Source organism: Vitis riparia, chromosome 3, assembly GCF_004353265.1.
Source record: "Vitis riparia cultivar Riparia Gloire de Montpellier isolate 1030 chromosome 3, EGFV_Vit.rip_1.0, whole genome shotgun sequence".
Taxonomy (NCBI): domain Eukaryota; kingdom Viridiplantae; phylum Streptophyta; class Magnoliopsida; order Vitales; family Vitaceae; genus Vitis; species Vitis riparia.
The window spans coordinates 12,710,389-12,782,477 of NC_048433.1; the positions used below are offsets into that span (position 1 = coordinate 12,710,389).

A 72,089-nucleotide genomic window follows, 5' to 3' on the forward strand; every position below is an offset into this window, starting at 1 on the left:
TCAAGTTCCTTTACCCCCTTCCCTTGCTCTAACCAAAAACTCTCTCTGTAACTACCCTCCAACTGAATATGCTCCTCTAGATGTCTTTCTCTCCAAGTTTTTTTCTCAAAAAATATCTTCCTCTCCAGCAACCTAAATCCTCATCACCTCGCTAGAAGAATATCTCACCTCTCTCGTTTCCTCCCCAAGCTACTAAAAAAAACACTTGTCCCTTGCTTGCATGCCAAGCTAAAGAAAAACCTTCCCAAAATATCTCTATAAAACAATAACAAAATCCCCTCCCTCTAGCAGCTTGCTCCCAAACCAAAAAAAAAAAAATCTCCCCTCCTCCATAACTAAAACAACCTGCTGCCTATAACTGAAAATACGCTCCTCCTGATTCCCTTTGACAAGTGTCAACCTCCAATAGCTCTCACCAATCCACTATTGTGAGTCTCCAACAGCCTCTTCCAAGACGACACGTGGCCTCCCGGATCGTGACACTTGGCAAAAACGAGCTTTTCAAGTTAAAATGAGCCCTAAATGGGGGTCTACAATGAGTAATTAATATCATTAAGGAGATGGATGAAAGCAAAATTGTAGTCAAAACCAGCGCAGTCAAAATTACTCACTTCCTGCATTTTTCAATAATTTCAAGCATTAAAAATATCTTTCCTTAAACCATTAAAAATACGCCCAAGCATATCCAATGAGACAGGAGTTTTCAAATCCTGCATAAAGGGGAAGAAAATGATAGAATGAAATATCAAAAAGTAAGTCGATCTCAAACTGATACTAAATATAGTAATCACAAAAAGGCTTGACTTTCACTATGAAGCCATAAGTCAAAAAAATAGAATTTTCATGTTTCGTGTTCAATACAATTTCAACTCAATCAATGCCTAGCATAGACTTTTAAGTAAATAAAAACACAAAACAATATCATCTATAAGAGTAAAATTAAATAAATAAATATAATAGAAAGGACATGGATTTTATTGGCATAAAACCATGTAGGCACAATAGACTAGATATGGACAAATTCTCCTTTTTAAGAAACAATAAAAGGTTGTTTGGTAAGCCTAACATATATAAAAAATTATATGCAGTAAAAGCAGTTTCTTTCACATCTACAAGTACACTATCTGATGATTATAGTTAGATAGCCCAATCAACCTACCAAACCATGCTTACTGGATGCATGCTAGATAGAAACCTATGAAGGAAGTTCTACAAAAGGTCTTGATATTCTGCTTGAATGATGAGAGAAGGATGAAAGAAAATGATATTATACTTCCCCTATAGATTGAACAGTTGTGTACTTGAAACATAAAAATGATTGGATTATATGGTCTTTCATGCTTCTTTGATCAAACGAGGTAGCCAATGAATATTTACATCAGAATATAAAACTAAATAAATTAAAATTTCACATATCATCCTATGGTGGTGTTTATAATTGTGGCAAAATTAGTGGCGTCTAATGTGTTGTTTAGGGGACCTTATGGGCTTTCAAAAAGAGTATTGAGTATCTTTCTATGGCATTCATCACATAAAAAGAAATACGAAAAGTGGCCCTCATTTGGGAGCTTATGCACATTGGCCTTAGCTAGAATCCTGCTCACATAGTAAATCATTGATGGTATATACTAATAGATATATACTAAGTGAATCAATTTACTAAGTGATCAGACTTTTTCTATATCTTTGAAAGGGTGCTGAACTTATTGTTTTTCTACTTAAAGGTTGATCTCGTATGTCTATAGGAGTAAAAAAGTTGATTTCTTTAGTTCAACCTGTAAGAAGCTTATAGGTGGGTGATTGGAAGAAGGATTTCTTGTCTCCTTGAGACAGAAATTACCATCATTTAGGGTCTTTGTCAATCAGTTTCTTTGCATTACCTTTCTATCTTCAAGGTCTCATCTGTTGTTACATTTAGCATTAAGAAAATTCAAACAATTTTTCTTTAGTTAAGACCAAGCTTGAAGGAGAGATCACTTGATAATTATTAGTAGGTTTGCAATCTTAGATGCATTTTTTGTTAATCATGAAAAAAAAAAATTATTGCATTGAAATAATAAGTACTAAAAGGGATAAGAAATCCTTTCAAAAATAAATAAATAAAGGTTCCAACAAAAAACAAAAAACAATTAAGTAAGGACTAGTTTTGAGGAAATTAAAACAAGTTGCACAACTAAAAGGAAACCAAAAGAATGTACAATTTTAAAACTGCTTCATGAACTTAATGACATAGAAAGTCTCTTATAAACAAGACTATCAATTTTTCTTCTCACTTAGCAAATTGAAGCATGAAATCATTAACTATGCTTAAAGCCTCAAAAGAGTAACATCCTAAATATCTAGTGACATCACAAATTTGGCAAAGGCACTCCAGCATCCTTCCAGAAAAGGTTCTAAGGATCTCATGTCCTCTAGTAACATATGATAACTGTTAAGAAATCATGAGAACCCATTTTTCAAACTTAGCAGGAAAAACTACAAAGTACCTTAATAGTAGCATATTCCAATTTCACTACTTGTCGGTTGAGCACCTGTATTGCATAAATCCATTAGTCTAACACTCATATCTAAGTATAACATATTGTTCGTAACCATCTATGAAAAACAAATATGCCACCAAAAAAAAATAATAAATAACAACTATATTCATCTGAGAAAAGTACAAGAAAGCAAAAATGCAGAAGCTTAATGTGCACCTCCTAAGCTTAGTTAAAATTGAAGAGTATCCATATCAGCCACCCTAATACACTCTTATCACCTAAACTCTAAGTTATTAGTTAGAAAAGAGTCAAAGAAAATGATTAAAATAGTGAAAATCAAACCAATCAAGTTTTTGTTTTATGAATTTAAAAATTAATTACATTAAATTGAAATTTTGAAATTTTTAGGCTCGGTTTGGATATTGGAAATTGTCAGTGGAAGGAAAAAGGACTATGAAAATCAATTTCTCTTGTTTAGTTTTGATAGAAAATTTGTGGAAATGTAGAGAATAAAATTTAAAATTTATTTTCCGTTTAAAGAAGTGAAGGAAGTTGGAAAAGAGTTCATGAAAAATTTACTGGCCTTAATTTGCTTTCTATTTTCATTTCTTTTTTATTTTCTTTCTTTTCCACCATTTTCTTTTCCATTATCCTTCCCTTATAGTTTCCAAAATCCAAATGGAACTATACAGTTAATTCAACTTCTAGGAATCAAAGCTTGACCTGAAGTCAAATGTTAAAAATTTTAAACCTTTCATATCTATACAAGGTGTTACCATTTTAACTTCCAAGCTCCTCCAATTTTCTTATCTTTCTTCTATAGTTTAAGTAACAAAAACTTATTCAAAGGTCAAAGATTTAAATAAGGCAAGCAATGTGATGTTTATATTAAGTCAAATATTAGCTTCTGAAACACAAATACTTCATTGTTGATCTCTTAACTCAAAAGGGAAAGTCATAAGCACAATGACTAATGATAAATGAATAGAAAAAGGTAGAAATGAAAAGGTATAAAAATGATATCAAGACTAATTACATCAATGCAAATGTAAGGGTTCGAGAATTTTAATCAATAGTTCTAGAATTAAAAAAAGAACATGACTTCAAATAGGAGCCACACAAGAGTAGCTCATTACATGATCCTTATAAATGCAACCCCATATCCTTTTCACCCAAACCCCACACCCTCTAGGCAAACAAGCTTGGCTAAAAAAGCTGAAGCTACCCAAGGGATGGACCAAATTGAGAATAAAAATCATATAAATAAAGTAATAAGGAAATCAGATAAAGAATGAAGAGACCTTCTTGAGAGAATCCATGGTGGAAGTTTTGGTGATGTGGATATAGTTGTATTGATCAAGATTGGCCTCGCCACATCCATCTAGCACCACCATGCCCAAAATCTTCCATTTCAGGATCTTTAGGTGGTCCGACAATTTTCATGAGAACCCTCACCTCTCATATCTTTTTTTATTGTTTCTTCTGAAATGATTGATCTAAATCAAATCTAAAAAAAATCAAATCGAGATACAATATTATGAAGGTTAAAGGGTATATATATGGAACAAGATTTGACTTTGTGAGAAAAGGTTAAGCAAGCAAACTATATGCTTCAACCACCTAACCCCATTTTTTCTTCAGATTTCAAAATTAGTGTTAGGGTTTAATACAGAAGGAGCAAATAATGAATGTCACATCTTTGCTTCGTGCTCTTCAATCTTCTTCATTGTGATTTGTAGACATTAGTAAATTGTGAATTTTTTTTTATTACCTTGAAGGAGTCTCAAAAGATTATTTGAAGAAGAGTCACGAGCTTTGAGTGTTCCGAAATGAGAGAAAGATGAGATAGATGAATGAGTAGATGGAGAAGATTTTGAGAGAGAAAGTGAAGATAATTATTTATTTATTTATTTTACACGTGGACGTTGACCTAGAGGCTTTAGTGGGAAAGAAGAGGGTAAATTTGACATTAAAAACCACATTAGCACATAGTGAATGGAATTCAAAATATTTTAGGGATTCATAGTGATAGCTTAAATTCATAATATTTGCATATCACAACCCTAAAACATAAGTTTCCCAAACTTGTTATTTCTCGAAACGTACGCTATCAACCTCGTTTGCCACGTGTAAAGAAGGCACAAGTCCCATGCGGCATCCTCCACCGTACTGTCGGTGCACGACCCCGGTTTATGACCGTAATTAACTCCAAGGAAAGACCTATTTTCACAGCCCTAAAAGCCCACCCAGATAAGCATCAATTTTCACCGTTGGATCACAAATTAACGGTGATCCAACGCTGCAGATCCACTCCAGTCCCTTTGGCTGACACATACTTTCACTCCACGTGATCCCATCCTTCCTGGAGCCCACGTGTCACCCACCAACATCCACAATGGAGGGCTGGGATTGATTCCTCATTTTCATTCATATATTTGTATTTGAAAACCAACAACTTATGAGAATAATGATAAATTTATTAATTTTTCTTTCATTTTCGGAAAGCTGTCTACAAGCGAAACACACGTATTCAAAATCTTTAAATATTTTTCATTTTTTTGGTGTTTTATTTTATGACAATTGAATTTCTTGCTCTTTCTTCTTGTGATTGTTGCAATTTGATTCAATATAGGGTTAGGGTTTCGAGTTTTACTGAGAAAATGAAGTTTCTATGCGTTTGGAGGGAGAGAGAAAGTGAGAGAAGGTGATGCTTGTAGGATGGAGACAGTGAATCCGAGGCCACTGCAAGCGCTTCCATTCGAAGAGCATGACGATGATAGCATGCAAGTACCAATTGAGATCAACGGCAACGAGGGAGGGTTCGAAGTGGAGGATGTTACTGGAGGTGGTGGGGAGGCGGTGAGTGGAGGAGAAGGTGGGAAGATGAGTTCAGTGAACGCTGATGAGAAGAGCTCTGTGGTTGCGCAGCGCACCAGTGAGCTCACCATATCGTTTGAGGGTGAGGTTTATGTCTTCCATGCGGTCACACCTGATAAGGTTAGTGCTCATTTAAGTTTTGGTCTCTTGTATTGTGTAGTGTTTGGTATCCGGGAAAATGGAAGGAGAGAAAATTGAATTTTTAATTAATGGTCTCTGAGGAAATGGCTGGAACATTATGCTTTGGATTTATTGACTTACGTTGGTTACTTGGTTTTGAGTTTCGTTCTTTTCTCTCTGTTGTTTTGATTCTGTTCTATATGATGGTTTCTTAGGATTCCTTCTTCTTCTTCTTTATTATTATTATTATTATTTCAAGGTTAACGTCGAGTTTAATCATCTTCTTGTTCTCTGTTTGGTTTGTGAGAAAAAGGATGAAAAGGAAAAAAAAAAGGGAAGAAATTTATGTTCTGAATTTCACTGTTTGTAGATTGTTTCTAAAAGTAAAAGATTGTGCTCAGTTAAGCAAAATACTTGATTACTTGTCGTAGGTTCTAGTTGAGTGGTAATGTTTCTGACAAAACGGATGAAAAGGAATATGAAAGAAATTTTTGTGTTGGAGTTTTACTGATTTTGGATGAGTTTTGAAAAATTGAACTCAGCTTAGTAACATGTTTGACTGGTATTAGGCTATGGCAGATTTTGTACCGGAGGTTAGAATTTATTTATTTATTTATTTTCTTCAAAAGTGAAGAAGTAGAAAATGTGGTAGCGTGCTTGAGAGAGCATTTTCAGAGGGAAAAAAAATCCTAAAAAATGGAGGTAGCAGTGAAATGTTGCTTTTGCATGTCAAAAATATGGTTTGCCTTTTAAATTGATTTTTTCTTTTGTATTTTTAAAATATGCAAGCTCGTTAAACAATTGATAGTAGCTCAAAAGTGAAAAGCTTCAACATGTTCATCGTTCTTTTTTCTTTTTTTTTCAGCTTTTCAGCAACGTCGATGTTTTTTAGAACTGTATAAAGTACTTTTCGCTGTCAAGCATCCAAAGCTATTAGAACAGTATGATGCAATTCAATTGTATGGTTAATGGAAGATGTACTATTAGTGGAAGAGTTGCTGATTTTTGGATTCCTTCAATAGTGTAAGAACTACAATTAGGCAATCAGGATTTTCTCTAAATTCTTTATGCAGAGTGTGTTTGATCAAATTGAAGGTCTTAATCTTTTTTCTTGATGTTGAAATGCCGTTGCATGATCTGTAATGATCATCCATGTGTAGATTAGCTGCTGCTAGTATTATGAGATATAAAGTATTGATGCTTTGAAATATCTAAAATTGGTTGAGTTTCAAATTATTGATTAATTTTCAAGGTAACGGCTACTTATTATGGATTTAAATAATCCATGTGTCATTTCTATTCTGCTTTATGTTCACCTGAACATAAGCTTATCTGCATAATTTACTATCTTCTTTGATAGAATTTTCTGCTTTAGTATCTCATGGTGTTAAAATAATGCTTGATTATTTAAAATATGCATATGGCAGGTGCAAGCAGTGCTATTGCTTTTGGGAGGGCATGAAACACCTAGTAGTGTGTCTAGCTCAGAATTTCTATTACAGCAGAATATGAAGGTATTGCTAAGAGGTACTACTTTTCTCCCTGAAATTTTTATCAGGTTAGTTCTTCACTTGTTGCTGGTGCTTTATGCACAATATTGTACAGGGCTTAGTTGATGCCTCAAAATGCTCAAATCTTCCACGACGAATCGCTTCCTTGATTAGGTTTCGTGAAAAACGGAAAGAGAGATGCTTTGAGAAGAAAATTCGGTATACTTGCCGAAAGGAGGTTGCTCAAAGGTAAGGTGAACATACAACAATGTTTTGATAAATTCTATTGTAGTTACCAAAAAAAGAAAGAAAAGAAAAGTGAAATAATTAGAAGAAGATGAATAATATTTTCTCATGTTCTATATTCACAAGTATAAACTATTACATAGAGTTTATAGGTAAAACAGAAAAAGGAAACTTTGATACACTAGCCTAGGAATCAGGTAACCATAGGAACAAAAATAGGGGACTTCTATGCACTAGCCTATGAATAAAAAAATCATAGGCAATTATGGGTCACCCTTACAAGAATGGAAACTCCCTAAGTTACAATATATGTGTGTGTGTGTGCGTGTATTTATTTATTTATACAATTGGTTTCCCTCTTAACCACTTCCCTTAAGTTGATCAGTAGATGTTTTTGTTCACAGTTTGCTTGTAATTGCTTGAAATGAGTGAGTTGTAAGTCCTTTTGCCAATATATGAGCTTGTTGAGTACTTGTAAAAATATAGTAAGTGCAAATCAGACCACTATTCAATTTTTCTTGATGAAATGTTGATTAGCTTCTATACTTGTTTCAACAAAGAGTCTCATTGGTCCTTCCCAATTGATTATAAGGTTAATAAGGACAATTTACCTCTACACTTGATCTAGCTGCCATAGATTACTCCTTACTCTTGTAAGTAGTCAAATTTGCTCTTAAGAAAATGTAAGACCTTGATGTTGATCATTGGTCTATAATCAAACTTGCTCTCCTCAATCAATATTTATATAGGCTTTAAGGTCAATTTTGTAGTTTTCCAAAGTGGAGTTGAGCAAGGCCGTATGTTCGTGACGACCTACTACAATTATATAACAACTTATATTGAGAGATTGGTGTCATCTTCAAAATTCTAAATTTTAAAGAGAGAATCTAATTTGTGTCTATGTGTGTGTTTTCCCAATCACACAACTCCATATTCTATTCCCTTTCGTTTGGTATACCTTTCAATGGGGGTTAGTTAGATGTATCTTCCCCAAGAGAGAGAATGATAAGGATGGAAAATGGATTCGAGTGGAAGAAGGTGTTGGTTTGTAGTGGATTCGAAGTCCTTTGATCTTTTTGTAGTGCTAGTGGGAGGGAAGCTGAAGGGAGTCATTGTGGAAAGAGAAAGAGAAAGAGGCAGAGGCAGAGGCAGAGGCAGAGGCATTTCTTCTTGATTAAGTTTGAGGATTTGAGCTTAGTTTGTTTGTTGGAAGGGGTGGAATCTTGTTGTAGAGATGAAGGAGTAGTGAGGTGGTGCAAAGTTGGGAGGAGATTTAAGTTGGAGTGTCGTGTGAATGGGGCGGGGAGATTCATTTTCTGTTTTGTTCTCACTGAGGAGGGTAAATGGTTTTCCTTGATCTTTCCTAAGGGGAGGGGTTTCCTTAGGGGATGGAATGTCTTGCCAGAGAAACTTCACCTTCTGGGGGTCATTCCTAAGACAAAGCCTAGGAATGGTGCTTCCATAACAGCGAAGTGGATGGTTCGTTAGTAGCTACTAAAAGAGGCTACCATGTGGAGGCTATAAAAAAGGAACTGTGCTTGGTGGGAGATGTAGTTTGGGTGCAACTTGGGGAGAGGGAAATACAAAGTAGAAAGGACTAGTTGAATTGTTGTCTAGTTGGGAGCTTTGAAAAGGATTTTGAACTAGAGCTAGATTTACTTTTGTTGAGAATTTGGGTGACTAATCTTTGGTCCTTGATTAAGGGGTTGAAGATTTTAGCACTTGGGGGTGGCTTGCTTTTATTTAAGTTTTGAGGATAGATTCGAGGCAGAGAGGGTGCTTGCAAGAGGGTTAAGTAGTTTTAGGGAGAAAGTTGTGTGTCTAAAGGGTGGGAACTTGAAGTTGGGTGTTTTCGTAAGGGTGGGGCACCAAAGGAGTTATGGGCGAGTGCCTTGGGACTCTTGCTGCATTTTTGGAGTTTGGAGATGTTGAAGAAGCTAGGGGACTGCTGTGGAGGTTTCCTAGTTGTGGACGAAGACACTGCTATGCTTTCACACTTGTAGTGGGCAAGGATTTTAGTAAAATCAAATGGTAAAGCCTTTCCTAGCTCATTATAAGTCCTAGTGGGGTTGTCCAGTTTCTCCATCCAAATTTGTTCGAGAGTTCCTAGGTTTTCAGCTGTGATCTCTAAGAGCAGTTGTAGTGGGTGTTTAGAGTTGAAGGTTAGGGGAGATATAGTGGGTATTCCACACATTGTCATGGGAGTAAGGAAGGAGCCACTTGTAGAGTAGTTTGTAGTTACTTGTGTGTCGATCTCTGGAGACAGGAACAAGAGGGTAGGTGTAGGTGCAACCTTTTGCCCTGTAAACCCGTTATTGGAGTGTCGAAGCAAAGTGATGAGATTGTTGCAGAAGTTGACTGTGTGGGTGGGGGTGCCTTTTAAGGGAGACCATGGTGGGGTTGTTAGTGGCTCTCTTTGTTTGGGCCAAGATGAGGCCCAAGGTTCTAAAGGTTGTCCCCCCGCTAAGGCCCTTTTAGTTACTAGTCATTCTTTGGGGGTTGGTTCAAGAGTGGGCCACTTGGTCTTTTTAGGCCCAAGCCTAAGGACAAGTCGGGCTTCTCTTTTGGTGATGGGGGGAGTGAAGGGCTTCTCAAAGAGGCCCATCCTCCCGCTGTGGATGGTGGGTTAGAAAAGTGGAGTGGTTACAAAGATTTTGGCAGTGCGATGGAGAGTCAAGTGATGTTGTTAGGGTCCTCTTTGATGACCTCTCATTTTGCAAGGGAGTACGATGCTTTGCTAGATTCATTGTAGAGCTAAAAAATTTGCAAGGGAAGCAAAAATGGGGGGTTCAATGAAGGTGGAAGGTTAGGTTCGTTCTCAACTCCGACTCCTTTGTCGTTGGCTCGTCATCTACTGCTTACCAATGAAGTCCTCATGGAGGAAGTGACTTGATTTCCAACAGAAAGTTTCTCGGGTAAGTTTGTGTCCAATATGTCCATTGGGGGGAGGGTTTTCTTCTTCTTCTTCGGCTTCTTCCATGTCCAAAGATGTTATCTTCAGGGAGGATTGAAAGCTTGGTTCTAGGAAGGGAATAGAACGTGGGACTTCCAGCAGAGGGCAAGGGTGACGTCCATAGGCCTATGCGTAGGACTTTTGGCAAGGACTTGGTTGTGGAATCCCCAAAGAATCAACTCAAGGATGTTGAGACTGCAAGCCTAGAAGTATGTAATGAGGAGGCAACTTCGGGTTTTGGGAACCCTAATAAGGGCCCGTTGGAAGTAGAGAGCCTCTCCAATCTATCTTTTCAGAATCTTGTCTCCTTTAGCAAGTTTGTGGGATTGCAAGTGGATGGGCATGAGAAGGAAATTGCATCCTTACTGAGAAAGATGGAAACTAGAAAGGGCCATAGGGTTTCGACTGTGAAGAGGAGGCCCCCCTCCATGGCCCACTTTGTTAGGGAGCTTTGAAATTTGGAATGCTCAATGGATTACTACAATTCAAACAAAAAAGAGAGGAGCTGGAGTAATGGGTGGGAGATGGTTTGGAAGTGACCTTGTTGGTTGTGTTTTTGGGGTGGTTGTTGCTTGGCTTAAAGGCTAGGTGCTTGTCTCTCCTTAGAATCAAGAGGATTATAGAAGAGGAGAGAGGTTGGGGTTCTCTCACCTGGTCTCAAGGCAAGGGTTTTAGGGTCGTGGGCTTATTTTGTAATTCCTAGGGGGCAGAAGCTGGCAGTTTTATGTGCCAGTAGTGGGGTGTTTCCGGTTGGTTGCACCTTAAGTATGGGTTTCCTATGTATTTTTAGGCTCGAGAGTAAAGTCTTTTGTATTGGGTGTTGGCTTGTTATTTTTCTTTCCTTTTTTACTTGTTTTCAGCTGCAACTTTTATACTTTGTGAGTACTTTGTGGGCCTTTTCCAAGCGCTTTTAATATATTTGCTTCTTTTACGCATCAAAAGAAAAATATCAACAGATGGATCTTTATCAAGAATTGGTTTGGAATTGTGTGGAGAGCATGCTTTTTTAATTTTTTTTCCCCTAGATCTAAAATTTGAATTTGATCAAGCTAGGAGTGATTCTTGTAAAGGAGCCTATTCCATGATCAATGGAGGTCTTCAATTAGAATAGAATAAAGCAAACTTTAAGTCATGATGAGAAATGTACAGACTGGGAATTTTGCTTTGATTATTGCTAGCACTCCTCAACATATGGCCAATCTAGATTCTGCCTTTCTTGGTAGTCATTGGAGCTTTGGAAAGAAAGGAAATGACAAGACATTTGGTGTGATCATTAACAAATCTTGCCATACAAGAGAGACATTGAGGCAACACAAAGCAAGAAAGTAAAAGAATAGAACACGTCTAACCTAAGAAAATCTAGAATCAATCAGAGACTCAAGCAGAGATATCTATTGACTAAAAATTTAGAACAAGAGAGAATCTCTTTCCATCATCGCTCTCTCCTATTATCCCAATAACCCTTTAGTGTCTCACAACTTCCAACGCTTAGAAAATGAAACCTAAAATAAATAACTACCTAATTAATCAAGTACTACAAGTCTCAAGTTTACTAGGTAATTTAAATATTATTATGATAAATGTTGACTCGACTACTTTCTTAGGACTAGATGTCTTGTGTCAAATATATTGGAAGATCCACAATCATGGAGATAAAAACAATTGAGGCAGCAACTGAGGGCTATAAGTTGTTAGAGAACCACCAAAGACACAAAACACAAGGCAATAAGGAGCTCTTGAACGACCAACCTTCGGCAAGGAACTAGAGCCCTTCTATAGGTTTATGAGTCAAAATAAAAATTGTAAACCTTTTGGACTTCATTGTTGCCCTACACATCGGTCACTCAAAATCAAACCCTTGGATCATCAATTCAAGGGCAACTGAGCATAAGACCATAAACAAGTTTGTCTAATTTATTCAATTCATATTTTCCATGCTCAAGTCACCAAAAGGTTATGATTGTTGATGGATCTCTCATTTGTTGCTGGAAGGGGTTCAATATCTATTTCTAATGATCTTACCCTAAATTTTGTCCCACATGTCCCAAATGTATCATGCAATCTTGTCAATAAACTTAAGAGTGAATTTCAATAATTGTGTACGGGGAGGAGGATTAGTTGTTCTAGGGAAGTGGATGGACTGTTTATCCTAGAAGAAGACACCAAAGCCATAGTAGAAACTTCTTAGGGTCTTCAATGTGAAAGTTCTACAACTTGAGGTATAAATAATTTTATGGCATCTTAGATTAGGGCACCTAAGCTTTACCTATCAAAAGCTGTTATTTCCCTTATTGTTTAGGAATAAAAATGCTTTATATTTTCGATGAGAAGTTTGTGAACTTGCTAAACATCAGTGCAACTATATTCTTACTTAAGTTTATTATAAATCTAGTCTGTTCTCTGTTGTACATAGTGATGTGTGGAGGCTTTCTTAGGTGAAAACAATTTTGGGTGCTAGGTGGTTTATAACATTGATGGATGATCACATATGAGTGTGTTGTACTTCTCTTAAAAGAAAAACCTATCGCAATCACAAATTTTTAGAATTTTTATCAAATGATCCAGACCTAGATTCCAAACTAAAATTTGCATTCTAAGAATTGACAATTGGAAGAATATTTCTCACAAATTAAGGAGTCATCTTGAAAAGAATGGTATTGCTCACCAAATGTCTTATATTGACACATCCTAACAAAATGGGATTGCAAAGAGGAAAAATACACATTTTTCCAAATGCAAGTTCCTAAGCATTTTTTGGGGAGAAGTATGGTTAACAACCTTGTACCTAATTCAGTAGGTTTGGTAAAATTTAATGGATGTTCCTTGGGTAACCTTGGTCAAATGTGTATTGGAGGCGTGATTAGAGATCATTCTAGTACAATGTTGAGATGGGTATCGAAGTTGTGATTAGAGATCACTCTTGTGCAATGTTGACAGCTTTCTCTAATAAGGCATGTGTGAGGTTAGCTATTGAGGCAAAAATTTTGGCGTTGTTGGAGGGTTTGCTGCAAGCAAAAGCTTTAGGCCTCTCCACTTTGACTTTAGAGGAAGTTTTGTTATAATTTTATTTTATTTTTATCAGAAACAAATGTTTTTTATTTATTTTTATTTTTTGATAGGTTTGATAAGAAACAAAATATATATCGACAATAATAAAGTTGAAGAGAAGGATGAGAGGTGCTTGCCACAAAATTCAAAACTTGATCAAAATAAGACTATTCTCCTCCACTATACAAGGAGAAGTATTGATAAAAGCATGTATAAAATATCTTAAGAACCAAAATCAAATTTTGTCAAATGTTATCCACCCCTTTTAAATTACAAACCAAAAGTCAACTAAATAGAATAACATTAAGTGGAATTCCTCTAAAAGTGATAGTATAAGAAGTCTAAAAAGAGGAGTAGAAATGAAAAAGATCCCATAACATCCCTTTTGTTTTGCATCTCATAAGTCTTATGTGGTATGGGATTCTTCGGTTGAGGAGAGGTTTAAAAGGAGATTGGCCCATTGGAAGGGTTAAGTGGATTAAAGAAGGGGATTGCAACTCAAAGTTTTTTCACAGAGTGGCCACTGGAAGAAGAAGCAGGAAGTTCATAAAGTCTCTGATTTCTGAGAGGGGGGAGACTTTAAATAACATTGAGATTATTTCTGAGGAGATTGTAAATTTCTTTGGGAATCTCTATTCCAAACCCGAAGGTGACTCTTGGAAGATTGAAGGGATTGATTGGGCCCCCATTGCTGAAGAGAGTGCAATTTGGTTGGATAGACCGTTTTCTGAAGAGGAGGTTCGAATGACAGTTTTCCAATTGAATAAGGAAAAGGCCCCTGGCCCTGATGGCTTTACTATAGCAGTTTATCAAGAGTGTTGGGATGTGATAAAAGAGGATCTTATGAGGGTGTTTTTTGAGTTCCACACTAAGGGGGTAATAAATCAAAGTACAAATGCGACATTCATTGCTATGGCGCCTAAGAAAAGCCAAACTTTTAAAATCTCAGATTATAGACCTATTAGTTTGGTTACAAGTTTATATAAGATAATTGCTAAGGTCTTATCAGGGCGTTTACGCAAAGTTCTACATGAAACAATCTTTGGCTCTCAAGGAGCCTTTGTGGAAGGGAGACAAATTTTGGATGCTGTATTGATAGCCAATGAAGTGGTGGATGAGAAAAGAAGGTCAGGGGAGGAAGGGGTAGTCTTCAAAATTGATTTTGAGAAGGCCTATGATCATGTGGATTGGGGCTTTTTAGATCATGTGCTTCAAAGGAAGGGGTTCAACCAAAAATGGAGATCTTGGATGAGGGGCTGTTTATCTTCTTCTAGTTTTGCTATCCTAGTTAATGGGAATGCAAAGGGTTGGGTGAAGGCCTCTAGAGGTTTGAGACAGGGAGATCCTCTTTCTCTTTTCCTTTTTACTCTAGTAGCAGATGTTCTAAGTAAGTTGATGATTAGAGCTGAGGAAACTGGGATAACTGAGGGTTTCCTTGTGGGGAGGGATAGGACTAGAGTGTCCTTGTTACAGTTTGCTGATGATACCATATTTTTCTCTAAAGCCTCTTTGGACCTTCTTCAAAACCTTAAGATTATCCTTTTGGTTTTTGGGCAAGTATCTGGTTTAAAAATCAACTTAGAAAAAAACACCATTTCAGGTATTAATACTAGGCAGGAGGTGTTGTCTAGTTTGACTTTGGTTTTGGAGTGCAGAGTGTCAGAGTGACCTTTGTCTTATTTAGGCCTTCCTTTGGGAGGGAACCCAAAGACAATAGGCTTTTGGGATCCAGTGGTTGAGAGAATTTCGAGGAGGCTGGATGGGTGGAAAAAGGCCTATTTGTCTTTGGGAAGGAGGATTACTTTAATTCAGTCTTGTCTGTCTCATATCCTTAGCTACTTCCTCTCCCTCTTTAAAATCCCTGTATCTATAGCTTTAAAGATTGAGAAGATGCAAATGAATTTTCTTTGGTCTGGGGCCGGGGAAGGGAAGAAAGATCACCTAATCAGATGGGAGGTTGTTAGTAGACCAAAGGAGATGGGAGGTTTGGGTTTTGGGAAGACTTCTATGAGAAATTTTGCCCTCTTAGGGAAATGGCTTTGGAGGTTCCCTAGAAAAAGGAGCGGTCTTTGGCATAAGGTTATTGCGAGTATATATGGGACACATCCTAATGGATGGGACGCCAACATGGTGGTTAGATGGTCTCACAGATGTCCTTGAAAGGCTATTGCTCAAGTTTTCCAGGAGTTCTCCCCTTTTGTCCGCCTAGTGGTGGGCAATGGGGAGAGAATTCGGTTTTGGGAAGATCTTTGGTGGGGAAACCAAACTTTGTGTTCTCAATTTGCTGATCTCTACAGAGTTATTTCTGTGAAAAATCTCACTGTCTCAAATGTCCTTGGCAATTCCTTACCATTGTCTTGGAATTTTAACTTTCGCCGCAATCTAACGGATTCAGAAATTGATCTCCTTTAGAGATTAATGTCCTCCCTTAATTCTGTGCTTCTTTCCCCTTCTTCATCAGACTCAAGAGCGTGGTCTTTGTCTTCGTCAAGCTCGTTTTCAGTGAAATTTTTTTTCTATGCCTTGTCAAAAGTTTCAAATCCTTTAATGTTCCTTCCGGCCAAGTTTTTATGGAGCTCAAAAGTCCCTTCAAAGGTCAAGGCCCTCGCTTGGTTAGTAGCACATGGGAAGGTAAACACTAATGACAAGTTGCAATTGAGAAGACCTTACAAAGCCCTCTGTCCTCAATGGTGCATTCTTTGCAAAGGAAATGGAGAGTCGATTGACCACCTTTTTCTTCATTGTCCCGTTACCATTGGACTTTGGCACAGGTTGTTCAATCTAGTAGGTTTGATTTGGGTCCCTCCAAGGAGCCTTGAGGACATGTTGGTTATTTCTTTTAAAGGCTTGGGGAACTCATTAAGAGGCAAGACACTTTGGCAAATTGCTTGCCTTACTTTGATTTGGATGGTGTGGCAAGAAAGAAACAATAGGATCTTTGAGGATAAAGGGAGAACGGAAGAGATGGTTTGGGATTTGATTCGGTTTTATTCTTCTCTATGGGCTTCTTGTACTAAAGCTTTTAGAGGAGTTCCTCTAAGCATTCTACAACTCAATTGGATTGGGGCTTGCGTTTCAAGAGTTTGAAGATTGATGGGGTTTCTTTTGTTTTTAGTGTTTTTGTTGGGTGTTTTTCCTTGGTATTTGTGTAGGAAGGACCTCTCATCCTTCCCTTGGTTTTTTTCTCTTTCTATTGTCTCTTTTTTCTCCCCTGTATTTGTTCTTTTATTAATATAATCTTCTTCGTTTCTGAAAAAAAAAAAAGAAAAAAAAGAAACAATACTTATCAAAAGGATGGCGATTGACTCTCATAAAGAGTACCTATGAAGCCTTCCCATATATTTAATGTCCTTTTTTGTGATCCTAAGAAAGTGAGGAAGAAGGTTAGAAAAAATACAACAAAGGAAACTCCCTAATTTAAAGCCTATTAATTTGATTATACAATTGGCTTCCCTCTTTAGAAAAAACTATTTTCTCTAGAGGTGCCACCATTCTAATTTGATTGGATTGTCAATTGAGAACTTGTAATGAAAAAAACTAGTTCATTCAATATTACAAAATTGCCGAATTTGTTTTTTTTTTTTTTAATATTTAAGTGTTAGTGTGTGAGCTTGGTTCAAGCACCATTGATCACCACCACTAGTTGGATATTTGTGGAACCAATTCCCCTTAATTGTAATTGACGCAAAAATGGGGAAAATTTTACGGAAAAGAAGAGGAAATAAAAGAAATGAGGTGGAGATTTCCTCTTTAGGGAAAATAGGGAGAAGGGGGTTAAAAAATAAAAAAGGCCAAAGTAACTAAGTAAGGGGACAAATAAATGGAGGACCAGACTATGAGGAAGATGCCAAAAATCCCCCTTTGTAACATCTACTCTTTTGGATTCAAATTGTGCCATCCCTTTCCCATTAGAGATTATTTGGAACTCTTGGATTCCTTCTAAGGTGAGCTTTTTCACTGGGAGGGCTTGCTAGGGTAGGGTGTTAACTTTGGATCAACTCCAAAAAAGAGGTTGGATGTTAGTCAACAGGTGTGCCTTGTGTAAAGATGAGTTAGAATCCATTGATCACATCATCCTTCACTGTGATAAAGCTAGGATATTATAACAATTATTGTTTTCTATTTTCAGTATTTAGTGGGTTACCTCTACATCAATTCCAAAAACTCTCCTAAGGTAGCATGACTTTTTTGTAGGTATAAGGCACATGAAGGCTTGGAGAGCTGCTCTTTTATATATATTTTTGGACTATTTGGAGGGGAAGAAATCAAAGATGTTTTGAAAGAGAGGAAATGTCATATCAAAGATTCAAAAGTAGTTTTCTTAACAATCTATATCTGTAGGTTATATAGGTGGAGGCACTATGCTGTTGGTTGATTTTATAAATTGGTTAGGTTTTTGTTAAGGGAGGGTGATGAGGATGAATCTTCAAGATATATATCAAGAAAAGGAATTAGTATTAGTTGCAATTAAAGTTGGCTTAATATTACTTGGAATTAAATTAGGATTAGCTAGTTAAGTTATAATATAATTAGAATTTGAGTCATGATAGGTTATTAGAGTCCTAGTAGACTTTGGATGTTGTAATTAGAATTAGAATCATAATAGGTTATTAGAGTCCTAGTAGACTTTGGATTTCTTAGAGCCTATAAATAGGCTAATCAATGTAAATCAAAGGGATGAATTGATATTAATAATATTATGTTTTTTTTCATTGCAATTGTTGCAATCCTCAATGGTGAGACTCCATTGATTTTCTTCTAGGTGAGACTCCTAGAAGGCCTTAATGGGATTCTAAGTTTTCTATATTTTCTTCATTGTTTCTTTTTTTCTTTCTATTCCTTATCTTATTTTTTTTTTCTCTATCATAAACTTTATTCCTTGTTCCTCTCCTTATACCCTAAAATAAAACCCTAACCCACCTACCCTTGAGTGTAGGCAACCATCCTAGGGTTGTCCTACATCAGTTTGGTATCAAAGCGAAAATTCTTGGCATGAAGGCATATGTAATTGAGGAGTGGAGCAACATATGCAAACAAGGTTGAAGGCTACAACCTTTTTTATGCAGCTTACAACTTTTTTATGCAACCATTGGTGAACATACCAAGGCTAAATGAAGAGGAGGATTGGCGACATACTAGCATCTTCCGAACTCGTGTTGCTTGTCAAGGGAGACTATATACTTTGATTATTGATGGAGGTAGTTATTCCAATCTAGCTTGTTGAGAAGCTTAATTAAAAAACAAAAGATCATCCAAATCCCTATTAGATAGCATGGATAAATGACATCTATTTTAGTGAGTTCTTGTTGTCTAGTGACGTTTAATTTCAGTAATAATTTTGAGTTATCAACATGATGTGATGTTTTGCCGATGAAAGCTGCCCATATTATGCTTGGAAGATCATGGCTTTTTGATGAAAGGGTCCAACATGATGGATATGAGAACACTTACACACTTGTGCACAATGGGTGTAAGGAGATCCTTTGTTCAATGAAGGAAATTCCACCACATAAGCAACCAGAGGAAAAATTAGCACCCTTGAAACTAGAAGAGCCATCAAATACTCTTACTAAAAAGCAAGTCGAAGTTACGAGAAAGGAGGAAGAAATCATCAATGATGAATCTAGAAAGCAAGAGGCGATGAAACTAATCCTAGATCAACCAATAGAAGAGCTCAAAGAAGTTGTACAAGTTTCAAAAGAATCGATGTTAGACTTCCCAAGGCCAAACATTATCATGAGTGGTAGCAAACATGAAGAATATGTTGAAATTTCTTTTGAATATAGGGAATTAAAAAAAAATCTTACTCTTCTACAAGACAGTTTACAAGAAGAGTATGAGAAGCAACTTTCCACAAGCTTGTTGAAGACACAATTATTTCGGGAATTATCAACTTGTTTTACAACATCGAAATTTTTTTCGAAGTCTAGTATTTGTCTTGGATGAAATTGAACAAGTTCAAGAGATCTTGAGATCTTGTCTTAGCATGGTAAAGAGACGATGAAGAAAGAAAGGGTGGAAGGCATTGCTTAGAATTTCAATTGACTATGGAAAATCACTAAAACTCAAGGTCAAGTTTTTTTTTTTTTTTTTTAAGTTAAGGGGAATTGATGAGGATGAATCTTCAAGATATATATCAAGAAAGGGAATTAGTATTAGTTTCAATTAAAGTAGGATTAATATTACTTGGAATTAAATTAGGATTAGCTAGTTAAGTTATAGTATAATTAAAATTTGAGTCATGATAGGTTATTAGAGTCTTAGTAGACTTTGGATTTCTTAGAGAAGTCAAAGGGATGAATTGATATTAATAATATTATGTTTTTTTTTTTCATTTCAATTGTTGCAATCCTCAATTGTGAGACTCCATTGATTTTCTTCTAGGTGAGACTCCTAGAAGGCTTTAGTTAGACTCTAAGGTTTTTCATTTTTTCTTCATTATTTCTTCTTTTTTTCTATTCCTTTTTTTTTTTTTCTCTACCATAAACTTTATTCCTTGTTCCTCTCCTTGTACCCTAAAACAAAACCCTAGCCCACCTACCCTTGAGTGTAGGCAACCATTCTAGGGTTGTCCTACATCAAAGGGAGCATTTTTTTTTTTGTTTCCCCTCGTTTTTTCTTAGTCTTTTTGTGCTAATTGTGTACTTTCTGTGTACTTTTATGCGCTAGTTGCACTCTTTAATACATTCTCTTATTTATCAAAAAAGAAAAAAAAAAGTAGCAATATCTTCTCTTTTGAACAAAAATCCATGGTTTTTGCTAGCTGAGCTAGGAACATGAGAAATCATCCTTAAGAATTGTGAGAAATTAATTATTACTGATGGCAACTCATAAATATCCTTTTAGTGGTTTGATTATAAGAATTTTCAAGGGTCCCTATTAACAAACAAGTTCATGTAGGTTTTTGCACTGCTGTTAATGCTGCCTTTGAACTGCTACTTTGCTTTGCCTTACTGTTCACTGTGCAAATTGGCCTTTCTAAATATTATTCCTTCAATTCAAACTTCTGAAATTGGGGGAAAAACATTAAAATTATATTTTTTTCAGTCTTGCATATTGTCATTGCCCATAAAACATCTCCTACAATAACAAAGGCTGGTTGCTGGAATGAGCACTACAGCTTTGTTATACGGTTGTTTTTTTTTTTTTTTTTTTCTTTTTCCTTGGTTTCATTTTCAGTTATATTTATCTGTTAGGATGCATCGTAAGAATGGGCAGTTTGCATCAGTGAAAGAGAGTTTCAAAATGGCTACTGGAAACTGGGATCCAAGCTCTGGTACTCCTTGTCCAGAATATGTGTGAGTTTGGCATACTTGTACTTATTTCAGCTGATGGCAGTATATTGATACTTCTATAAAGATGATGTAGTGCTTCTTCTTGTGTTGTCATTCTTGATGCTGATGTGGCACTTGTTCCTTTGTGCTCATTTCTTTCTACACTTATTTAGTTTCCGTAGATGTCAACATTGTGGGATTAGTGAAAAGTCTACTCCAGCAATGCGCCGTGGGCCAGCTGGTCCAAGATCTCTTTGCAATGCTTGTGGGCTTATGTGGGCAAACAAGGTACATTTAAGCTATTGGTGGATTTGATTTTATGTCCCCAAAAGTTATTTGTTTATTAGAAACTTATGCATTTAGTCTATTGGGCATATATTCAGGACATCAGGGAATGAAGATAATTTCTTTTTATTGTGATCAGATTTACCAAGACTTTTTGCCCTGGGTTTTGTGTGGGTAGCATATATATATATATATACATATATAGTGGGCCAGCTTGTCCAAGATCTCTTTACAATGCTTGTGGGCTTATGTGGGCAAACAAGGTATATTTAAGCTATTGGTGGATTTGATTTTATGTCCCCAAAAGTTATTTGTTTGTTAGAAACTTAGGCATTGTTAGTCTATTGGGCAGGACATCAGGGAATGAAGATAATTTCTTTTTATAGTGATCAGATTTACCAAGGCTTTTTTCCCCTAGGTTTTGGGTGGGTATTATATATATATATATATATGAAATGAGACAGAAGCATAATGGTACAAACTGCAAACATATTCAGCTCGAGTGTTGGGGACATATGCAGCAGATCAGAAGTTGGATGCCTAGATATGGTGTTTATTAGTAGAATAAAGATTTTGCTTCTTTTTGTCTACCTGAAACCAAGAATGGCCAAACTTGTTTAGAAGTAAGTATTCGGTTGATTTCATGCCTGTGATAATGCTGTAGTTCTTGAGAATTCATGTAGGTTTTATACAGGATTTGAGAGGGAGATAATGTGCAATAGTAATGGGAAGAGCCCAATTACATCTTTTTTTCCCATATAAAACCTTAAAAGTTTCTCAGAATGCCTGTTAAAAATATACCTATCAAAAAATGTTCTGTTATCGTCATCATCAAATTGGTCTCCGTAGGTATTTGACAATTCTGTGTATTTTTATAGAAGCCATTGCTTAATGCAATGGACGTCAATACCTTCTTCAGCTATTCCATGTGAAAACATGGGCTCAAGTCTCTGTATAGCCACTTCATGGGAAAATGATGAAGATTAAAGACTGTGATACTTGTGCGTGGCTATTGAGGTGACTAATTACCCAAAAGAGCCCTCGATTCAAAAATTTTCTTCTGCATGGTATGATATTGTTTTGCTTGTTTGCAAGATTTGATGTGATTGACAATTTTTGCAAATTTTAGGCTTGGCACTCAATTCAAGTCTGTGTATAGCACTTCATGTGAAAATGATGAAGGTTAAAGACTTATACTTGTGCGTGGCTATTGATTTGACTAATTAGCCAAAAGTGCCCTCAATTTAAAATTTTTCTTCTGCATGGTATGTATCGTTTTGCTTGTTTGCAAGATTTGACGTGATCGACTATTTTTGCAAATTTTAGGCTTGGCACTAAATTGGTTTTGAGAGTAGCACAGAAAAGTTTGTTCCCTTGTTCAATGCTTACATCATGTAGCCTTCCAATTATAGAGTGTTCAATGTGAGAGAATAACTACCCTTTGCCAAATAACTACTAATAACTTTTTACACTCTCCATTAAGTTGGGGCAATATATTACTTAGACTTGGCTTAGAACACATAACAGAAAAATATTTCTCCTCAAAAGCTTTAGTAAACACGTCAGCCAATAGATCTTCAAACCTAATGTAAAGAGTAATCACTTTCTTGCTCATCATAATTTCTTTGATGAAGTGATAGTCCACTTTAATATGCTTAGTTTTTTCATGAAACACTAGGTTTTAGTAATGCGAGTAGCATTCTAATTATCACAATACATAGTAATGGATTTTTCAAGAGAAAATCCAGACTCCTATAACAGGTTTTGCATTCACATTAACTCACACACTATATGTGCCATAGCCCTACATTTTGGTTAAGCACTAGATCTAGCTACCACAGTTTGCTTTTTATCCTTCAAATACTTAGATTATCACAAACTAAGGTATAATCATTGGGAAACCCTGGATTGGTCCATTCCTAGGCCTTAGACCATTAGAGTGTATGTAAGCTTATCCTAGACCGTCTAAATCTAAGCACAATGGAAATATTGGCATTTAAAACCAACAATAATACCATAGACCTAGAGAAAAGTGTCATACTTGTGATCCAGATGTTTCTAGATTAGTTCATGTTTATTTAAAATACTTAAAAATCGTAAAAGTCTCGTAAACTCAGTCGTCTTCCACCTAACGACTCCTCTTTCAGTTTAGGCACTAAGATGGTGAAGATCTCAGGGTTGGAGGCTAGGTTTTTTTATTTATTTTTATTTTTTATTGAAGGGAGAGAGTGGCAAGATTGAACCTTAACCCCTAAGATGAGTATTTATTGGCTTTCTGTTGGGCTTAAGTGACTTTAGCCCACTATGGGCTTAGATCACTTAATCTAGCTTATAAAGGTTGTTAATTGATTAATTAACTCAATAAGGCTCCAATTAATCAATTGGTTTAGTGTACAGATATTAGTCACTTACCCTTGTGCAACATTTTCTAATTATCAAAACGCCCTTATTCACATAAGTGAACTAAAAACCCATCCAACCTTTATAAGCTGTGCCATCAAGAAATATGAGCTTGAGTGGGGACCATTGGGACCCCTAGGATAGTGCCAACTCCCCCAAAATCTAATTTTCAAGTTAACTAACATCCTGATACAGAAAGTTAACTGCATTTTAGTACTCTTATGTATATTATAACGAGACACCAAGTGCTCGGGTTTGTGACCTGCTATCTATTATATATAGTCTCCCCATGAATTGATCATTTGTAATCTAACAAGGTGAAAGCTATCATTCTTTTAAGACTACCTATACCATCCTTGAGTTATAGATTCTCCTATTATGTGAAATGACATACTTTAGCTCACTAAGAGCATGTCAAATTCTATTAAAGGAATTACTACGGGCCCACAAATTTCATGATCACATGTGCTTAGAATCACTTAAGAGGATACACTGTTTCAAAGTCCATGAAATATTATGGTGTCTCTATTGAGAATACCTATTCTACTGGCTTCCATTAATAGTGACTCAATTCATAGGGAATGTGTCTAATCACTTTAGAATCCCACCCATAGGCCAAAGTCACTGCTAACTTATGTACAAGCTTAATATTCTCTTAAGGTTGAGAGATGATACAATGTAGTAGTTTGGTGAAATCATAACTACTCGATAGCCTTATGTCATGACTCATCGTAGGTCTTGTCCAATGTGTAACCATACACACTAATGTGCTTACCATGAGAAATCTATCCCGATGGCTAAGACTAGTCATCTTTCTAATTAGGAGGTGGTATACTACAACCTTAAATGGATTGCCTAAGTCCATAAATTGGTTGTGAACAAATCATCTACTTGCAAGGAAATCATGACTTGGATCTTCTGTGCAACTTCTAATGCACTCAAATCATGTACAATGCAAGAGATGCTAGGTCAGAGAATGCTTATAGAGTATAATTCATGAAATAAGGATAGATAAAAGGGAAATTGAAATATCATTAAATTAATGATGAATTTAAATCTATTGTATCATAGCATGCTTTTAAGGGCTTTATCTTGACAATAATACCCACTAGAGGACCTCTTATTAGTTGAGGATCCTATGCAACTCGCACCCGAAAAACTCATCGTTAAGGTTGGAGCTAGACCACCTTTTGTAGAGTACTCCCATGCTTATAGTATCTTTGAGATACCTTAGGATTCTACACAATGCTTCTCGTTGAATTTGCTTGGGTGCTTCATTCTACAAATTATTGGAAAAGTAATGTTAGGTTTGGTGGTTGTCAAATAAATGAGTTTACCTAATAGAATCCGATGTCTTCTTTTATTTGAAAACCTTAGGCTATCATCTACATTAAGATTCACATTTTGCCTCATACGATTGTCAGTTCACTACTTCTAACATGCCAGTTTCATTAAACCAACCCAATACGTACTTCCTTTAGGACAAAAAAATCTCACCTTTACTCTCTATAACTTCAACGCTTAGGAAGTAACATAGTGAACCCAAGATCCCTTATATGAAAGGTTTTTTTCAAGCAATCTTTTCTTCTTCAATACTTATAGCATCACACTACCAAAAACAATAATATCATCCACATGTATAATGAGTACTATTATGCTAATTTCTCTCTTGAGAATAAATACCAAGTGGTTAGAATTACATCTACTAAAACCAAATGGTAGAAGGGTGATACTCAATTTATTAAACCGTGCTTGAGGAGATTGCTTTAATCTATAAATAGCCTTATTTAGTTTGCAAACTCTTTAACTTTTGCTGCCCCTTGAGTAACAAACCCAGGTGATTGCTTCGTATAGATTTCCTCACTAAAAGAGTTGATCAGCATAGATGAATGCATTCTTCATACCTAAATGATGTAGGCTACACCTAAATTAATAGCTAAGGAAATCAATGGAAATTAGAATACATATTGAGTCATGATGAGTGGTAGGAAAGAGTCCCAAAATAGTTCACACCACAAGTTTGAGTATGCCCCTTAGCAACTAATTGAGCTTTTAAACATTCTATAGGCCCATTGGATTGATACTTAGTAAAAACCCAGTGGCAATCTTCAACATCCTTTTCTTGAAATCAACAAGTTCCCATGTACCTTTGTTTAAGAGAGCATGCATCTCTTCTTCCATGACCACCTTCCAGGTAGTATGATTTAAAGCTTCCTAATGAGACTCAGGGATGGAAATGGAAGACAAGGTATGAGAAAAACACCAAAAAGTGGAGAGAAGTTATTTAAAGATACATAATGAGTAAGAAGATCGTTAGTACAATTGTGTTTAACATTCCTAAGTGCAATAGGTAGGTTTAACTCCTTGGGAATTGAGGGAACACAAATAGGTGGCGGTATAGGATCATCCAATTACAAGTCCAGAGGAGGTAGAGACTGAATTTAATCTTCTTCATTCTCTCTAGCCAAAATGTTTTGTTGATACACTTGTAATGGTTTGTGAATGTTAGATGGAGACGTAACAATAACAATAGGAAGAATAATAGACTTAGACTTAAATAAGTCATTTTCTAATTGGAAACCATGATCAGAAAAATAAGTTGTCTCAAAGATGTTTCATCAATACTAGTAAACTATGTTCGAGATATGGGATTAAAACATTTGTATCATTTTTGAGTTTTAAAGTATCCAAAAAAATACACATTTGATGAATTAAGGATCAAACTCGTCGTTATATGGAGAAAAATTATGAACAAAGCAAACATATCCAATAACTCTAGATGGGAGAGAAGATAGGGGATGATTGGGAAATAACACAGAATATGAAGTCTTATGATGCGATACATAGAAGTACAACCAATTTATCAAATAACATGTAGTGAGAATAGCATCTTCGAATAAGATCTTGGAACTCTCATATGAAACATAATAGAATGAGCAACATCTGATAATTGATGACATTTCCTTTTAGTAACTCCTTCCATTGGGGTTTATAAACACACGAAAATTGGTAGACAATTCCATTTTCAAATCATTATATTCAAGGGCATTATTAGATCGAAGAATAAGAATCAAAATACCAAATTGATTTTTTATTTCTTGATAAAAATTTTAAATACATGACTCACTTCAGATCTTTCTTTAACCACAAATAACCGAGTGAGTTAAAGTGGATTTAGAACTTGTAATCGAAGTTTGGATTCCTATTATTAACCTTATATGGAAAAGATAACCTATGGTGTTTGTCAAGTTAAACTCACTTGAAATACCGATCCCAAGGAATGTAACTTTGCCTAAAAGAAGCATGACCTAATCTGTAATGGTATTGGAGAGGAGCAATGGAAGAAAAGAGAGAGAGCAACAACATTTATCATTTTTCTACTATGAGACTAGAATATGGATCGTCATCAAGATAATAAAACCATCTTTCTCAAGTCCTCCACTAATCATCCTCTTTGTGTGGAGATACTAAAAAATTTTACCATTGGAAGAGGAGACAACCTGATTAGCTTATGTAGGACAACCAAACTTGCTCTAACATTTTCCAAGGTATGATTAGTCCTATCACAATGTAAGAATTGCATGTTACTTCTACCTTCACCTCTACCTTTGCCTCTCTAACCTCACCCTTGGACTCATATAGGAGGACCACCTCTACTTTGTCCTATGGATGCAAGTGCAGAAGTATCCTTAATACCATTTCCAGATGAAAAGAATTGTGTATCGATGTGTTGAAGATGAGCATAAACATTATTGAAAGATGGTAACTTCTCACTAGTAAATATACTATGTTTGACTTCAACATATTCAGAATTAAGGCAAGAAAAAAAATTAGCAACTTGGAACTCTTCCTTTTGGTTCTTTGAACCTCAATATCGACAAACAATGGACACACATTCAATTCCTTCCACATCCCTTTAAGGGATGCATAGTGCTCATTCAGAGGTTTCCCATTTTGCTTTACCTAAAAAAAATCTTTATACAATTGATAGGTCTTGAAATATCTTTTTTCCCCTAGAGAGTATAGCTATTTAACTACATCTCATATTTGCTTTATAGTGTATAGAAACATGAATTTGGCACTAACATACGGTTCCCTACTATTCCACAACCATGATATTATCACGAGGCTATCTTGTTGCTACTAATCAAAACTTTCAGATTTTTGGGGAGGAGAATCTTCTACGAGATGTTCTAGTTTTCCTTTTGCCTTGATGTACACCCTCATGGCTTTCAACTTATAGTAAATGGTTAGGTCCCTTTAGATGCACTAAAATAATCTAAATACCAACTCTATCTCTGGATGTATGATTACTACTAGATGCCATACTTTCACTTAAAATGGGGACTATTGCACTTAAAATTGAAGCAAAGGGATGTTAGGAAACCTTCAACACTAACACATTCTTGCACTAATCTTGCATCACAAACTAAACCAATCACATAGGCACTAGTGCTAGAGTTCACTATAGTAAAATCATTGTAGCACGTCATTGTAGTTTTTTTCCCCTTTTTTTAAGGGCTTAGGCTTTGGATAAAGAGAGAAAAAGAAAATAGTGTCTTATTCCTCAAGAAAAGAGTACAAAGCATATATATAGACTTTGACCCAAAAAAAATAAAAATAAAAAAAGAAACAAAAAAAAAAACACACTAGTAGACTAAACTACCCCCTTTATCAAATAATTGCTAACAACTCTTTAACATAGAGGAATATATGATTTGATTACTATAGAAATCATAGTTTTAAAAGGCTCAAGGCACACTAAGGCGCAAAGTCCTCCTGAAGCCTGAGGCGCAAGGTGCACCTAAGGCACGAGCTTTAGTGAAGTGAGGTGCGCCTTATTTTACATATAAAAATTTATATAATATAATCAAAGTTAGTAATTATTTATTTGTCCTAAGCACATATACCAAGGCCTTGGAAATTTTCCTATATTTTTCCTCCTCTTTGTCTTCTTCTCTTCTTCACAGGCACATGAGAGGCAGAGGTGGAGCTAGGGCTTTTTTTTTGGGTTTTGTCGGCTTCAAAACGATTAATCTAGGGGTTGGAAGTGAAGAATTGGTCCAAAACGATGTCGTTTTGGCCTTTTATTTTATTTTATTTAAAGAACAGACTCCAAAACGACGTTGTTTTGGTCTCCACAAAAAAAAAAAAAAAAAAGCCCTAGGTTTGGTTGTGTTCTTCTCTGCAACTCGTTGCCGTCGAAGAAGGAGAAGAAGAAGAATTAGGAAGGAGGCCCACCTATTGGGGGGTGTCACGCCTTGCCGGAGGTGAGTGCCTTGCGTGCCTAATCAGCACCTCTGTGAAGGAGTGGTGCCCATAGTCAAGCGAGCCGTCGAAGCATGGCCTTGTACCGCCTGGAGCCTAGGCACGCCTTTTACAACTATGATAGAAATTGTTGGGCATTCATAGATGAAAGCTATCCTGCCTTGCTTTTTTGAGCTTCTCAATTGTAACTTGTTTTAAAAGTCGAGAAAGCCCCTATCATTTGATGGAAATATATATTGCCCCCATTGATATATAAAATGTGAAGATGATATCCCTCCCAACCTTAGTGCTATGCGCATATTGCTTGCAAAGATTATGTCCCTTAGTGTTATTCTCTTATTGCTTACGAAGTATGGAGAAGGAGCTCGTCTTTTGTTGTTCTTTCCTCTTCAAGTTTGCCTTTTTCAGTGCTGAACATATACATTATGTGTACTTTGCTGTGCCATTTGCTTAGGCACTAGTATAAGACATACGCTTTTTGCCTATCAAAAGAGAAACTTGCTCTCTACAATTGTATTTATGAAGGGCCTATTTTATTTTGATGAATTTTAGAAATCACTTCTTGGATGTGGAAAACATTTTTGCCATATTTCTAATAATTTTGTTAGATGCATTTTATTATTGTCATTGCATGTCCACAAGAATGTTGATTGTATCTAAATTTGTGATTTTTTTGGTTTCTTTTTTATGATTGTGATGAGAGGTTGTAATAGTATTATTTTCTCATTTTGGCACCATTGACCCTTTTCTCAACCTTCCAACCTTCATTGGATTTCCAGGGCACCTTGCGTGATCTTTCAAAAGGGAGTAGGATGATTCCTTTTGGCCAAGATGAGCTGGTATGTATTTTAAGAAGCAGCTGAACTCTTTTTTTTTTTTTTAATGTAAGTGTATGCTCCTTCATTTTGGAAACAAATGTATCATAAGATTCTCTATGTAAAACATTATTCAATATGGTAATCATCAATTGGGTTTTGTTTGGTCTTCTATAAGAGTGCCCCTTGTGCCCTGCTATTTCAGTCCTTTCTGTTTAGCACTGATGAACTCTTGATGATCTTGTAATGTTCAGGAAACATCAGATGATATTAAGCCTGTAACCATGGAACAAGAAAGGGCCTATGGCAACCATGATGAGCCGGTATTGTTTTTAGATCAGTTCTTATATGAAGGAAAAAAAATTTTATATGCTGCGTTGCTGGCATATATGGTTTATGTTGGCAGTTTATTTTGTTTCCTATTTATGAATTTGGGAGAACCTCCTGAAGTTTTCTGCTGGACCTCAACACATATATGGTTTGTGTTGGCAGCTTATTTTGTTTCCTATTTATGAATTTGGGAGAACCTCCCGAAGTTTTCTGCTGGGCCTCACTGATAAGTTGAGGTTTCTTTTTGATCCCAGTATATATAGCAGTATCTTTTCCAAAGTGAATCAACATAGCTCCAACATTGGCATTTGGTGACTGTTTATTTTTAGGGACTTATCTGGGGCAATTAGCTTTGTAGAAGGGGGGTGATTATTGAAGTGGTTTGACATTAAAAAACAGAAATAGCTGTAGTTTTGTAAACAACTAGCACCTAATTGTTGTAGGACTCATGGTTTGTTGCTTTGAATTAGCAGGGAAGCTCTGAAGAGATGAAACCTGTACCATTGGAGTCAGGAAATCCTACTACTGGACAACAAAATGAACAGGTATGGCTTCTTTGGAACAGGAAGTGCATGAAACAATTCATTGATTTTGGGCGATGTGATGATCAACTTTGAATAAATGTAGATGTCTCCAAATCTTTCTGTTTGTATTCTTGGTATCTGGATGATTATTTTGCTTGACAAACTATATGAAGATGCAAAAGGAAAAATTATTAGTAGATAATGGAATAACAGATTCCTCTGTCCTGTCCCTCCAAATAAAAACAAATTAACAAATAAAAAAGAAAAAAATTATAGAAGAATGGATCATGCAGAGGTCCTTCCTAAATTTTGTGGGAATATAAGGAAATATATGAGACTTGCAGTATAATGTGGTATACTAACATACAACATATTGTTTAGTTTTGATTCACATCTAGCTTGAGTGGATTAAGGATTTGATAGAATATTTGGGTTTTAGATTCATATCTTTGATACTCTTGTTTCAGATAGAAAGCAAGGAAGAATGTTATCAGAAGAAAAAAGGGAGGAATACTAAGGAAGATGCAAGACTGTTCAAATAAGAAAAGAAACAGAACTAAAGGTCCAACAGCTACAATGCTACATTAGGGAATCCCTCTCAAGGATCAATAGGTGGAGAATCCTGACATAGGAGACAAAGGGGTCTAGCTTCTCTCTATGCCAAAGAATCCACCTCCTGGTTAACTAATAGGTTCCATGACACATCCATTAGACTGGACATGTGGAAAAACTCTCTTTGACATTCAATGGATGACTTTCAAGCACCTATAGTCATAGAAACCAGTGAATAATTATACTGATTGCAGCCATATCTCCTTTTAGTATCAGGTGTTAAAGTGTTAAGAATGGCTAGGATTTCACCAGGTTTGGAGAAGTCTTGAATTGTCATACCCCAAAGTCTCAAGCCATGGCTCCACTCAAATTCAAAGAACAATCCATGATTCCAGACTTTGAAGTGTGAATAAGATAATTAATACTGTTGATGACAATTAATGCTGAATTATGTCTCATTTCACATTAACAACCTACCACCTAAGTGGCCATGCACATACCATCAGGTACCATCATAAAAACTGAAGTCACAAGGCTTTTAAAAGCCAATAGCAAATCCAAATAAATTGTGAACAGGAGGAGTACTGTCCCCCAATTGGGCGCCCAAATCTATAAGATAAAGGTTTCATCCAAAACTTTTAATCCAATGAAAATAGGAAACTTACTTGAAAGCACTGGTGAGCAAGGAGGAAAATGTCGGGATATATCGGCGATATATCGCCGATATCATGTATTGGGAGACGTCGACACGATATTTAGAGGAGAAAAATCGTTGAAAATCAGCAAAAAATCGCTGATATATCAGCATCAGGCGATAAATCGCCGATTTAATGGAAAAAAAGGGTTTAAAAGATTTTTCAGCCGGTCAATGCAGGTCAAAGCACTACAGTGCTCCCGCTACAGTAAGCTACAGTGCACCCGCTACAACAGTGCACTCTCAAAAATGCCTTTTTTTTGTGCCACTGAGGGGATTCGAACCCCAAACAAAAGGTTTGGGGTTCAGCTCATCAGACCACCAGGGCAAGTTTGCCCTTTGTTAAATGTATTGCACTAAAAATATATATTCAAAGTCATCATGTAAAGAAAATTTTAAAAGAAAATTTTAGAGAGCAAATTAATTATAATTATTTTATAATTAAAAATAGAAATTTCTTTTAATTGATTACCAAAAATATAAAAATTATCACAATAATTTTCTTTATAGTGTTTTTAATATCATTAATAAATTAATTAAATATTAAAAAATTGTACATATATCATAATTTATTTTATATCATTTAATACAATTGAATTAAATGGATCATAATTTTAATATTAATATATATTTTTAAGTTAGACATATTATAATCAAATATCATAATATTATTATGAAATAATATTTGATGTAATTTAATAATAAATGTACACTTATAGGTTTCTTGGAGTGGTTAGCCTCCAATTAGGGGTTGGGTTGTTTTGTTTTTTGTTTGAGGGGTTTATAGCCTCGTATACTTCCTGTATGCTTTGCGGCTTCTAAGCCTTCTTTAATATATTCGCTTGCTTATAAAAAAAATAATAATAATAAATGTACACTTATAAAATTCATATTTTTATCGATGCATACGATATTATTATCAAATATGATAAATCATATTATACATATATCAAATTCTTTAATAAAACAACTTTAAAATATCTATTATACTTCTTGTTGAATATAATGTATTTATAGTGTATAACCTTTCCTTGTTAATATAGGACACATATATGGTAGGACACATGTATGGTAGTTAGGACTCTTAGCCTTGTATACATATATATTACTCAATTGTAAGTAGATCATTACATTAATGAGAATTAAGGTCTTTCTTCTTTCTTTCTCTCTCAACATGGTATCAGAGCCAAGGAAGAAATCCTAATTCTTTCCTGTTTCCCGTGTCATCAACTCCGGGAAACCTTCCGGTGACCGTGTTTCATTCCGGTCACCTTCCCCATCTCCCAATACTTTCCGGTCAGTCGGATCGTCGACAGAAACCACTCACCGCCGGCGAACTTTTCCGGCGAACTTTTTCGGCGACATATTTTTCCGACACCGACCATACCAGAAGGAGCGCCTGGAGGAGATCTACAACTTTTGTGAAGGCACCGGCACCAAATTCTCATCCACGCACCGTCCACGCGCAAATGTCCGGCCGGCAGCTGCATCTCATGCGCCGGCGCGTGAGGGCGCGTGAGGCCTTTTCCGGCGACGCGCCTCCTCCTCCAGCTTCGCCTGACGCCGACCAGCCTCCCTACCTCCCTGGTTCTCCCATCCGAGCCCTGCACGTACCTCTTTTGGGGATTTTGTCTCCGTCGGCCCTCCAAACAGTCTTTCCGGCGAAGCTCCGACTACTTTTTCTCCACTCCAATCCCTGCACGTGCCTTGGGAAGTGTTCTTCTACCTTTCTGGTGACCACGCCGCGATCTGAGGCCGTCTCCCTTTTTCGGTGGTGCCACGCCGCAATCTGAAGCCGTATTAGGGCTCTCTTCGATCCAAACATACTTCATTCTCCAGATAAGTAGATATGACTACTAAAAATTCCATTTTTTCCGCTGTTATATCTGGATCTCCTATGATTACTTCGGAAAAATTGGTTGGCAGTGACAATTATCTTTCCTAGTCTGCCTCTGTTAAACTTTGGTTTATGGGTCAAGGATATGAGGATCACTTGATTACACAGGAGGCAGATATCCCCGAGGTTGACCGCGTACAGTGGAGGAAGATAGATGCACAGTTATGTAGTGTATTATGGCAATCGGTTGATCCCAAGATTCTTCTTTATCTTCGGGCCTACAAAACTTGTTTTAAATTTTGGACTCAGGCCAAAGGATTATATACGAATGATATCCAGCGTCTTTATAAGGTGGCTTCTGCTATTGTCCATCTCAGCTAACAAGACTTGGATCTATCTACTTATATTGGCCAGATTGCCTCTCTTAAGGAGGAGTTCTTGACTGTGATGCCTCTTACTCCTGATGTTGGGGCTCAACAAACACAGCTTGACAAGTTCTTCATGGTTCTTACTCTTATTGGCCTCCGTCCGGATCTTGAGCCTGTCCGCGATCAGATTCTTGGTAGTTCATCAGTTCCGTTCTTGGATGATGTGTTTGCTCGCCTCCTCCGTATCTCCTCCACTCAGACTTTGCCATTTGATAGCTCTTCAAATTCTTCTGTGTTAGTTTCTCAAACTAACTCTCGAGGAGGCCGCAGTGGTACCCGAGGTAGAGGTTAACGTCCTCATTGCACCTATTGCAATAAACTTGGCCACACTCGTGATCGTTGCTATCAGTTACATGGACGACCTCCTCGCACTGCCCATGTGGCCCAGTCCTTTGATTCTCCGCTGCCTCAGCCTCCGAGCTCTTCCGCATCTCAGGCTTCGGTTGCCTCTGTTGCCCAGCCTGGTAATGCCTCTGCCTGCCTTACCCACACATCTTCTCTTGGACCCTGGATTCTAGATTCTGGAGCTTCTGATCACTTATCTGGTAATAAGGATCTTTTTTCCTCTATTACTACTACCTCTGCTTTACCTACTGTTACCTTAGCTAATGGTTCTCAAACTGTGGCTAAAGGTATTGGTTTGGCCCTTCCTCTGCCTTCTCTACCTCTCACTTCTGTCCTTTATACTCCTGAATGTCCTTTTAATCTTATTTCCATCAGCAAAATCACTCGTACTCTTAATTGCTCTATTACCTTTTCTGATAAATTTGTGACCTTGCAGGACCGGAGTACGTGGAAGACGATTGGCATAGGATGTGAGTCTCAAGGCCTCTATCACCTCACCTCGGATTCATCTCCTGCAGTTTGCATTTCCACTGATGCTCCTCTCCTCATTCACAATCGTCTGGGCCACCCTAGTCTCTCCAAGTTCCAGAAGATGGTCTCTCGTTTTTCCACTTTATCGTCGCTTCCGTGTGAGTCATGTCAGCTTGGGAAACATACTCGTGTCTCGTTCCCAAAGCGTTTGAATAATCGGGCAAAGTCTCCTTTTGAGCTTGTCCACACTGATGTTTGGGGTCCTTGTCGGACTGCGTCTACTTTAGAATTTCAGTATTTTGTCTCTTTCAATGATGACTATTCTCGATGTACTTGGTTATTTTTAATGAAAAATCGAGCTGAGTTATTCTCTATTTTCCAGAAATTTTATGCTGAAATCCAAACCCAGTTCAATATTTCTATTCGTGTGTTACGCAGTGACAATGCCAGGGAATATTTTTCAGCCCCATTTACTTCGTTTATGTCTCATCATGGGATTCTTCATCAGTCTTCTTGTGCTCATACTCCTCAACAAAATGGGGTGGCTGAACGCAAGAATCGACATCTTGTTGAGACAGCTCGTACTCTCCTCCTCCATAGTAATGTTCCTTTTCGTTTTTGGGGGGACGCTGTTCTTACCGCTTGTTATTTGATTAATCGTATGCCCTCCTCTGTCTTACATGATCAGATTCCTCACTCCCTTTTCTTCCCTGACCAACCACTTTATTTCCTTCCTCCTCGTGTCTTTGGTTGTACTTGCTTTGTTCATATTCTCACTCCTGGACAGGACAAGCTTTCCGCCAAAGCCATGAAGTGTCTCTTCTTGGGATACTCCAGACTTCAGAAGGGTTATCGTTGTTATTCCCTTGAGACTCATCGATACTTTATCTCCACTGATGTCACCTTCTTTGAGGACTCACCATTCTTTTCCACCACTTCTGAGTCTCTTCCTGTTTCTGAAGTCTTGCCTATTCCCATTGTCTCCCCACCTGATGCTATGCCTCCTCGACCACTTCAGGTTTATCATCGTTGCCCTCGTGTCGTTGCTCCTCTCCCTTTTGCTGAGGCACCTGCTGACTCACTTCCTATCCCTTCGGCTTCACCTACCTCGGCTCTGCCTTCTCCTAATGACTTACCCATTGCTGTTCGGAAAGGTACTCGCTCTACTCGTAATCCTCATCCCATTTACAATTTTTTGAGTTATCATCGATTATCTTCACCCTATTCTGCTTTTGTTTCTGCTATATCCTCTGTTTCTCTTCCAAAGAGCACCCATGAAGCTCTTTCCCATCTAGGCTGGCGACAGGCAATGGTGGATGAAATGGCTGCTCTGCACTCTAATGGCACTTGGGATCTTGTTGTTTTACCCTCGGGTAAATCTACCGTTGGCTGTTGTTGGGTCTACGCAGTTAAGGTTGGTCCTGATGGTCAGGTTGATCGCCTTAAGGCCCGCTTAGTTGCTAAAGGCTATACTCAGGTTTATGGTTCTGATTATGGTGACACATTCTCTCCGGTTGCCAAGATTGCTTCTGTCCGTCTGCTTCTCTCCATGGCTGCCATGTGTTCTTGGCCTCTTTATCAATTGGATATTAAAAATGCCTTCCTTCATGGTGATCTTGCCGAGGAAGTTTATATGGAGCAACCTCCTGGTTTTGTTGCTCAGGGGGAGTCTGGTTTAGTATGCAGGTTACGCCGTTCTCTATATGGCTTGAAACAATCTCCTCGAGCATGGTTTGGCCGTTTTAGTTCTGTTGTTCAAGAGTTTGGCATGCTTCGCAGTACAACAGACCATTCAGTTTTCTATCATCATAACTCTTTGGGCAGTGTATTTATCTGGTTGTTTATGTGGACGACATCGTCATTACAGGCAGTGATCAGGATGGTATTCAGAAACTAAAGCAACACCTTTTTACCCACTTTCAGACCAAAGACTTGGGGAAACTCAAGTATTTCTTGGGAATTGAGATAGCTCAATCCAGTTCTGCTGTGGTCCTTTCCCAAAGGAAGTATGCTTTAGACATCCTGGAAGAAACCGGTATGTTAGACTGTAAACCGGTAGACACACCTATGGATCCGAATGTCAAACTTGTACCAGGACAAGGGGAGCCTTTAGGAGACCCCGGGAGATATCGACGGCTCGTAGGTAAATTGAACTATCTCACCATTACTCGTCCAGACATTTCTTTTCCTATGAGTGTTGTTAGTCAATTCCTACAGTCACCATGTGATAGCCATTGGGATGCTGTAATCCACATTCTTCGATATATCAAAAGTACACCAGGCCAAGGTGTGTTGTACGAGAACAGATGTCATACTCAGGTTGTTGGTTACACAGATGCAGATTGGGCTGGCTCACCCACAGATAGACGTTCCACTTCAGGGTACTGTGTTTTTATTGGAGGTAATCTAATATCTTGGAAGAGTAAGAAACAAGATGTAGTGGCCAAATCTAGCGCTAAAGCCGAGTATCGAGCTATGGCTTTGGCAACATGTGAACTCATATGGTTGAGACATCTTCTTCGAGAGTTGAGATTTGGAAAGGATGAACAGATGAAACTCATATGTGATAACCAGACCGCATTACATATTGCATCCAATCCAGTCTTTCATGAAAGGACCAAACATATTGAAGTTGACTGTCATTTCATTAGAGAGAAGATTGCATCAGGATGTGTTGCTACAAGTTTTGTTAATTCAAATGATCAACTAGCTGACATCTTCACTAAATCTCTCAGAGGTCCTAGGATTAAATATATTTGTAACAAGCTTGGTGCATATGACGTATATGCTCCAGCTTGAGGGGGAGTGTTGAATATAATGTATTTATAGTGTATAACCTTTCCTTGTTAATATAGGACACATATATGGTAGGACACATGTATGGTAGTTAGGACTCTTAGCCTTGTATATATATATATTACTCAATTGTAAGTAGATCATTACATTAATGAGAATTAAGGTCTTTCTTCTTTCTCTCTCTCTCAACACTTCTAATTACATTTTTATGAAGTTTTTATTGTATTTTTATAAATTTTGATCAATTTTAGGCTTATCGATATTTTTTTCCAAAATATTCGCCAATATATCTCCGATATATCCGTAAAATCGAAGTACCAATATATATGTGATTATAGATATTTTCATCCTTGTCGGTGAGTAGGTACTTAAAGGTTCCCAACAAAGCTCTTATTTTTTGGAATTCCTCCTAATTGAATCCACCCTGTTCCAAGGATTTTTTTTTATTTGGCTAAGCAAAGGACAAGTTTGCTTGCCCATTACTCCTCTGTTATCCTCCCTTGTAATCCCACTCTTTGCTAGATGTAGTTGGCTTACCATGAAGTTTCCAACATTTTTCTCGTGTATGTCTAGGTTTCTGACAATGAGTGCACCATAAGTTATCAGTATTATCACGGTTTGAAGCCTTTGATCAATCAATCCTTTTGTTATCAGCAGTGCTAGCCTTCTGATCATTACCTTTGTTAGCGACCATAGTTGAGTGCCTTCCATATTCTGAGGTTCAAGCATGACACTTCTCCTACTTTCTTCTGTTCAAATAATGGAGATAGTCTCATTCAAAGTTGGAAGCTCTTTGCTAAGAATTTGAACTCGAACTTGGTCAAACTCAATATTGAGACCAACCAAGAAATCATAGACTCGATCATTTTCAATGTAGTTCTTTAGGACTGCTACATCCTTAGGGCATTTTGTCTCAATACAACGATTGTGGTCAAGTTTTTGCCATAGGTTTTTCAACATATTGGCATACTCCATGACTGTCTTGTTTCCCTGTTTAGCTGCTTCGGTCTTAACTTTTATTTTGTACACTTGGGCTGCATCTAGTGCCTTTGAGTATGTTTGATGAACTGCATCACAAATGTCTTTAGTAGTTGTCAAAAACATACAAGTGTCACTAATTTCAAGTGCCATAGAGTTCCACATCCATGCCATAATCATTGAGTCTTGTTCATCCCAGGCATCAAACTGAGGGTCTCCTCTACTTGGTCCAGTTCCCAAGAGGTGACTTAACTTTCCTTTTACCTTTAGAAAGGTACGAACAAGTTGTGATCATTTTAGATAATTCTTACTATTAAGTCTATATGTCGCTTTAATATTTTGGAATTCTCGTGTTATGAGTGGTAATCACTCATTCAGAAGGATTGGTGAAGACAATAGTTTGTGATACCTTAGAAAATTTTCCTTTTTTATTTATTTATTATTTTTTTAAAACAAAAAAAGACATTTTTTTACTATTTTACCTTTTGAGGCTTTAAATAGCCTAACCTAAAACAACAACTCGTTGAAGCTATTGCTAGTGTTGTCACAAGGTTGTTGGCAACAATGAGATGCTAGGGTGACAATGACGATGACGACGTGGTGCAAGGATGCAACGATGACTCTAATGATGGTGGAATTTCATCGGTTGTGTCGGAAGATCTTCGGTTGCAACTATGGTGATGGCGCAATTCCTCTCGTGCGATGAGATCTCAATGACGTGAGGGTGGGATTCTAAGGGAAAGTGGAAGCCGATGACGAGGAAGTGACAATGGTGACAACGCAGCGTGAGGATGACGACGAGGAGAAAAAGACAACTTTGGCATGAGGAGAAGATGATGGCAATGATGCAAACTTATAGCAACAGTGAGATCTTATAATAATGGTTACGATGAGGAAAGTGGATGGCAGTGTGAGGCGATGCGACCTTAGTGGAGCGACGACTGGAAGTTCCCTTGTTCAACAACACAACAGGAACAAGGGTCGTCTATTGCTCTTTCACGATCTGGGTTTGCTACATCAATGCGAAGTTGAGATTGCAGCACAAAGAGGGACATCTTAGGGTCGACAATGGAGGTTGACTATGATCTTCTACTTGGCAATGAAGGCTAAAAACTTCTCTTCCTAGATTTATAAGCCTAAAGCTATGATACCACGTAGAAGAGAGATTGAAGAATAAAAGGTTGAAAATTCTTCTTTTTAATTCTTTTATACAGAGATACATACACATGATTATACAAAAAATCCTAGAACCCAAATTAGGGACTTGCCTAACTCAATTACAGCAAAATCCTTTTGATCATTGGATTACCTAATTTTCTATTCAGAATCACATCTTTTCTAATTTCAATCTTCCACATATTATTGTAACATTAGATTTTTTCATATAATGAGGAAAGTTATTAGAAGTATCTTTATAAATATTATTGATCATGAGGGGAAAAGGCTATGAGATGAAGATGGGCTTGTAGAGACTATACAAGGTAGATAGAGATGTGAGGAAGAATGGGAGATACGCGATGGAACGAGAGAACTCTTGGTTTGGGGAGTGGATACAAGGACTGGGGAAGCATGGGATGTTTCAAGAACCCAACAATTGTATCTAATTTCGTCCTATGTGATATTCTCTATAGTATAGTGGAATGATTCTCTCTCATTCGTGGATGTAGGCATGGTTGGCAGAACTGCATTAAAACCTTGTATACCATGTGTGATTGTTTTATCTTTGTGTTTTTTAACTAACCTTATTTGCATTAAAGCTTCCATTGGCACAACAAACTGGTATCAAAGCCTGAGCTGAAGATTTTTGGAAGAGCAAAAGATTACAAATCATGCAAGATGAAGAGAAAAAGAATTTTAGTTGAAGGTGGAGTTGATTACTCTCGTCGGGATGTGATACAAAAAAAGCGTGTATCATGGAGAGATGGAAAATTGACTTAATGGAATTTGCTCCAAAGTGGAGATTGTTGGAAAGTGTCTTAAATTCCTAATTAGTAAAGATTCATTTTTGTAAAGAATATTGTTTAAAATATTGCTTAAGTTGATTTGTTATTATAATATTGGATTTCTTTATTGAATAAGGTAAGTTATTGTGACTATCTCTATAAATATTCTAAATTATAAGGTAAAAAAGTTATAAGATGAAGATGGGTTTGTAAAGATTATACAAGGTGGGTAGAGATGTGAGGAAGAATGGAAGATACCCAGTGGAGCAAGGGGGCTTATGGTTCAAGGTGTGGATACAAGGAGTGTGGAAACATGGGATGTTTTGGGAACCTAATAATTGTATTTGATTCTGTCATCCATAATATTTTCTATAGCATAGTGGAAAGATTATCTCTCATTTGTGGATGTAGGCGTAGTTAGCCAAACCACGTTAAAACCTCATGTACCTTTGTGTAGATCATTTTATCTTTATGTTCTTAAACTAATTTTGTTTGCATTAAAGCTTCCGCTAGCACAACAAACTGGTATTAGAGCCTAGATTGAAGATTTCTGCAATAGCAAAAGAGTATAAAGCATGCAAGATAAAGTGAATTTTAGTTAAAGGTGGAGTCGATTGTTCTCTCATTGGAATGTGATATAAAAAGAGTGTATTGTGGAGAGATGAAAGATTGACTTAATGAAATTTGCTCCAAGGTGGAGATTGTTAAAAGTATCCCAAATTCTTAATTAGTAAAGATTCCTTTGTGTAATAAATATTGTATAAAATATTTCCTAAGATATGTATTATTGTAATATTAGATTTTTTTATAGAACAAGGAAAGTTATTCGGAATATCTATATAAATATTCTATGTCATGAGGGGAAATGGTTATGAGATAGCTTGTAGGGGCTATACAAGGTGGATAGAGATGTGAGGAGAAACTGGAGATACCCGGTAGAGTGAGGGAGCTCATGATTTGGGTTGTGAATACAAGAAGTGGGGAAAAATGGGATGTTTCGAGAACCTAATAATTGTATTTGATTATGTTTTCTATGATATTCTCAATGGTATAGGGGAATGAGTCTTTTTCATCTATGTAGGTATGGTTAGCGGAACCACTTTAAAACTTCATGTACCATGCGTGTGATTGTTTTATCTTTGTGTTCTTGAACTAACCTTGTATGCATCTAAAACAATTTTTAATAATGTCAGAACTCTTTATGAGCCCAAGTTGGAAAAATGGAGTAGAAAAGAAACTCAGAAAAAATCAAGTAGAAGAGACTAGGTTAAAACAATCATGCAAGACAAGCACAATTGATCATTCTGTGAGTGTGAACAAGTGATTGTTCTAGGTTGGTGCATGTGATTGTCCCTCTTTAATTTGTGAAATGATTAATGGAGAGACTTTCATTAATGGTATGAGGTAAGGACAATCATGAAGGAAAAGTGTGATCATCCTGTCTCCAGGAATGAACGATTAGTCCTTTTAAGGTGAAGTATTAGATGTGCTTGGGGAATGTGTGATTGTCCTAGCCTAGAGGATGAATGATCAATGCCCAACACTAGGGTTCTTAATCTTTTTAATACCATAAGAACCACAATCAACCACAACTATATGTTTAATAATAACAAAAGATTATATTTCTAAGTTGCATTGTCAAAGGTCATGGATACATATGGATGTTCTCTTACAACAAACTAGAAACCTGCCTGTTAGGGTGTCTTCATTTTCTTAAAGTTATGTACATTCTTATGTTCAATTTCTCACACCAAACATACATCAAAATGACACCTCAACTCTTACCATACACATGATCAAAATAAGGTCTTCATCACTTCAATTCAAGCATCATGTCTTTTAGCACAAGGAAGCTCTTGAATTGAATCTGAAAAAAAATAAAAATTAAAAGGGTGAGCTAACAAAGCTCAGTAGAGAATAATTGTATTTTAAAAATGAAGCCGCAAAGTATCAGATAATTTAAATTCTGTACATTAACACACAGTGGTGTAATATATTATTGCCTCATGATATCAAATAAAACCATAAACGTCATAACTTGAGATACTCTAGCTTTACGAGTCTTACCATATGTTGTAATTTAATCCATTGCCAATCATGAGCTAATGTCAGGTATATTTAGGAACTCTCACCCAAGGACATGCGTCTATTGACTCTATTACTTCCCAATGGGATTTCTCAAGGTAACTTTAGGTCTTTCACCCTAGGCATGCTGCCCTTCTTTCTTTCGAGGCTCTTACTCAGGGACCATTTCCGCCGTTATTTAACAAGGCCACCCTTTCCATGGTGTCAATTTCCAATTTTCCAACTTCACCATGTTTTGTCTTCACCTAACAATGTTAGTTTTTCATTACCAAGACAGGGTTCACCATTAGTGCCTCAAAGCACCATCCACATTGCGATTTATGCTGAAATCAAAGCTTAGCAACAAGGATAATATCTCATGCTTTCAACAATTGGAATGACACAAATTTCAGGCTATACGATCGCACTTTAATGTTGCATATGAGCAACAAAGTCCAACATAGTACTATAGCCCATTATGCAGGTAGCCCATATATTTAGAAATTTCAGCAAACAGTCACCCAAAACTCAATTTTAACACATCAACATCAACTAGCATAGATCTCCCTCAAGACATAAGTAATAAATATAAAAATTAATAAAAGAAATATCTTTTCTTTCACAAACAGATAAAGATACAAATAAAACTCAACAAAAGTTATCAGAAAATTTTAAGATTGTAAATCTCAAAATAGAACCTCCCCTACCTATGGTAAAGATCACCAAATTCAGCAATCCATACTTTCCACTTTGCTGGTTTTGTGTTGCAATTTAATGTAGGAGAATAAAACAGAGGAGGAAATGAAAAGAGTTGAGAGTTGTTTTAGCCTTTTTAAGTTGGTTAAAGGCTAATAGGTGAAGCATACAGATGAACCATGAACTTATTTGATTTAAACAGGTGCTATGTGTCCTATGGTGTGGCTTATAAGTGTTCCAGTATTAGCATCAACAAGCTGCCTGTTTAAGAACTTGTGTGGCTGACTTAAGATAAAGACAAGTGGCTTTTTCCTATAATGTGTGATTAGTAGTTGCTGACTTTTTGCTATTGATTGGGTACCACCATGTTCAATGGTGGAGAGGATTACTATCTCCTTCAAAGGCTTTGGAAATCATGCAAAAGGAAAAGTTCTTTGGGGTATTGCAAGCCTTAGTATGATTTGGTCAATATAAGGCACCCTCCTTGAGCCCTATATTGTTAATTGACGGCTTGTTTGCAAGTCAATGAGGTTGGTTAGAAAGACTTCAAAAGTATGACCAGTGTCAATTGAAGGAGTAGTTGGATTAAACTTTGGTGGATGTGCTTTGGGCGCCCCAGGGCAACTTGAGACTGGTGTGAATCATCAATGTTCAGTAATCAAAGCATACTCTAAACTTGCAGGTGATGGTTTTGCTATCAAGACTGAGATTGTAGTGCTTCTAGAGGGCGCCTTGTACAAGCAAAAGGTTTGGGCTTGTCCAATATTGTGGTGGAGGAGGATCCTATTGTTGTTTTCTCATGGATAGCTAAAAAGGAAAGAGGCTCATGGAGACTTTATAGGTGGCTGCACTAAATATTCTATACCTTTACAAAGTTGGGTTGCTCCATTTGGTGGGTTCCTTACTTAGCTAATCAGGTGGCATGTGAACTAGCTGAAAGAAGAGCAAAGCAATTGGTTTCTTTTTTTGGAGATTATGTGGCTCCTTAACTCTATCTAATGTTTGTTTCAAATTTTGTTTTACTTTTTGTAATCTCTCCTGTTTGTTCAGCTATATGGGAGTCCATGTAAGGGAATCTATTCCTTAGTTTTTGATCTAAGTGAGTACATTGTGGAAGGATGTCTCCTTGATCTTTTTAATTAATAGAAAAGATCTATTGGGTTTTTGATTTAAAAAAAAAAAAAAAAAAACAAAAGGTAGGTGTTGGCCATTCTCAGCTACATGTTCTTAGTGATGCAACTACTTGCTCCTTGTGGTTGAATTAGACTGCTCAATAATGAAAGTGGCTATTTCTACCACTATTGCATCAGTTGTTGCAGTACTTATATACAACTAACATCTGAAATAGATAAATGTATTAATCCCCACTAATTTGAATATAAAATCTGGTTTTAGTTAATAAACCAGGGACATCACATCCTACCCTTAGAAAGAAATTTCCTCCTTAGATTTTTAACCAAATTTACCTAAGGAAACAAAAAGTTACACAGGCTCGATTCCAATTCCCTGGTAGCCTCCTCAACCCTATGATATTATCACAAGATCTTTTTATTCCCAGTTTAGCTTATTTTTGTGATCATTTTGTAAGTTAAAGAAGGATGATCACTCATTCTTGTTAACTCATCTACACTGGGCATGATTTGATCACCCGCAAACCATTTTTCTGGGACAAGGGAAAACAAACCTGCTTTTTGCAGGCTGGCTGACCTGGGCTAGATTTTCTTTGCTTGTATTTGGGCAAATTCCAGTAGGTGTCTTCTATGCAGTAGGATCCAAGTGGGTAGGCAGAAGATAATCAGTAGACACTATTTTATTCACGAAGATGGGAGTAGCTGCTAGTATCTTTTCACTTACAACTAATTCAAACAAAGAGAAGAAAGGGAGAGGTTTCTTATTGTTGGGGATGTAGTTTTTCCTCCTTTTTCCTTGCTTTTTTTTTTTTTTTAATTGCCATATGACAGTTCCTCCCCATTTGTTTAAATTTAAAAAAAAGAAATCAATAATGCCTCTGTTTCCTATCTGTGAAAAAAAGGAGAAAATAGAAGTATTAAAAAAAAAAAAAAGGGGAGAAGAAAACAAGAGTTCAGAGGCATAAATGTTAGTTTAAGAAACTGGATATTCCAGGCATTCACCTATACCAAAAGCTCAATGTGGTCTGACTGTAAGTCATATATGCACTTTGCTTCAGAGAAAAAACTGGGGGTGATAAATTTTTAGGGTGTGGTTTTCATTAATATTATACATATAAAAACATCGAAAACTAGATTTTGAGATTTCAACTTCACAAAATATGATATCTTAATATTTAGATTCTTCATAATATCTACAAAATCGATTTAGCTATAATTTTTAGTTTCAAGTAGATGTATGTATGGTTGATATCTATGTATTTATATGCCCACTTTCAAAGTTCTAACCTTACTAAGTTCATTGGTCCCTCCCTTTAAGGGGAAAAATTCCAAAAGAAGATGTAATATATCAAGCAAAGTTTTTATTCACCATCACATTTAAGGTGACGATGAAAATTATTCAAATAACAACTGCCAGTATTCATTACAAGAATATGTTTACTCATGTTTGAAATTTTCATTGGAATGTATCACATTTTTTCCTGGAGGATTATTTCCTCTCTTCCATTTTATCATAAATTCTAACTATAAATTAAATTTTATACCATTAATGTAATATTTTTTTTTTAAAATTTAATTTTCCTTAAAAAATACTAAACATAGTCAAAGGTGCATATATATAGTTGTATCATGTATCAAATCACGTATCCTTAAATACAGTTAACATAGATTGTAATAGTGATACTATCATTTTTCATTTTACACAAAATTGGCATCCTATTGGTTATGGTATTGTGTATTTTAAGTTTTTAACAACTATTTATTTATTCTCCTTTGGTTTCTAATAGTCAAATTACTAATCTGATGCACAGGATTTGCTGGAAACTGCTGTAGCTCTAGTTGATCATTTACCTGTACCAGTGGATAATTCGTCTATCAACCCTGATGAGCAGGTAACCCTAGATAGGGGAACAGTTAATTCAAATGACAAAGGTAAATTAGGTACACATTATTGTTAAGGAATTTGTGAGCAAGAACTCATGAGAAAATGTTTGCCCTTTCCTATATGTTCTAAAAAATGTATTTAAAAAAAAAAAGCCAAATTGGTGTAAAGTCAATCAAGCTGATTGCTTCTTTCTGTACCAATAAGGAAACAATTGCATTTCTCTATAACTAATAAAGGTATATGATATGGCTCTTGAGGTCTTAGTCGAGTTGTAAAGGGCTTAGAGGGGTTTGTGGGCAGTTCAGGTTCAAGTCCTAATGAGGAAAAAAATTGTATATATATATGCATTGTGTGATAAGCATTCAATCAGAGATCTCAGAGGACTATATAGACACTCCCACCTTTGGCACATCATGTTGAATCTTATTAGGGTTGGACTGCTCTCCTGGCTTATAGCTCAGGCAATTTTATGGTTGTTGAGATTATAAGAGCAATTATACGAAATGTCATAGGAACACTATTGGAGAGATTGTACGAAAGATTGTCGGAGAAATTGTGGGAATATGTTAGATTTTTTTCCTTTTCTTTTACTATTATAGGCTAAAAACACCCTTGTAACTTTATTCAGAATTTGCAAAAAATATGAGATGAATTCCCTTCTTTTTAGTATTCTCTTTTCAATATGGTATTTAGAGTATAGTTGTTCTAAAGCCACCATCTCTCCTTGATAACTATCCAAACTCTCCTTACATTGTTGCTATCTTTTTACATTTTTTTCCCCTTAATCTCAGTCTCATCAGATCTTAAAACTTGATTTCATTCTCATATAATATGGGTAAAAACATGCCAATCAAAAAGTCACTTTTCTATCTAGTGTCAAATTAAATGCGCCTAACTATCATCTATGGTCTCCGGCAATAAAAGTTTTCTTGAAGGCATGTAGTAAAATTTTTCATTCAGTCATTTAAAGATACAAATGTAAAGTTCATTGATGCTTAGACAAAGAGAGTGCACAAGTCGTAACTTGACTTGGAAATAGTATAACCAATGGTGTTTAATAGGGGTGTCATATGTCTTAGTTCTACTAAAGATAGTTGGAATTCATTGGCTTAAATGTATTCTTCTCTTGTATTTATGAACTCTATAAAAACTTATTGTCTTTCCAAAAAAGTGATAGATTAGTTCAATAATATTACTCAAAATTAAAGGGCATGTGAAAAGATGTTTATTAGCCCTTGACTTCAGATTTAGAGATTCAAAAGCACCAGTAAGAACAATTTTGCATGGCCAAATTCATCATTGGTCTTCAACAAGGGCTTGAACCTATACACTCATAGATTCTTTCCAATGAAAAGTGCCCATTATTGGAGACACTTTTACCAAAGTTTACCATGTCATCCTAAATCTACCACACGAGACAAATCTGATACATCAACTCTTAGTACTCTTGTTAGTTGCCAAATTCTTGCATATGGAGGTCATGGAGGACATGGAGGTTGTACAATTGTAGTGGCTAAAGGGGTTATGCCATCAACCAATGCACTTACTATGTCCAAAGCAACCATATTGTGGACTTCTATTTCATGGTACACCTACATGGACTAATCAGGCTACTGTTGAGGGGGAGATACTTGTGACTATTGTTGAGTAGCTAGTTACACTTTCAAAATCAGAATATGATTATCTTGTCAAACATTCTATTCTTTCATCTACCTCCATTGCCACTATGGGTAATTTAGGTAATACTTCATTTTTCAACCAACTTTGGAATTATAAATTTTAGGGCATTTGATCGAGACAGGATTTTTTTCCTTCTTTCCAATCTTTATCATCCTTTGTGACTATTGTGAGCAGGTATAAATCTCCTATTCATGGGATTTTACACTTTCATCTAATTTTATATACCCCTAATTTCCTTCTAAAACTTTTTTGGCCTATTAACAAACTTGTTCCTCACTTGAGCTGTTCAATCATATTTTATCATTTACGTTGGATCTTTCAGGATTTAAAGGCAAAGAGGGCGATTGGTGGGAATTTGATAAGGGTGAACTCAACTACTTTAAGTTGTTCTACAAGTCCTTAACTCTCCATACTATTGTCTCCCCATACTAGTGACACTTTAGTCTTGGTTGCTTTTCCTTTGCTAGCCCTATCGATTACTTCATACTTATGTTCCTTTACACTCTTAAATTGTGAAAGTTGTGAGCTCAGTAAACATCATAGAGCTACTTTTGAATTGTACTCAGTTGAGCTACGTTTACATCCTTTTGATTTGGTCAGGTTTGATATTTGGGGTCTAGCTAGAACTATTGTCTTATTTGTCTATTGTTATTTCATTTTATTTATGGATGATTTTTTTTATATGACTTGGTTGTATGCCCTCAAAACACAGAACTCAAGCATTTGATGTTTTTGAATCTTTTTATGTTGAAAATACCACTCAATTAAATGTTAAATTAAAAATTATTAGGCTTGACTATGCCCTTGAATATGAATATTCTCACTTTTGGTGCCATCCTTGAGTTAAGGGTTATTATCAAGGTTTTCAAAGGCGTATCTCAGGCGCGCCTTGAAGCGCGCCTTAGGGCTAGGCGAGGCAAAAACGCCTTGACGCGTAAATAATAAAACGCAATGCAAGAAAGGCGTACGCCTTTTCCACTGAGGTGTGTCCGAGGTGCGCTTTGATCGCGCCTTTTACGCTCCGAGAAGAAGGCGCACGCGTTGTAGAAGCTGATGTGGCCATGAAGAAATTTAAAAAAAAAGCCCTAACTGATCCCTAAAGCAAAACCCGAGTCCCGATTGAAGGCAAACAGAAATTGGGAGAAAAACTCCAAAAGGAAACCCTACCTGAAGCGGCGACGGAGTGCTTAACCTCAGGCGACGACCAATCCAGAGCTTCTTCTCTAGCGACGACCAATTGCAGAGCATCTTCTCCGGCGGCGATCCTTCTCGTTCATCTCCAGGTATGTCGCGATCTCCCTTTCTTCGTGTCTCTGATGCTTCCCCCTCTCGGCTTCATCTTGTTCTTCATCTGCCATGGTTTTCTTCATCTTCCATGGCAGTCGACTTGACGCAGAGAGGTTGGCTCTTTCTTGGCAGTCGGGGTCTCCTTCTCGTTCTCGTTCATCAAATTTTTTTTTTTTAATCAAATGCCATCCATTTATATGCATATATATATATATATATATATATATATATATATATATATATATATATATATATTTAAATCATTTGACCCCAATTTTGACCAGCTCTCTACGCAGAGAGGCTGGCTCTCTCTTGGCAGTCCGGGTCTCCTTCTTGTTCTCGTTCATCAAATTTTTTTTTTAATCAAATGCCATCCAATATATATATATATATATATATATATATATATATATATATATATATATATATATATATATATAATATCTATTTAAATCATTTGACCCCAATTTTGACCAGCTCTTTGTCTGAGACTCTCAACCAGCAGCCGTTTCTCCTTCACCATTTATATTTTGTAAATATTCTAGCTTAAAATTATTTTTATAATTCTGGTTTAATTTTATTTTTCACCCAAACCATTTTTATTTTCTAAATATTTCAGTAAATTGGCTGCTTTAAATTATTTTTTTATTTTTGGTTTAATTTTATTTTTCACCCAAATTTTCTTTATTTCATTATTAGATTCTAATTGAAATTTATGTGTATAATTTTAAAATTCTTCTAAAACAAATATTGGTTTTTTAAAATTAAAACCAATTAAATTTTGAATTTCATTTTTAAATTCCTTTCAATTATGTCTTATTATTATTTTTTAGTCAATTATATTATTATATAGAAATTTGAATATTATTATTGGTGTTTTTTTTTTTAAGAATGAGTTCCTCTGATTCGAAAAATTCAAGAAAAGATTTTGTGCGAAAGTATGTTATTGAAGTTACCGGGGAGCAATATTTAAGATGTAAATTTTGCAATCAAAGATGCACGGGAGGGGTGAATAGACTCAAGCATCACTTAGCCGAAACTCATCATGGTATGAAACCATGCAACAAGGTTAGTGAAGATGCTAGATTGGAATGTAAAGAGGCATTGACCAATTTTAAGGATCAAAAAACGAAAAGAAATGAATTGCTCCAAGAAATTTGTATGGGTCCAACTTCAATGCATAAGAGTGCCTTGTCTAAAACAATAGGGACATTAGGGAGTGGGAGTGGGAGTGGGGAACCTATTCCTAGGGGACCCATGGATAAATTTACCACTTCACAACCTAGACAAACTACTTTGAATTCAAAGTGGAAGCAAGAAGAAAGGAAGGAAGTGTGTAGAAAAATTGGTAGATTCATGTATTCAAAAGGTCTCCCATTCAACACTGTGAATGATCCTTATTGGTTTCCTATGATAGATGTTGTTGCAAATTTTGGGCCCGGGTTTAAGCCTCCATCTATGCATGAATTGAGGACATGGATTCTTAAAGAAGAGGTGAATGACCTAAGTATCATTATGGAAGATCACAAAAAAGCTTGGAAACAATATGGATGTTCAATTATGTCGGATGGTTGGACAGATGGAAAGAGTAGGTGTCTTATCAATTTTTTGGTGAATAGTCCTGCTGGCACTTGGTTTATGAAATCAATTGATGCTTCTGATACAATAAAAAATGGGGATTTAATGTTCAAATATCTTGATGAGGTGGTTGAAGAAATTGGAGAGGAGAATGTTGTGCAAGTCATCACTGATAATGCCTCTAATTATGTGAATGATGGAATGAGGCTTATGGAAAAAAGGAGAAAATTGTGGTGGACTCCTTGTGCTGCTCATTATATTGATTTGATGTTGGAGGATATTGGAAAGCTAAATGTTCATGCCACTACACTATCTCGAGCTAGGCAAGTAGTGAAGTTCATATATGGGCATACTTGGGTTCTTAGCTTGATGAGAACATTTACAAAAAATCATGAACTTCTTCGTCCAGCAATTACACGATTTGCTACTGCATTTCTTACTCTCCAAAGTCTTTATAAGCAAAAGCAAGCTCTTATAGCAATGTTCTCATCAGAAAAATGGTGTTCAAGCACATGGGCTAAAAAGATAGAAGGTGTGAAAACTCGAAGTACGGTGTTGTTTGATCCAAATTTTTGGCCTCATGTTGCTTTTTGCATAAAGACCATTGTTCCATTAGTTAGTGTCTTGAGAGAGGTTGATTCAGAGGAAAGACCAGCCATGGGTTATATTTATGAGTTGATGGATTCAGCTAAGGAGAAGATTGCATTTAATTGTCGGGGTGTGGAGAGAAAATATGGCCCAATTTGGAGAAAAATTGATGCAAGATGGACTCCGCAACTTCATCGACCTTTACATGCAGCAGGTTATTATCCTAATCCTCAATTGCAGTATGGAGATAAGTTCTCTAATGCTGATAAGGTGAGGAAGGGATTATTTGAATGCATGGATAGGATGTTGGATTATCAAGAACGTTTAAAAGCTGACATTCAGTTGGACTCATGACCAAGCAATGGGTGAATTTGGGAGTCGTATTGCAATTGATTCTCGAACATTAAGAAGTCCTACAAGTTGGTGGATGCGTTTTGGAGGTTCAACACCGGAGTTGCAAAAGTTTGCTATTCGAGTCCTTAGCCTTACTTGTAGTGCTTCGAGATGTGAAAGAAATTGGAGCACATTTGAGTCGGTAATACTTCTATTTTTGTAAATTTTTATACATATATTTCTATGTCAATGTTAGAGAACCTTATTTCATTTTAACACATAAATTTGATACTTTTATTATTTGTAGATCCATACAAAAAAAAGAAATAGACTTGAACATCAAAGGTTGAATGCTCTAGTGTATGTAAGATACAACACTAGATTGAGAGAGCGAAGTCTACAAAGGAAACAAAATGTTGATCCGATTTTGGTAGAGGAGATTAATTCGGATGATGAATGGATTGCGGAGAAAGAAGATCCCCTCCTCCTCCTTGATCTTTGTTGGCTTCAAGATAATGAGTTATTTAGTATTGATGCCATTAGAGCTGTCATCCAACTCCCAAGAGACTGAAACATCATCGGATCACATGGTTTCTTCACATTCCTACAAAAGGAAACATAATGAAGGACCAAGTAAGTACTCAAAAATTGAAGTCATAAATTTGATTAAATTTAATAAAAAAACTTATAATATTTACACTTAATTAATTCTTTATGCTAGGTACAAGTGGAGGCAAAGGCAAAGAGAAGGAGTTGAATTTGACACCAATTGATGAAGATGAAGATTTACATGAAATGGGGATACATGATAGTGGACATTTTCCTACTATTGATACATTGGATGAGGATGATGATGACCTTGAGGATGAGGATTTAAGTTGAAACAATTGACTCTAGTTATTATTTTATGACTTAGTTATGGATTTTTGTAAAAGTTTAGAACTATTATTATGGTTGACTCTATTTTCCATTTCATGACTTAGTTATGGTTTTTTGTTAAAGTTTGAAACTATTAGTATAGTTGAATCTAGAATTTATTTTATGACTTTGTTATGGTTTTTTTGTGAAAGTAGGGTACTAGTATGCTTTTTTTATTTATGATTCTAATGAATTGTTTTCATGTTTCTATTTATGCTATTTTATTTTATATATTTAAAAATATTAATTAATTATATAATGTGAGGCTTAAAAAGCTTACGCCTCAACGCCTCGAGGCTTACGCCTCAACGCCTCGAGGCTTACGCCTCGCCTCACGAACACAAAAACGCCTCGCCTTATGCTTTCGCCTTTAAAAACTTTGGTTATTATTAACAAAAAATTGTGTGATGATACACCTCAACAAAATGGAATTACTAAAAGAAAGATCGATCTTATTGTTGTTGTTGTTGTGCTTAATGTTTCAAATGAATGTGTCAAAATTTTTTGGGGAGATGTTCTTCGATCAGCTTTCTATTGAATAGAATGTCTTTTCAAGTTCTTCATGATAAGTCCCCATTTTAGATATTGTGTCATGACCAAGAACTTTTCCTTTTTCTTCTTAAGAGTTTTTAAGAGTATCCATTTTGTTCATAAATTGAGTTAAAATCACGACAAACTTTGACATTTTGACCCCACAAATGCATATTTCTTGAGTATTCTTGAATGTGATGCTATGGTTCTACTTTGTGAAAACAGTGTTAAGTTGATGTATCCTTTTTTTAAGGATCTACCTTATTATTCTAAGGCAGGAAGTAAATTGTCTAAGCCTCTTATTTTAGAATTAGTTCATCCTACGCAAATTGTCAGCATTTCATCTTATGAGAAGTTTTATGTTCACAAATGAAACAACATTCTTCTCTAAAAGCAATGGAATGCCCCTTGTCACCTCTAGAAGTCCTTGTAGAGTCTTTAATTCTGCTTCTAATCTTCCCATTGTTTGTGGTAAACGTACATACATTTGTACTAAACATCATGGTCTCTTATTGTTGAATTACCAATTTTCCTAGATGCTTAATCTTGTAGGATTTGGACCCACAATGTGTATCATGCACTCTAACACTTATGATCGTTTTAAAGCCTTCTCTATATCGCTTTCTTCTATTACTTTTCCTAAATCTTACGATGAAGCTCTTTTTCATTCTGGCTAGAGGTGAACAATAGAAGTGGAAATGCATGCTTTAGAGTGCAATCACACCTAAGATCTTGTTCCTAAGCCTATTGATGCTCAAGTTGTTAGTTGTCATTGGCTCTTTACCACAAAGCACAACCCTAATGAGATAGTTGATAAATTGAAGACTTGATTGGTGGTTGAAGGATTTAGGTGGTGGTTGTTTTTTTTACTTAATTCTAAATAGAACTTAAAACTAAATAGTTCTTAATAGTATTAAATATTAAGTTGTTTGTTTTTGTAACATTTTATTTCTATTAAACATTAAAAAGTAAAGAAAAACCAACATGTTGCTTTTTCCATTTAGAAAAACCAAATATTTTGGCTTTTTTTATTTAGCAAAAAAATTTGTAATAAGTCGTGAAAAAATAGAAAAACAACTGAAAGCAAATTGCTTTAAGCAAAAAGCTAAAAAAACAAACACCCTCTTAGTCTAAGGCTTTTTCTTTTGTAGCTAAATTGAATTCTATGCAAGCTATTGTACCTATAGCAGCAAATCTAGATTGCCCCTTGGCCAACTTGATGTAAAAAAAAATGTTTTCTTTCATGGAGACTTAAATGAAATAGTGTTTATGGTTTAGCCACCTAGGTTTAAGTCCAATGGGGAGTATATTTGTTAACTAAAGCAGTCTATTTGGACATGAACAATCCCCTTTTGCATGGTTTGAAAAATTCAGCAAAGTGGTAGTATCTCATGACATGACCAGAAGTGAAGCTGATAATTCATTGTTTGTTAAAGGAACAAAACATGACACTGTAATTATCATTGTTGTGTAGATGATGTTGTTATCACTTGAAGTCATTGGAAGGGGATTAATAATTTGATTCATCATCTTACCACCAATTTCACACTAAATATCTCAGTAAGCTTTGTTATTTTCTTGTCTCAAAGGTATTTACTTGCCTCAAAAGGAAGTACACTCTTAATATTTCAAGAGATACAAGTTATCTTGGTGTGAAACCTCTTACTATACCTATAGAGACCAATCAAAAGTTGATCAATGATGATGAGTTAGTGGATGATCCTAGATTGTATAGGAGACTACTGAGAAAGTTAATTTATTTAATTATTACTTGCCAAATATCTCTTACGTAGTCAGTGTTGTAAGCCAAATAATGATCACTCCACAGGTTTCTCACTTGAATGCAATCAAACGGATTTTGAAATATATGAAGGGAACTCATAGTCATGGCTTTCTCTATCAATCCTTGGGACATTTTCGCATTGAAGGATATGCTTACTTTGATTGGGCAGGATCTCCTCATGATAGGAAATCAACAATTGGTTATTGCATTTTTCTTGTAGGTAATCTCATAACCTAGAGTAAGAAACAATTAGTTGTGATTCCTTCTAGTGAACAGGTGAGTATGAAAACCTTGTTGAAAAACACAGTACTTGAATTGACTTTGTTGAAAACCTTTTGCAAGAAAATTGGCATACCATAATTAAATCCAACTCTATTGAAACAATCAAGCAGTCCTTCATATGGCTAGCAATCCTGTTTTTTATGAAAGGACAAAAAATACATCAAGTTAGATTGTTAATTTGCTCAAAAGTGGAGTCAAAAGAAATTGTTATTTCATTTGTATGATCTAAGAATCAACTGGTGGACATCTTCACTAAAGCTGTTTCGAAAGCAACTCTTGACTCTTGCTGTGATAAGGGGGAACTGTTAATATCTACATTTCATCTTAGGAATAGTGCTGAGATCATAGGAGCAATTGTAGGAGTTACTAAGAAAAGATTGATAAAGAGATTGTAGGAAAAATTGTGGAAATATTCTAGTTTTATTTCCTTTTCTTTTACTGTTATAGACTTGTAAATACCCTTATAACTTTATTCAAAATATACAGAAATATGAAATGAATTCTCCTTTTTCCAACGCTTTCTTTTCAACAATGCTGGCAGACTTGCTATGATGGAGCCTTAATGCTGAAATTTTATATGGGAACTGCACTCATCATAGTCTGTTAGGTTGGACTTTTGTCTGTGACGAATTGTTTCTTGAAGCTAGGTGGTATTTATCCTTTTTATTTTGTTTTAAATTGTTCCCTTGTGAAGACACCTCCTTAATGATTTTGTTTCTTATGGAAGAACACATACATAGGCACATGTGGTGGGTTCACATTCCTTAAAAGAATAATGAGAAAAAATCTTGCTGCAAATGTAAAAGAGTAGTTGCTTTGGTTTTTTGAAGATCTTTATTCTATTGTTGTTTATTAAATTATCTTTGAAATGGTGGCTTACCTGTCCTGTAGTTTTGGGAGGATGATCTCCAATTTTACATAAGCTGCAAGAATCTGGTATAAAGCTTTCTTATTGAAAAACTTTTGCTTTTTATGTCGCTATATATTGGGACTTGCAGGAGAATACAGAAGTGCTTGCCAATGTTTCAGGGACAGATTTTGAGATTCCTACGAACTTTGACGAGCAGGTATTAGTTTTTTAGTATTGTGACCTCAAGCTTATGAGAGACTAGCTGTATACTTAATTTGGGTTTCAAAAACTTTAAATTTAGGTTACTCTCAAAAGTTCATGAATACCAACTTACAGGTTGACGTTGGTGATTCCAACATGGCAACTGACTGGCCTGAGAATTGAGATCATACCATGTGCTCATGACATTGGACTCTTTTTAAGTGCATGGTCTTGTCTGACCTGGACAAAGATGCAATTTACATTTATGGAGATGATATATGTTGATAGAGCGAATTTTCTTGCTTATAAGTTTCTGGACATCCATCTTAGAACTTCATTCAATTTATATATTATGATCAGTTTTACATGTGGTTTTCTTGGCTTTTCTCGGCTTTTCTATCCTTATCATCCATTTTTTTTTGCTGGATTCTGTTGATAACATTGGTTGGCATTTTGATCATGTAATTCACCTACTTGAAAGGATTCTCTCATGAGAGCTCTCATAGGTGGTCAATAATTGCCTGTAAGGTTTTGCTGGAGCTCTTCCATGAGAAGCGAGAGGGGCATTATAGAGTTCTCTTTTTCATCATTATCTCAAAATTAAATTCTTCTGAAATAATATCACACTTCTGGAGCCTTCCTCTTCTAACAATCTTTGTTTTGATGAAGCCAAATGTAAGTATCCCCTTTGTTTTATGTTCTTGGAAATATACATATTTTCTGTCTAGAGTACATTGTGATTGAATTTTGGGGAGAAATTCAATAGAGTTTTTATTTTCCTTGTGCAAATGCTGAATGCCCCAAGATTTTGGTTTAGGTTTGAAATCAAGAAAAAAACTCTGAATGTATGATTATTAGTGTTAAAAGAAAAAAGAATAGTGGAAAAGAAAAAATGCAATTTTGTTAAACTTTGATTTAATAGGAAAGAAATAAAAGGAAAATGTGATCTTGATTACTTGTTGGAGGTTGGGCTTTTTGACAGATGAGTTTGATGGCAGCCATTTTTCCTCCTTTGAACCTTTCTTTTCATGCACTAGGTGGTATTATTGATGTGGAAGCAAACCCATTCTTCAAGATCATAGGTAGTCTCTCGAGTGGATCGAAGTCAGCCTTAGCCTCGTTTGGGCAGCTGTTATATTGTTTGCATTGCATCTAGATTTGATCATGTTGTCAGAATTCCCAGTTTCATAGAAAGAAACACCAAAGCCATTTTCTTACAGTTAGTTGATACTTGTTAGAATCACAAGTGGGTCATCTCTTTAAGGTGTTTTTGGTTGATTGAGAAATTACCCTCAAATTTTATAATAATTAGCCAATGTTGTGACGACCCAAACCCGAAGGTTAGGACACCACAATCATTTCAGATGTGAAATCCAAAGGCTTAATATGAAAGTGAACCAACAAGCTGAAATAACTAGTAACATGCTAATCATAAAACCTATCTAAAGTAATAATTAAGCTTAGCAAAAAGTCCTTACTAGAAAATTTGTCTTCCCATACAAAATTTTATTAGTCAAATTTATGACTGTTCTTCCAAAAAGTAGTAGTAAATATAAACTACTAATATTTAAATAAACTAGTTTTATAACTAAAAATATAAGGAACTTTTCGAATCCTTCCTACCCATGTCATTCCTTCTTACTCGTGTTACTCCCTAGAATCAAGTATGTTTGAAAACATTTAAAACAAGTAGAGAGTTCAAAAGCCCAATAAAGGGTAGAGATCAAGTGCATTTATTTTTCAAATATGAAATGGGGAATGTTTGTAACACGATTATAATCATATGAAATAAACTTGTATTTCATGTGTTATTTTCATGAAAGTATCAAATCAAATATTTTTGATAGACATGCATATATCCAAATAATTTTTGGTTGTTGGTTGAATGTCCATCGTAGTGAGACTTTCAAAGTCTATTTTAGTGGGATTTACAAAAATGGTTAGCCTTAGATGTTCCTTATTTGTTAGTGGGTAATTGAACCATTTTAATGATATACCATAGGTAAGTAGCTATCCTATTGATTAGGTTTTTAGTTCATTACTATCCCCACCAAGGGTAACAAAGATCAACATCTTTTACTTTTTTATAAGGGTTAGATAACAAGAATGAACGTGTAAGATAAAATATAGTCAAATAAAAAATTATTCCCAATTTCAATACTTCGAACTTATTTATAAATGTTTTTCAAAAATTACAAAACAATATATATATATATATATATATATATACACACGCTTGATCATTTATAACAAAAAAAAAAACATATTTTTAAAAAATCCCCTTACCTAAGTTGGATAATCCCAAGAATAAAGTTATAGAAATTTCCTGAGTCACATGAGAGATTTGAAGGAATCCTTTAAACTAATGCACTGATAAATTTTATACTCTAAGAAGAATACATTTATTTATTACTGAATCCTATATCAAAATTAGATATATTAATTTGTTTAGGGAAATATCCAATCTCCATTACTTAGGTTAACTTGTTTTCCTAAATAATTACTCAAATTTATGTCCTACAGAATCTTAGTCAAATGTTTTTTTGGCATCCAACCATCCTAATTATTTATTTAACCTTTTATTGAGATTAATTCTTCTATACCTCAAATATGAAATGTCCATAACTGAAAACTTGTTATGCATGGAGACTACATAGGTGCTTATGCCAACATCCCCTATGCTCAAAACCACGTAAAAACACTTCTACAACCTACAAGGCTTTAAAAAAATGCCTATTATTCCCAAACAACATCATATCATGTTTTTTTTCAACCCTAAAACACATTTATAGAAAATTTCATAACCAAATTGTATTATTATCAAATTTTCCCATAATAATCCTATTATATCTCCATGTGCAATGCGTTATGAATTTCCCTACAATAACAAAATATGAAAGGGCATGAGATTTGATCCTACCATTCCCTTTTTTCTTTTTCTTTTTTGTACTTTCTCAAAAAAAAAACAAATAGTTCATATCAATAAGATATTTCCACTAGATTCAAACTTTCATTTTAGGGTTAACTTATTCTCAAATCTTTATCAAAATAACTTTAGGTTTCAAATTTCTGAATTCTGGATTTTCCTAGACGCCTATTTATTTATTCACATGCTTTTCTATTAATTAATTTTTTTTTTCTTTGTGAAACCAAAAAAACAATTGTATTCTAAAAAGAAGGAATATATTTTGGAATAAAAATTTTACCTTGAACTTTTCTTTGGAAAAAGAAAAAAAAAAAACTTCTCTTCACCTTGGATTTGAAATTCTAGTCTCTCTCTAACCTTCGTTTTCTACAATGTGTGGAAGTGTATTTAAAATGTTTTAGGATGTGTTTAGAACACATTTTAGGGTTTTTATATTATTATTTTTTTTCTTTTGAAAAGAGAAAAATAACTCCTATTCACCTTGGATCTGAAATGCCAACCTCCCCGACCTTCATTCTCTACAACATGTGAAATTGTATTCAGAACGTTTTAGGATGTGTTTAGAACGCGTTTTAGGATTTTATATTATTTTTTTTTCTTTTGGCCTACAACTTAAAATTTAAGCCATAGGGATTTAAACCACCACCACCATCATCATCATGATTATTTTCTTTTGGTCTATAGCCCAAAATTTAAGCATATAGGGATTTGAATGGCCCTTAGATTAAAAATTATGTATTTTTACTCTCTTTTTGGAAATCATGTCACATTTTGGAAGAAACTTGCCTTTTCTTTTTTTGTTCTTGCTTAAAGGAAAGAAAGAAGGTGCTTTTTAGTTCTTGTTGAAGACTAAGGTTTTTCAAGAGTAGTTATGGTTGTAGATTCTTTAGGAGGAAATTTATTATCAATTGGTGTGCAATCCTTGCGGGCAAGATGACAATCATTTGGTAAGGGGGGAAAGCAAATTTGATTTTCTAAAATAATTTTGAGTTCTTCAATTTTCTTTCTTTCTTATTTAAAAAGGATAAATGGTCTAAAATGATGAGATAGTAATACTACTGAACAATGAAAACATGTGATAATGTTAAGTTCCAAACAATAAATTAGAAAATTTTAGACAGTACAAAGATAGATAATGAAGAACAAGATAGGTTGCTAAGGATGGCTCTTTACTATTTCTATATATATCGAGAGATTATTACATTAGGATTTGCATACCCAAGAAATCTATCATATACAAGCACTTACCATATAAAATTAGAAATCACTTGCTATATATAATTAGAGAGTACTTATTTAAGTGAACAAATAAAGACTTTGTTCCGATGCCTTGCAATTGTAAGGATTTAGCTTTTGGTTGAATACACAAATTGTTGTGTTGGAGATGGTGATTGAGTTTCAAGCTTTTAGCCCTAATAGGCTCTTACAAGTGCAAGAGGGACTAAATCACACCAAGTTTTGAGCTTAGATGTTGCAAACTAGACACACTTAATGCCTTAGCTTAAATGTTGCAAACTAGACATACTTAATACATTGGCAAAACCATTTCCAAGTTGATCACAAATACTATTAAAGAAACCATCCATCTCCAAGTGCTTCTTTCTTGCGTGGACTACCGAATTAGTTGCCAATCATCCAACACTCATATATTATGGCACCATATCAAAGGAGAAGTTACCAAAGGGAACTTTAGTTCTTTCAACTAGGATTATGAGCATGTCACTTAGCTGCTAATGGAGGGCAAGTGCTCTATACTCAAATTTGATGTTAGACTTGGCCACTACATGTTTTTTGGATAACCAAGATACCAAAAAATCTCCTAAAAACACACAATAGCCACTTATTGATTTGCAAGCATTATATAAGAAACCCTAAAAAAGCAAATATCTAGTAGGGTTACGCCCAGAGGATGGTGAATAGGTGTTTTTAACCTTATTAGCCCAAAAGTTGAATTTTCATAACCCAATTAATTCTTTAAAGAGTATAGTGATGATTAAAACCATGCAATACATACAAAACAATATTTTTTTTACATGAAAAACTTCCACACAAAGCGCAAAGATAAGAAACCATATGGTTTGAGACCTTGAATCAACAATCAACTATATGAGAAAGTAGTATAGAGAATTACCTTGTAGATGCTACCCTTAGACTACTCTCCAAAACCTATTCTATAATCCATGTTCACGATGCAACACATTTTGTGCTTCAATAGATCTTTCCTTAACACCTGAGGGGATGTGGGACTCCTTCACAACCCAGTAGAAGTACAAAAGCTTCTTTGAGAGTTTTTGGAATGGGAAGGAAAACTAGGTTTTTCTAAACATGTGCATCAAACTCAAAAACCTATTTAGGTAGGGTATATATAAGCCTAATGGTCTTAGAGGATTGGATATGGAATAACCCTAAAAATAAAATCTTAAATTTTCAAAAAGCATGATTGCTAGAATCTAAGAGATCCTAGTGCGAGCTCTCAAGCACACTTATAGCACTTGAGCACTTCAAGTGCTTGGACCAAAGCTTGAGTGCTCATGCATTTTTAAACATCTTTTTGCAAAATTTTAAAATCATGATCAAAACTCATACCTTTTCAAACCTAGTTTACCTTTTCTCAAACCTTTCCAAACTTACCTATGACATCCCAGTTAACCAATCAACAACCTCAAGACTTCAATGGAGAGTAAACAATCTAGTAATATCCCATACTAGAATTAAAGGGTCAATCTTAAACTACATAGATTAATGCACTATCCATTTCCCTCTTTGATAATTTTTTACCAAACAAAGCTTGCATGAACCTCTCAACACTATCAAAATGGAGTTTACAAATCTCTCAATAACGCTCGTCTCATAGTGCTTGAGATTTATAACGTTCAAAGGACAATACATCGAGTCCAATAATGTGAAATATCCTAGTACTTGTAATCTACACATACACCAACACACATCTAAGGAAAAACAGTGTATGGGAAAATATATAAGCAATGTGTTGAAGTTTTAGGAAGTAGTTAGGATGTTTTATTTTTTTGTTAAATAAAATCTAAAGTTGGTAATTTAGATTGTAGTTAGGGGGTTTCCTATTTTTATGCAGTAGTTAGATTTCCTTTTTTATAGCTAAATTGGTTATAAAGTTGGTAACTAGTTTCTGCTATATGTCTATGTACTCATACTTTATGAGATTCAAGAAGAACAATTACTTTTCTTCTCAAAAATTACATTGCTTTAAAGCCTTATGCTCTTAATCCAATTTTTTCTCATGACAAAAACAACAATGTCTGGCACAAGAAGAAACTTTACTGCTCCTGCATATTCATCTGAGAACATCCAATCTGTTGCTTCAACATTGAAAGGTGACTCTTTCGCCTAAAATTTCAACCTGCAACTCATGGTTCACAAGCTCAATGGGAAGAACTATCTCGAATGGGCATAATTTGTGAAATTGACGATTGATGGAAGAAGGGAAATTAGGGCATTTGGCAAGTAAGGTGACACAACTTACAACAAATGATCCATCCTTGAAAAAATGGTGATATGAAAATTCTCTTGTCATTGTGTGGCTCATCAATTCTATGGAGTCAATGATTGGGAAGCCTCAATTTTTTTTTTTTTTTTTACCAACAGCCAAGGACGTTTGGGAGGCTATGTGAGACTATTATTCTAATTTGGAGAATCTGTCTCAAATATTTGATTTGAAGAGAAAACTCTATAATCCAAACAGGGTGAATGTGGCGTTACCATCGATTACAATGAGATGGTGACTTTATGGAAAGAATTGGACCAATCTTATGATGATGTTTAGGAAAATTCCAATGATTATGCTCACCATAAGAAGAGAGAAGAGAATGATGGGGTTGACATGTTCCTCGCTAGTCTTGATCAAAATATGGATAAAGTTAGGGGACAAATTCTAGGCTAAAAACCACTACCCTCCATTCGTGAAGTCTTCTCTGAAGTCAGGCGTGAGGAGTCTCAAAGGAGAATTATGCTGGGAAATCCAAAGCCTAGTTCAAGCTAGGAACCTAAGGGCTCAACCCTTATATCCAAAGGGTTTAACTCAAAGGGAGATAAGCGAAAGAAGCCATGGTGTGAACATTGTAAAAAAACCATGGAATACAAAGGAGAATTGTTGGAAGCTTCACGATAAACCACCGAATTGGAAAAGAAATCTAGTGGAGATGGATATGCTTTTCAAGCCATAACTGGGGAGTTTTTGGAGCACCAAATTAATTCGGAAACAGTCTCGTTCACAAAGGAGCAACTAGAGCACTTATACAAACATTTTCAATCTCCAAAATTGTTTATAAACCTATCTTGTTCTTTGGCTTAAAAAGATAATTATCCCACTACTACCTTTTTTAGTGTCATCCTGAATTCGGTAAATTCTTAAATCATTGATTCTAGAGCGACTGATCACATGACAAGTTGCTTGAAACTATTTTCCTCTTCTAGTCCTTGTGCATGCAATAAAAAATAAAAAATAAAAGTCAAAATTGTAGATGGTTCCCTCTCTGCCATAGCCTAAATAGGACCTGTCCAACTCTTTCCTTCCTTAATACTTCATAATGTGCTTCATGTTCCTAACCTATCTTGCAATGTACTGTCCATCAATAAAATAACTCTTGATCATAAGTGTCGTGCTAATTTTTATCCTTTATATTGTGAGTTTCATAATTGAGTGCGAGGAGGATGATTGGTAGTGTTAGAGAGTGTGCTAGACTCTACTTTTTTGAAGATGTAATCAACTCAAGAAAACAAGACCAACGTACCTGTTTCAATTTTTTTTTTTTTTTTTTTTGTTTCTGTTTTTTAGGATGATGAAATAATGGTATGGCATTATAGGCTAGGCCATCCAAGTTTTCAGTATTTAAAGTACTTGTTTCTAATTTTTTTCTAGAATAATTTTTTTTTCAATGCAAGATTTGTCAATTAGCTAAACATCATTGTGCATTTTTTTTTCTCTACAACCTTACAAGGCCTCTAAACCATTCACTATGATTCATAGTGGTGTTTAGGGACCTTGTCGGGTTTCTACAAATGCTAGAAAAAATGGTTTGTTACATTTATTGATGATCATACTCGATTAACTTGGGTTTATTTGATGAAAGAAAATTTTGACGTGGAAACAATTTTCAAATTTTTTTTACATCATGGTGTAAACATGGGTTCATGAAAAAATTAGATTTTTAGGAGTGATAATGGCAATGAGTATTTTAACAAAATTTTGGGAAGTTTTTTTCTTGGAAACAGGAATTGTTTATCCAAGCTCTTGCAATAATACTCCTCAACAAAATGGGTTAGATGAAAGAAAAAACAAACACCTATTAGAAGTAGCTCGGGCATTACTTTTCACAACTATGGTAACTGAATTTCTTTGAGGCGAAGCCATCCTTACTGCAACAACATACCTTACAAATCGAATGCCTAGTAAGGTTTTAAACTTTGAAACTTCCTTAAATATTTTTCATAAGTTTTATTTTATGAATAGGCTTTCATCAACTTTGCCTCTAAAAATATTTGGGTGTACCATTTTTGTTCACATTCATGATCACATACAAATGTTTTAACGCAATTTCTAAAAAAAAAAAAAAATTGTCACCATAGATGCAACATTTTTCAAATTAACACCAGTTTTCACTATTGATCTTCAGGGGAGGAGAAAAAAAATAAAGATTCGGATCAATTAGAATATTTTCAACTTGAGGAATTGCTAGTTGTTTATTCTTCCCTCACTTTTAGTTCAATTTGAGAGGCCAAATATTATTGTGCAAGATTTGAGAAAATTGGGTTCTTTAAATAATAAAAATGTAGGTCCATCCTTAATGTCGTCTCATAAAGATCACAACTCCAACATAACATATGGAAAAAAACAGGTACCAAGAAAACAAGGATAATACCCATTAACATTGTTTACTTGCAAATGAATACAACTCAAAGGAAAAAATTGGTTGATTTCTAACACTGTTATAAGTCCACGGATCCTCCAAGTAACACTTTCCCTAAGTCTGCACAACTTGATCAATGTACTTCAAGTCTTAATCCCAAGTCCATAAGTCCTAGGTCCGAGTCTAGTGAGTCCGCCAATTCTAATATTCCCATTGTTGTCCACAAAGGTGTAAGGTCATGTACCAAACACCCATTGTCCAACTACATGTCATACAAAAATCTCTCACCCAATTTTCATGTTTTTGCCTCACAAGTGTCTTATATAGAGATTACAAAAAGTGTGTAGGATGCTTTAAAGGTTCCTAAGTGGAAGAAGGCTATTTTTTAGGAGATGAAGGCTCTATAGAAAAATAAGACATGGGAGGTGGTGGATTTGCCTAGGGGAAAGACAATTGTGGGGTGCCAATGGGTGTTTACAATTAAATATAGGTTGGATGGATCACTTGAAAGGTATAAAGCTAGGTTGGTTGCCAAAGGATTCATTTTGACCTATGACATTGACCATTTAAAGACATGTGCACCTATAACAAAGCTAAATATTGTGAGAATTCTCTTATCAGTTGTAGCAAATCTCAATTGGCCTTTACAACAATTAGATGTGAAAAATGATTTCCTTAATGGAGACTTGGAGGAAGAGCTATATATGGATTCACCCTCAAGTTTTGATGGAAGGTTTGGTTCGAAGGTGTGCAAACTGAAGAAATCTTTATATGGGTTGAAACAATCACTAAGGGCCTAGTTTGAGAAGTTCACTCATTTTGTTAAAAGTCAAGGGTACACTTAAGGACAAGCTGATCATACTATGTTTGTAAGACACTCATAAGATGGGAAGAAATTTGTGTTATTTATGTATGTAGATGACATAATTCTCACCGAGGATGACTTGCTTGAGATGAATCGGTTGAAGAAGTCTCTCTCATCAAAGTTTGAGATCAAGGATTTGGGTTCTTAAGATACTTTCTTGAAATGGAGGTTTCTCGGTCAAATAAAAGAATAGTTATCTCACAATGAAAGTGTATTCTTGATCTCCTTAAAGAATCTGGAATGAGTGATTACAAGCTAACAAACATCCTAATTGACCCTAGTAAAAAACTTGGAGATGACAAAGAAGACGATCTGATGGATACATCTCGATATCAAAGGTTGGTAGGGAAGTTGATTTACTTATCACATACACAACCAAATATTGCATTTTTCGTGAGGATGATAAGTCAGTTCATGCACTCACCCTATGAGAAACACCTTGAGGCGGTATATCGAATCCTGAGGTATTTAAAAAGTACAGCAAGAAAAAGTCTACTCTTCCAGAAGACTAGATAGTAAAACATTAAAGCCTACACTGATGTAGATTGGGTAGGTTTAATTATTGACAAGAGATCTACATAAGAGGTATTGCACACATGTTTAGGCTAACTTGGTTGTGTGGTGAAGTAAGAAACAAAATGTGATAGCAAGAAGTAGTGTTGAAGTAGAATATCAAGCTATGACTCAGAGTTTGTGAGATGCTATGGCTGAAGAGGGTACTAAAAGAGTTGAAGATACCAGTTAACATGCCAATGAAGTTGTACTACGATAACAAGGCTGCCATCAGCATTGCACAAACCCTAATGCAATATGATCTAATGAAGCATATTAAGATTGATAGACACTTCAGAAAAGAGAAGATCAACAATGGAACTATTTGTATGTCATTTGTTCCAACAACGCAACAAATAGTTGATATCCTCACTAAAGGATTGTTCAACCTTAACTTTGAACTTCTTGTCAGCAAGTTAGGCATGGTTGATATTTATGCACCAACTTGAGGGGGGTTGTCGAAGTTTTAGGAAGTAGTTAGGTTGATTTATTTTTTTGTTAAATAAAATCTTAAGTTTGCAATTCAGATTATAGTTAGGAGGTTTCCTATATTTATGCAGTAGTTAGATTTCTTATTTTATAGTTGAATTGGTTATAGAGTTGGTAACTAGTTTCTGCTATATATCTATGTACTCATACTTTATGAGATTCAAGAAGAATAATTACTTTTCTTTTCAAAAATTAAACAATGTAACAAATCAAGATAAAGGGAAATAAATACAAATCAAGGATGTAAGTCATGCATGCAAATGGATATCAATGGATAACAAATCATATCAAACCAATCAAATCTAGAAAATAATCCTCATCTCCCCATTTTTGTTGCAAAATATGATAAAAAGAATAAATATAACAATAAACACGAAAAAGAGATGGGAAAACATAGAAACTGACATCCATGGATAAAACACGGTTTTGGATACAATAGATAAGAAAAAATAACTACATACATCTAGACCAAACAAAAAATAGAAATTAAGCCAACACGATTTCAACGTACAAAAATAATAGACAAAGTAGAGAAAAAACTAAAAGTTCTTGTTCGATGGTGGTAGAAGGGGTTGTAGAGCTAGACACACACTACAACATGAGCTAAGAGGTAAGAAAAGAAAGTTGCCTCTCAAGGCTCTGAAAATGAGCATATACCTCGTGATGGTGTGTGTTCATCTGCACTGTGAGCTAGCAGTGGTGATCATTCACTCCAGTAACCAACACATCAAAGCGTAGATGAAGTTGATCCATAGAATCCATTACATGTTAAAATTGAAAAAGTGTCTGATGCAGGAGCGAAGGGTAAGCAAGTGTGCGAGCATATGAACAAGAGGAGCTAACACACCCTCGACTATGATGCCCTATTAGAGCAGGCTCAAGGAAATCAGGCTCCTACATTGAAGGATCCTACTCCATAGCACGTATCTTAACTTCCTTTTGTACGACATCCTTCTGATCAATATCCTATAGAGTGGTCATTGGAGCTATAGAGCCAGTGACATGACTCACATGCTTGGACCATGAACTATCATCAATGAAAGCATATGGCCCAAACACAACCAGGATCTAGTTGATCTCAAACCTGGTGTCCACCAAGATATGGGATATAATTAGGACAAGAGGAGGCTACCAAGATGAGTGAGATCACAGTAGAAGGTCATAAGGTCAAGGGTGATGACCTAGGCAATGTTAAAAAATTGTATGGTCAATATGACATAAATGAACTAGGCTATAGGGAGCTGAATCCGGGTGTGATGGGTGCAAGAAAAAAATTTATATGAAAAATATGTATCAAAGACCCATGATGACTTGGTGAACTCAACAATAAATGTATACAAGTAGAGAATGAGGCTCACCAAAGAGAGAAGACGAGATGGTAGCAAGGTTGGAATGGGTGAGGGCCTGAACCTCAATCAATAAGCTAAGAAGATGCTAAAATAAAGCAGACATATGAAGGGTGCAACAAATATACTGGGTAAAAACCATAAATGTTTGTCCATACATCAAGACTTGGAGCATGACCCTTTTCACTTTAGAACAGATGTTCGCTTAGAACATCTGGACAAAATGGGAGTTGTGTCCATGGAAAGATGGGAGAGGATCTAAACCCTTTTCTTGGAAAATAAAATGAAGTTTTATATCTCAAAAAACATGATGGTTGATGTCTTGCTCTATCTCAACTCGATGCTAAAAAAAATGAGAATAAGCTTGGGTCTCCTCAATATAGAAGAACTCAATTGGAAGGTCCTCTAGATTAAAAGGACCCTTAATTGGAAAGCCTATAACGGGCTTGGGGGAAGAAGGCATAGGAGACAACTCCTTGGGATGCCTATGACTAGTTATACTAAGCCTAAGTATAAAAAACGAAGAGGCACGAAAAAAAATGCCTAGAAAAAAATTGAATTGTTGGAAAAGCTAAAAAAAATCTTGAACACTCCTAAAAAGTCAAAAATGCAAAAAGACAACTCAAAATGAAGCTAGAAGGTAAGAAAACATAGAGGCAAAGCATGAGAAACAACTAAGATTGGAAAAATGAGAGAAATGACACGCTGGAAGACTTGAATAGTTGTTTAGAGCACTCGAAGCTAGATTAGCACTCAAGCACTTCAACCGTTGGCTAGCGCTTAGAGTTCTTGAGCACTAGTTTTTAGCGCTTAAGTACTTAAGTAAGTGCTTGAGCACCTAAGATTGCACCAAGTTACATAAAAACACTATTTTGAGGGTCAAAAACATCCTTGTTGACGTAAAAGCCTTAAAAATTCAACCTTTTAGCCCTAGAGAGGCCTAAGAAGCTATGAGAGGCCAAAAACACAACCAGTCGAAACCAAAGAAACTTGATAGATTAGCAAGAACAAAAAAAAATCAAGTAGAAAAAACCATACAATTAAAGTCCAAATAAACAAGATTGAATTAATAAATCCAAAGAAGAACATTAATCACATCTCGATTTAGAAGTTATTTCAAAATCAACCAAGAAGCCAAATATCTCACCAAGCTCCCACTTGAAGAACTCATTAGATCACTTATGACTCATGAGATCAACATGAATGGGCATCAAGAGGTTGAAGTGAAAAAGAAAAATGACATATCATTCAAAGCTTCAACAATTGTTGAAAAGAAGGAGGAAAGTGGAGATGAAGATCAAGTTTGGGGAAAACCTAGAAAAGAAGAAAATTTCATTCAAAGAAAGAATCATCAAGTGCCAAAAAGAAAAAGAAAGTCATGGTAGCCACTTGGAGTAAAAAAAATAAGGAATCATCCATAAGTGAAGATGAAGTGGTCAACATGTGTTTCATGGCTTTAGAGGATCATGAAGATGAGGTAATTTCTAACCCTAACTATAATGAACTTCAACATGTTTTTTAAGAATTATAGTTTGATCTCGAAAAGCTTAGGTTTGAATGTCTTTCTCAAGGAAAAGATTTCTTATCTTCAAAATGAACTTAATGAGCTTGAAAAAAAAATTTAAAAGAAAATGAGAAGTTGAAAAAAATAAATAAATAGTTGACATCCTTTCTAGAAAATTTCTCAACTGGTCAAACGACTTTCAACATCATTTTGGCAAGTCAAAAGTGCATTTTTAATTAAAAAAAAAGGGGGTTAGGCTACAAGCCTTTTAAGAATAAAAAATATTTTAACACTTTCAACCATTTATAATTTTTTTGGGAGACGGGGTCATATTAGTGGTACTTAATCTTTAAAAAAAATCTCCTTATGTTGATCAAAATTGTAAATCTTTTTGGATTTCAAAGAAAGAAAAGGCCAACCTTTTAGGACCCAAGAAAATATAGATACCAAAGGTTAACTATTTTGTTTTGTAGGGATTCATGTAAGAAGAAGAAAAATATGCTTACTTTGGAAACAATGCACTGATAATATTAGTAATGGTATCCCTTTTAAAGTTTCATTTGCAATATATTTTTGGTATTCATAAATAATTTTGCTAACAATTGATATAATTTTGTTAACAATATAGCAATTGCTCTAATTGTTAACCTAAGGTGTGGTTTACAAAGAAGACATTTGCATTTTCCATACTATATTTTTTTAAATGAATATATTTTCCCATTTTCTTACTTTTTTTTTTTTCCAAATCATACTTCAAATTGGAAAATGCTCTAAGCTTGAGCAAAATTTTCTCTAAAAAAATGTTTCAAATGAAAAAGGGGGAGAATTAGTAAAGTGATTTCATCTTGCATATTTTTGTAAAAAAAAAAGAAAATGATGCTATGCTTAATGATTTCTTTTGTAAATTTGTCATTTTACTATTAAAGTGATTCCCCTATTATGCTTAATTGAGACTTTTTGTTGATGACAAAAATAAAGAGAAATATTTAGTTGCTATTGTACTAAAATGACAATCTTGTTTTTAGCAATCTTAAATATTGATTCAATGTGCTTTATTGGTCAATTAGGCATGATCCTCTAACAAGTCTGCCTCCGACCCCGATCCAAGCTCGAGAACCCAGGTCGGTCACAATCAACAATCCTACAAAAGAAAAGGGTTATGTCAATCCCCGTGACTACCAGTCCTGAAATCAATTCCGTAACGTAATCCCACGACTAAATCCTCCGAGGGAATGACCTTTCATGTGATGTTAACAGCTAATCTAATTCATGGCTCCACGGGCAGGAGCGAGATTCTGACATGGTGATACCTCAAGGGTAAGGTGGCTCAAAAGCCAACAACGGGAAAAGGCAAGTCCTAAAAGCTAGATGACAGTACCCACAAAGGGGATACCCAACCTATGATTCTAACCAATAATCAAAGTGACACTCTGGCCACACAAGTATCCACGAAATCCAGCTCAGGGCTATATAGGTCTTCATTGCTCGGATATCTGTCATCTCCATAGTGCTCCCAAATATCGATATAGCCCTTATGCTAGCCCCTATTCCAAACCCCTAGCTTGGTCAAAGGCAAACGATTGGGAATGACTCCCAAACAATTCAAGAAACTAATAAGGAATAGTCAACCAAGACTAGTGATTCGGAAATAAGACGATACAAGCGTGCCCCACAAACACAAACGACAAGTAGTCATGCGCAAAGAGCTACCCTACCATACAATCTACACACAAGCCAATCATCTAAGCCTATCATGAACCTCAAAACCAAGAACCAACAACAACGAATAAGCATGCCACAACCAATCAAGAGACCACATAGGCAACAACTCATCACAAGTGCAAGTCAAATACCAACCAAGTAAGTGATCACCAGTCACCTATAAAGCCTAAGAGTAAATTGGTCAATGAACCATATGCTCCAATATACCCAACTCAAGTTCAAGTTTGATCCTCTTATGAAACCAGAGATTCTAGGTTCGATCCCCAGCGGAATTGCCAATTTGTGGACCCTCACCAGATCCACCGACCAATGCGACTCGCTATTTTAAAGGTGAAATGGAAACCTGGTTTTCGAGTTTTGAAAAATTCGTCCTAATGAGGAACAGTTTTGTTTGGAGTCGACACTTGCTTTTTATTTTTATTTTTAAATGGGTAAAATTTAAGTAAGAACAAAAAACCCCAGCATGGCTCCAGTTAGAAAAAGCGGTCTGCGAAAACTAGATTTTGGGTCCGGGGATCAGGTTACCTATCGGGAAGGTACCTCACGCGAGGTAGCACCCCTTTAGGCTTGGAACTCAGACTCTACTAATGAACTGGGTATATGGAAGCATATGGGTCAAAGATCAAACAAATCTTGGGCTAAACAAATGACATGAATCACATAACCCGCCTAGTATTTAGCATGCACATACATTCAACAAGTCAAAATCAGAGTGCATACCTAAGGTCCCTAGACAAGCGCTGCATAAGAGGTCAGTCAATAAGCTCAAATGCACAACAAATATACATAGCAATCATGCACCAACCATTCATGTGAATTTCATTATTCGAAGTGCATACCTGT

General features: G+C 35.6%; 2 protein-coding genes across 10 annotated transcripts; both read left to right on the forward strand.

The window, feature by feature from the left end:
• Window positions 1–4,946: 4,946 nt before the first annotated feature.
• Window positions 4,947–56,342, forward strand: LOC117911207 (GATA transcription factor 19-like). 8 transcript variants are annotated; one of them, XM_034825465.1, is made up of 13 exons: window positions 4,947–5,006; window positions 5,113–5,477; window positions 6,905–6,991; window positions 7,083–7,216; window positions 20,411–20,512; window positions 20,662–20,776; window positions 29,221–29,280; window positions 29,511–29,579; window positions 30,057–30,131; window positions 45,856–45,936; window positions 47,932–47,973; window positions 55,908–55,976; window positions 56,061–56,342. In XM_034825465.1, exons 2-13 carry the CDS (start codon window positions 5,199–5,201, stop codon window positions 56,079–56,081), a joined length of 1,134 nt encoding a protein of 377 aa, XP_034681356.1. In that variant the 5' UTR covers window positions 4,947–5,006; window positions 5,113–5,198; the 3' UTR covers window positions 56,082–56,342. The 8 variants fall into 8 exon arrangements, with proteins under 8 accessions (XP_034681356.1, XP_034681355.1, XP_034681350.1 ...); XM_034825464.1 differs by having other exon boundaries at window positions 56,096–56,342; XM_034825459.1 differs by lacking the exon at window positions 47,932–47,973 and adding an exon at window positions 54,673–54,847.
• LOC117911206 lies at window positions 49,798–52,377 on the forward strand. 2 transcript variants are annotated; one of them, XR_004650852.1, is made up of 3 exons: window positions 49,798–51,597; window positions 51,703–52,028; window positions 52,117–52,377. XR_004650852.1 is itself a non-coding variant. In XM_034825457.1 (2 exons), the coding sequence occupies exons 1-2, from the start codon at window positions 51,845–51,847 to the stop codon at window positions 52,275–52,277; spliced, it is 345 nt and encodes a 114-aa protein (XP_034681348.1). In that variant the 5' UTR covers window positions 51,653–51,844; the 3' UTR covers window positions 52,278–52,377. The 2 variants fall into 2 exon arrangements, 1 of the variants encoding a protein (XP_034681348.1); XM_034825457.1 differs by lacking the exon at window positions 49,798–51,597 and having other exon boundaries at window positions 51,653–52,028.
• Window positions 56,343–72,089: the final 15,747 nt, after the last annotated feature.

What these genes read in the sequence shown, in the direction of transcription:
- LOC117911207 (XM_034825459.1), top strand. Translation starts at nt 5,199, where the DNA reads ATGGAGACAGTGAATCCGAGGCCACTGCAAGCGCTTCCATTCGAAGAG. An exon ending in ATGCGGTCACACCTGATAAG is followed by an intron (nt 5,478 to 6,904) that starts GTTAGTGCTCAT and finishes TGCATATGGCAG; the next exon opens with GTGCAAGCAGTGCTATTGCT. An exon ending in GGCTTATGTGGGCAAACAAG is followed by an intron (nt 20,777 to 29,220) that starts GTACATTTAAGC and finishes TTGGATTTCCAG; the next exon opens with GGCACCTTGCGTGATCTTTC.
- LOC117911206 (XM_034825457.1), top strand. Translation starts at nt 51,845, where the DNA reads ATGATGAATGGATTGCGGAGAAAGAAGATCCCCTCCTCCTCCTTGATC. An exon ending in GAAACATAATGAAGGACCAA is followed by an intron (nt 52,029 to 52,116) that starts GTAAGTACTCAA and finishes TCTTTATGCTAG; the next exon opens with GTACAAGTGGAGGCAAAGGC.